The 68,729-nt window shown below is 34.3% G+C and overlaps 1 protein-coding gene, 3 long non-coding RNA genes and 1 other non-coding gene across 9 annotated transcripts; 3 read left to right on the top strand and 2 right to left on the bottom strand.

Moving 5' to 3' along the window:
- Positions 1–8,053: 8,053 nt before the first annotated feature.
- Positions 8,054–8,160, bottom strand: LOC135150961 (small nucleolar RNA R71). Its single transcript, XR_010289421.1, has one exon. It is a non-coding gene; the product is annotated as a small nucleolar RNA R71 (small nucleolar RNA).
- A 16,609-nt stretch (positions 8,161–24,769) lies between these two features.
- On the bottom strand, positions 24,770–27,612 carry LOC108203415 (uncharacterized). 3 transcript variants are annotated; one of them, XR_001803371.2, is made up of 5 exons: positions 27,330–27,612; positions 26,254–26,624; positions 26,118–26,180; positions 25,421–25,645; positions 24,770–25,294 (listed from the first exon to the last, which is right to left on the bottom strand). It is a non-coding gene; the product is annotated as an uncharacterized LOC108203415 (long non-coding RNA). The 3 variants fall into 3 exon arrangements; XR_001803370.2 differs by having other exon boundaries at positions 26,118–26,163; positions 27,330–27,611; XR_001803372.2 differs by lacking the exon at positions 26,118–26,180 and having other exon boundaries at positions 27,330–27,611.
- A 13,521-nt stretch (positions 27,613–41,133) lies between these two features.
- On the top strand, positions 41,134–44,116 carry LOC108203428 (uncharacterized). The gene is made up of 7 exons (XM_017372348.2): positions 41,134–41,485; positions 41,583–41,627; positions 41,734–41,850; positions 41,949–42,050; positions 42,157–42,261; positions 42,962–43,192; positions 43,290–44,116. Exons 1-7 carry the CDS (start codon positions 41,338–41,340, stop codon positions 44,114–44,116), a joined length of 1,575 nt encoding a protein of 524 aa, XP_017227837.2. The 5' UTR covers positions 41,134–41,337.
- A 5,196-nt stretch (positions 44,117–49,312) lies between these two features.
- On the top strand, positions 49,313–52,013 carry LOC135150088 (uncharacterized). Its single transcript, XR_010288396.1, has 3 exons — positions 49,313–49,443; positions 49,608–49,721; positions 49,890–52,013. It is a non-coding gene; the product is annotated as an uncharacterized LOC135150088 (long non-coding RNA).
- A 9,519-nt stretch (positions 52,014–61,532) lies between these two features.
- Positions 61,533–63,839, top strand: LOC108192642 (uncharacterized). Of its 3 annotated transcripts, none has more exons than XR_010288529.1 (3): positions 61,533–62,080; positions 62,526–62,613; positions 62,699–63,839. It is a non-coding gene; the product is annotated as an uncharacterized LOC108192642 (long non-coding RNA). The 3 variants fall into 3 exon arrangements; XR_001803378.2 differs by having other exon boundaries at positions 61,533–62,613; positions 62,699–62,762; positions 63,545–63,839; XR_010288528.1 differs by having other exon boundaries at positions 61,533–62,613.
- The last annotated feature ends 4,890 nt before the right edge of the window (positions 63,840–68,729 follow it).

Genomic DNA, 68,729 nt, shown 5'->3' with positions numbered 1-68,729 from the left:
TGTCTCCAAATCTTCAATGCAAATACCACTGCTGCTAACTCCAAGTCATGGGTCGGATAATTCACCTCATAGGCCTTAAGCTGTCTAGAGGCGTAAGAAATCACCTTCCCATGCTGCATAAGAACACACCCCAAACCTCTCTTAGAAGCATCACTGTAAACCTGATATCCCCCACTGCCTGATGGTAAAACAAGTATAGGAGCTGACACCAACCTCTTCTTTAGCTCTTGGAAACTCTTCTCACGATCATCATTCCACTCGAACTTAGCACCCTTCCTCATTAGTTGAGTCATTGGCAAGGCTATGGACGAAAACCCCTCAACAAACCGCCTGTAGTAGCCTGCCAAACCCAAGAAACTCCTCACCTCTGTAACGTTGCTAGGTCTTGGCCAATTAGTGATAGCCTCGACTTTCGCAGGATCCAACTCAATTCCCTTACCAGACACAATATGACCTAAAAATGCAACCTGCTCCAACCAAAACTCACACTTTGAAAATTTGGCAAACAATTTCTTCTCCCTCAAAATACCCAACACAACGCGCAAATGCTCCTCATGCTCCTCCTTACTCCTAGAGTATATCAAAATATCATCAATGAAGACCACAACAAATTTATCAAGGTAATCATGGAAGATCCGGTTCATCAAGTCCATAAACACGGCTGGTGCATTCGTCAACCCAAAAGACATCACAAGAAACTCATAGTGACCATATCGAGTGCGAAAAGCTGTCTTAGGAATATCCTCATCTCTTACTCGTAACTGGTGGTAACCCGATCTCAAATCAATCTTTGAAAAATACTTCGCCTCTTGCAACTGATCGAACAAATCATCAATACGTGGCAACGGATACCTGTTCCTGATAGTCACCTTATTCAACTCCCTATAGTCAATACACAATCTCATAGACCCATCCTTCTTCTTCACAAACAACACCGGAGCACCCCACGGAGACACACTAGGCCTGATAAATCCCCTATCCAACAACTCTTGCAACTGCTCTTTCAACTCATGCAACTCTAGTGGTGCCATCCTGTACGGCGTCTTAGAAATAGGTTCTGCACCTGGAACAAGTTCAATACTAAACTCCACTTCTCGATGCGGTGGCAAACCTGGCAACTCATCGGGAAACACATCTGCATATTCGCTCACAACTGCATAATCCTCTATACGAGACTCAACCTTAGATGTATCCTTTACAAAAGCAAGATAACCATCACAACCCTTAGACAAGAGCTTCTTCGCCTTTAGAGCTGAAATCAACTTAACCTCCCCTTTTGGTTGAGACCCCTGGTATACATACTCTGGTTTATTCACATCCCCAAAGATAACCCGTTTCTCCTCATAATTAATCGTCGCTCTATACTCACTCAACCAATCCATACCCAAAATAATGTCAAAGTCATGCATCATCAACGGAAGCAAGTCGACCTTATAATTTCTATCCCCCACAACTATCAAACACTCTCGGTACACATAAGATATAATAACAGAAGTCCCCATAGGGGTAGCAATAGACATATGCGGAGATAATAATGAAGGTAAAACACCAAGATAACGAACATATGATAGGGATACCACAGAATGAGTCGAACCAGTATCAAATAACACATAAGCATCACGTGTACCCACAAAAACCGTTCCGGAAACAGTACCTGGATTAGTTGCTGCCTGAGAAGAAGTCAATGCGAAGACTCTGCCTGTAGGATTCTGCTGATTCGGCTGACCTCCACTGCCACTACCTCCATCACCATTATTACGTGAACAGTCCTTTAACCTATGATCCATCGAACCACACGAGAAACATGCCCCAGTCTGTTTATAACAAGCTCTGCCCGGATGGTGTCTACCACATGTAGCACAAGGAGCCACCAGAATCATATTGGGGTTACCCCCATACACTGGATAACGTCCTTGTCCCTGTCCCCTTTGACGATTCTGCCACTATCTAGGCTGCTGCTGAAACTGCTGAGTCTGCCCCTGCTGAGCCTGCCCTTGACCACTATACTGATTCTGTCTCTGACCATGAGCTGTATGACCTCCCCTATTCTGGTTCTGTCCACGCCACTGTCCATACCGACTGTTCTGACCGCCATACCCCTGTCTACCCTGTGCTGTGACTAGCTGATCATCTCTACCCCTCTTACGACCACTGTCAGATCTGTTAGTCCGGAAGTCTATACGCTCCTTCTCAACATCCTTGGCTGCATCAGCCACCTCTGCTACATTCTGAAATCTGGAAGAAATGATAGACATCCTAAGAGACGACTTCAACCCCCATTTAAATTTTTCTGCCTGTTGTGCTGCAGTCCCTGCAAAAGTCCCAGCAAATCCCGCCAACCTGATAAATCTCGCAAGATACTCAGTGATACTCTCATCATGCTTCTGCTCAATAGAATTAAACTCCCTCATATAACCATCCTTCTCTGCCTTTGAGAAGTACTGCTCATAAAACAAATCTGTAAACCCCTGCCAAGTCAATGTCTCAACAAATGCATCACCCCTGATAGTCTTCACTCCTCTCCACCACCTCTGAGCATCCCCCTCTAACTTATACACAGCCAACCTGACCTTTGTAGCGTCATCACATCCCAATGCATCAAAAATCTTCTCAAGATGAACAATCCAATTTTCAGCATCAATAGGCTGTGGTGCTGAATGAAAAGAATCCGGTTTCTGCTTAACAAACCTATCGAACCAAGCTAGTGCATCAGGCTGATTTTGTTGCTCCTCATTATTTTCAGGGTTTCCCTGATTTTGCCCACCTTGTTGAAGAGCCTGAGTCACTGCTTGAGCTATCAACTGAGCTAACTCAGCTGCACCAATGTTAACGTTATCGCGCCTAGGATTCTCACGTCTAGGAGGCATCTACAATATAAGAAACGAAACGAATAAGGAAACGAGATTGGATAAGAAAATAGTACAAGCAGATATCAAATGAATTGCGCAGATGAAGTGAGCAGTTGAAATGAATTTAAACAGAATACCCATCCTAACGTCTATCCGTTCTCACAGGTCAACCTAAATAGGTTTTCTACAGGAAAGAACCTGAGCTCTGATGCCAACTTTGTAACACCCCCATCTTAAATTAAGACGAGGAGTTACCTACAAACCCAAAACCTGCAAACAGAGCGCTAATATATTCGAAACAATAATAAACAGGTCCAATAATTCCTAAAATGATTTAAATCCTCCAAAACAATTAAATCCGAATAATGCGAATAAATAGAATCTCTAACAATAAAATCCGAATAAATGCTAGAAGTACATAAATCCTAAACAACGAAAAGAATGGGCTGCTCTCCATCACACAGTCCCGAATCCCCCTAAGTACCTGCCAGAAGAAGAATACGGCATGAGCCAAATGCCCAGTACGGATTGGAAGCATTTACAAAACAAGAAACATTTAAAATATTTTGACAGTAATATAAATTAGTTATTTTAAGATAACAGGCTGAAGCAACAAGGGGTTAGGATATTTCATACCGAGATCATATCAGAACATATACAGATACACACATCATAGGGTACCTAATGTGTGCAACAAATCGGATAACGTGTACGGCATATACAACGTCACCGTCAAACCACAAATCATATCAAAACTGAACTGGGTGCACCCACGTATCCTGAACATATAATCAAAATGGCCAAAGCTCCTCCCAAGAGCTAACAGAAGGATACGCCGTGACCAATCACACTGTCACGGAAGTGTCATGTCAATGGTGCCGCAAAGACATGGCTGTAGTACCCCCACAGCTGGGAAACTCGGTATACCCTATATCTCTCTAAGGGTTCAAACAAAACAATTTTCACAACTTTAAAATCACATGGTACATATATTTTAAATAAACTGAACAAATCATATTTTGTAAATTCTTTGAAAACCGCATCACAAATATTTCAATCTTTCAAAATAGATTTTTAAAATAATTTTCGGAAATCAAACAGTCAAATGAATAGCACAAAACAACTTAGCAAATCGGACGGATTAAAATAGGACAGATCAAATTCATTTAATATCGAAAGGAGTAGCGCTGAATAAAATGAATAGAATCCGTACCTCGAAAATAGCTAACCAAACACTCACGAGAAGCCGTAAATAATTCGCTAAACTCCCGACTCCGAACCTAAATAATTTATAATTTATAATTTAGTATACACACATATTTATATGCAGATTCTTAAATTAATCAAGCATAATTTATCCCGCATATTAAACGATATGAACGATACATCAATGCATGATTTGAAATCAAATAGCAAAACTTAAAATTAGTAAATTAAGCTCCTGCCTGACCACTGGCCAGTACCCCTATACGACCTGCTCCTATTACTACTTTACCCGTAACTCCATATTTTAATACACTAAATAGATTAACGCAGGTTACTACATACTAACATAGACCTCAATTCAGAAATTCCAAATATTTCAATCGTTGTTAAATAATAAATAATAAATACTAATATACATGAATGTCCTTAATTATTAACCTCACCAAAACTATCAACTTAATAATGAACTCGACAATTCAATGCTATTACACTCGACACCTAATAATAATTAGTAAGCTTTATATTATGATAAAATAATTTAGGTGAAAGTCACATACATATAACAGATTTATTTTCTAAACTAAATTGAGAAAACAAAGATGCGGATCATAAAACTTGTACTTAAACTCAATAATAAGCATGCGATGACTTAATCATGATTAAAATAAACAAATACATATTATTGATTAACCCTTGCTAACGAGGTATTTATCTGAAACAATAATAATTAATACAGTCGCCAGTAAGAGAGATGAAACACCCTACTGACTATAACATCTAATGGTGAAACTTATGTATGACATATATGTGTAACATGCGGATTACCTCCTGTTTTGGTGAAAGGCTCCAAAACTAAAACTCTAAACTAAATAGCTCTAATACGTATTGCCTCTGCTTTTACCACGCAGCCACACACCCTTCTGATCCTCTCGGCTGTAGCCTCCTGTATGTCGTAGCCTCCTTTGTTTAGGGTTAATGTTTAACGTAGAATGTTTTGTGACCCTTATCCGTATATATAGGTAAAACTATTAACAAACTCATAATTAAATTATTATTCAAATGATAATCTGTTTTCTAATCTACTTGCAAATTCTATCTTAATCAGATTTTTAATATATATCTACTCCTATTATAACTCCGATTTTGTATTATTATTATTATTATTATTATTATTATTATTATTAATTAAATACGGATATCACATATGGATGTGAAAAGTGCATTCTTGAATGGTGATCTCGAAGAGGAAGTCTATGTTAAACAACCCCCTGGGTTTGAAGACAAAGAATTCGAAGACTTCGTTTACTTTCTCATCAAAGCACTCTATGGCCTGAAGCAAGACCCTCGAACATGGTATGAAACTCTTTCCAAGTTATTACTTGAAAATGGTTTCACCAGAGGTATCATCGATAAAACTCTTTTCCATAAAAAGCATAAGGATGATATAATTCTGGTATAAGTATATGTCGATGACATTATATTTGGCTCTACTAATGATCTTCTGTGCGAGAGATTTGCTAAGCTTATGCAGAGCAAGTACGAGATGAGCATGATGGGAGAATTGTCCTTCTTCCTAGGACTTCAAGTTATTCAGAAGCCTAACGGTATTTTTATCTGCCAATCAAAGTACATCAAGGATCTTCTGAAGAAATATGGAATGGAAGAAGCATCTCCTGCCAAAACCCCTATGCCAACTGCTGTCAAACTTGATCAGGACAAATCTGGTAAGTCAGTTGACATCACGAAGTATCGAGGTATGATTAGCTCTCTCTTGTACTTGACTGCTAGTAGGCCAGATATTATGTTCGCAACTTATTTATGTGCTAGATTCCAGGCTGATCCTAAAGAGTCTCGTCTTATAACTGTTAAGCGTATTTTCAGGTATCTTAAGGGAACCCCCAATCTAAGGATATGGTATCCTAAAGATACATGTTTTAATCTGATTGGCTATACAGATTCTGACTTTGCAGGATGTAAGATTGATAGGAAAAGTACTTCAGGAAGCTGTCAGTTTCTTGGACGAAGGTTGGTGTCATGGTACAGTGATAAGTGGATTTTATATCCACTTGGAAGCCTTCGTCTTGACTTAAATGGATGATCTGACCTCAAGCTTTTGATGTTTTTGATATGTTTTAGTGTGATGTTGTGTAGGTTTTTTTGTAGGAGAACGAAGAGGAGATTCATAGCTTTCATTAAAAAAAACAGCGAAGCAATCGGATGCGCGAGTCAAAAGTTATGGACAAATAAGTGGGCTGCTGAATTGGGGCACCCGCCCCAAATCTGGCGCACCTGCCCCGCTGGCGCACCTGCCCCAAATCTGGCGCACCCGCCCCAAACTTGCAGCGAATTTGAGCCCGTTTGCCCGTTTCTGATCCGTTTCAAGGCCCGATCGCTGGGGAAGTTTAAGAAAGGCTTGGGGGGACTAAAGCAATAACCTAGAAACATTCTAAGGAGCACGTGACGGCTACAGAGAAGATCAAGATCAAATTTCATAGCTTTTACTTTTGTAATTCTTCGAAGTAGGCGTAACTTTGGATGCTCGTTGCGGATTTGTTTCTTAACTCTTATTCTAGTACTTTGACTTTGTTTTTCCTATTCAGTACCATGTTTACATTCGAACCCATGATGATGAGAAGTTCGATTATGAACTAATCATTATCGTGGGATTCTAGCGGATTTATATATGGATTTCAGTAGTTGATTTGCCTTAATTATTTATGTGATGAATGTTTGATTTCTTCGTATTGGTTGTGCTTATTCTTCTTAGATGCGTAGCTAACATCTAAGTTGTGGGTTAATCTTTATTGAAGCGACAGTGGATATATTGATTTAGAACTTGCCATGCAAACATAGGATTATGTATTCGATATACATGATTAGTGGTGTGATTTTAACCATCTTGCATCGCCCTATGTAATCTTGATAGATAACTTGTTCTTCAACCATTATGTTTTCAAATTCTATAGACATATAGGGTCTAAGCATAATTGAGTCTGTTTACCTTCTATCTTAATTGTGGATGTGTAGTAGTATGGTGCACGTATAACGACAGTTAGCGTGTATCAGTTTCGTGTTATCTGATTAGTTATCAACCATCACATATCGATAAGGCATAATTCTGAATGAAGTATATGATGAAGTTAGAATCCCATGTTTATTTCTCTGTAGTAAATCGTTATTTTCTTAGTTAATAATTCTTAGTTTCATAATTCGAATAGGATTAGTTAAGTAGAAAACCAAACCCCAATTTGATACTTGTCTAAGCATTGAATAATAATCATACATTGGTGCATAAGTGCATATTTCTGAATACAATAGTCTCTGTGGGAACGAACTTGAATTATATTCTATATTACTTGTGACCACGTACACTTGCGTGATTTTATGCGAACAAGTTTTGGCGCCGCTGCCGGGGACTCGGTGTTTTATTTTAGTTTATGTGCTTGTCATTAGTGGTCGTTAAAGTTCAGTGACTTGGATTCTTTTCTCACTTTATTTCATTTGTGTGTGTTTCAGGTACTTGAGAGACGTGTATGCAAACACGTTCTCAGGCTCGTAAAGAAGCATTGGTTAAGGAAGAAACAGTAGTGAGTATTACAATGGACGATCAACCACCAGTAGTTAATGATACTAAGGCTCTTAAGGCTTTCTCTGAGCCGAAAATCAATGACATTCAGTCGAGCATTCTCAGGCCAGCGATTCAGGCCAACACTTTCGAAATCAAACCTAGCACTATTCAGATGGTACAGAACTCAGTACAGTTTGGGGGTTCTCCGACAGAGGATCCTAATATGCATATTCGAGACTTCATTGAGATCTGTGACACTTTCAAGTTCAATGGTGTTACGGAAGATGCCATTAAATTGAGGCTGTTCCCGTTTTCTCTGAGGGATAAAGCTAAGGGATGGTTGCATTCTCTTCCTGCAGGATCTATTACGACATGGGAGGATCTGGCTCAGAAATTTCTTTCTAAGTTCTTCCCTATGGCCAAAACAGCTGCAATGAGGAATGCTATCACTCAATTCTCTCAGCTATCTGGTGAAACTTTATGTGAGGCATGGGAACGCTACAAGGAGATGCTGCGGAAGTGCCCACATCGTGGGATGCCTGATTGGATGGTGATTAATTGCTTCTATAATGGCTTGGGACCTCAATCGAGACCAATGCTCGATGCAGCATCAGGTGGAGCTCTATTGACTAAGAGTTATGAGGAGGCTTATGAGTTGATCGAGATGATGGCTGCAAACGAATATCAGAATCCTACTCAGCGTCTTCATCAGGGCAAAGTAGCAGGTATCCTGGATGTTGATGCTACTACAGCCTTGACTGCGCAAATCAAGGCTCTTACTATGAAGATGGACTCTTTGGTTAACTTGGGGATTCAGCAGCCACCTTCAGTTTGTGAGCTTTGTGCGGGTACACATTCCACTGATCAGTGTGCCGTATCTAGCGAGTCAGCTCAGTTTGTGAGCAATTTTCAACGATCTCAGCAGCCAGCTCCGGCTACTTATCACCCGAATAATCGAAATCATCCAAATTTCAGCTGGAGCAATAATCAGAACTTCATGCCACAACAGCAACAACAATTTCAGCAGCAAGGAGCTAGACCTTTCAACCCTTCTGGTTTTCAACAACAGTTTGCACCGAAGCAGCAATTCCATCCACCTGGATTCCAGCAATAAAATCATGGGGTGGCTGGACAGTCTTCCAACGAAAGATCTGAATGGGAAGAGATGAAATTAATGATTAAAAGCCAAGCAGTGTCAATCAAAACTTTGGAGAATCAGATTGGGCAGATTGCTAACGCGTTGATAAACAGACCACAAGGAACGCTTCCTAGTGATACCGAGGCCAATCCGGGTAAGAAAGAGATGAAGGAACAGGTACAGGCTGTCACCTTAAGGTCCAAAAAGGTTACGAAGGAAAAAGAATCAGCAACAGAGCAAAACAAGGAAGAGAGTGATCAACAGGTTGAAACACCCGTGCTCTCATCTAAGTCAGATAGTGAAAAAACTGTTGTTGAAGCTGACAAGAATAAAATCAACGAGGAAGCAAGCAAGGATTCAGCCGAGAAATCTAGCCCGAAAGCTGATATTGGGGTCAAGCAAGTATATCCACCTCCCCCGTTTCCGAAGAGACTTCAAAAGCATAAGCTCGACAAACAATTCACAAAATTTCTAGAGGTCTTCAAGAAATTACAAATCAACATACCTTTTGCGGAGGCTCTAGAGCAAATGCCGAGTTATGCTAAATTCATGAAAGGTATTCTATCTCGAAAACTCAAACTTGAGGAATTGGAAACTGTGGCTTTGACCGAGGAGTGTAGTGCTGTGTTGCAACAGAAATTGCCCCCGAAGCTGAAAGATCCAGGAAGCTTCACAATCCCGTGTACTATTGGGCAACTGTCATTCGACAAGTGTTTATGTGATTTGGGAGCTAGCATCAATCTGATGCCCTTGTCTATTTTCTTGAAACTTGGTCTTATGGAGCTGAAACCTACTAATATGTCTTTGCAACTAGCTGATCGTTCGATTACATACCCAAGGGGGATAGTTGAAGATGTGTTGGTAAAGGTAGATAAGCTAATCTTCCCTGCTGATTTTGTCATTCTCGACTTTGAAGAAGATAAGAAGATTCCAATCATCTTGGGGAGACCATTCCTTGCGACAGGGCGGACTTTGATTGATGTTCAGAAGGGTGAACTCACAATGAGAGTTCAAGATCAGATGGTCACTTTCAATGTATTCAATGCCATAAAACTTCCATCAGATAAGGAGGAATGCTTTAAAGTGGATTGGCTCGAAGCTGCAGCTCATTCGGAAATTGATAACAGGCTGAAAACTGACATTTTGGAAAGGGTTCTATCGGGTGACTCAGAATTCGGTGGGGAGGAGGAAGAAGAACACCTTCAATACTTGAATGCTTCTCCTTAGAGAAGAAGGATGGTACCTCGAATTGAATCTCTTGGGTTATCGGAATTGAAAGATTCTCATGAACGCCTGAAACCCTCGATTGTTGAAGCTCCTAAACTTGAACTTAAGCAACTTCCCGAACACCTAAGGTATGCCTTTCTTGGTGAATCTTCTACATTACCTGTAATTATTGCATCTAACCTTTCAGGTATTGAGGAAGAAAAGCTTTTGAGAATTCTTAGGGAGTTCAAATCAGCCATTGGATGGACTATTGCAGATATCAAGGGAATCAGCCCTTCTTATTGTCAACATAAAATTCTGATCGAGGAGGGTAGTAGACCCACTGTTGAGCATCAGAGAAGACTCAATCCAATTATGAAGAAGTGGTGAAGAAGGAGATTCTTAAGTGGCTTGATGCAGGCATTATTTATCCAATCTCGGATAGTTCTTGGGTGAGCCATGTTCAATGTGTGCCTAAGAAAGGAGGCATGACCGTGGTAGCTAATGAGAAGAATGAGCTCATTCCAACGCGAACAGTCACAGGATGGAGAATATGCATGGATTATCGGAAACTCAATAAAGCCACCAGAAAAGATCACTTCCCATTGCCTTTCATTGATCAGATGCTTGATAGGTTGGCCGGTCATGAGTACTATTGTCTTCTTGATGGATATTCAGGGTACAATCAGATTTGTATCGCACCAGAGGATCAGGAGAAGACCACTTTCACTTGCCCTTTTGGCACATTTGCTTTCCGTCGTCTTTCTTTTGGACTTTGTGGTGCACCAGCAGCTTTTTAGAGATGCATGATGGCTATTTTCTCTGAGATGATTGGTACCAATGTTGAGGTGTTTATGGATGACTTTTCTGTGTTTGGTACTTCTTATGATGAATGCTTGAGCAACTTGACGATGGTGCTAAAAAGATGTGTGGAAACTAATCTCGTTCTTAATTGGGAAAAATGCCACTTCATGGTTCAAGAAGGCATAATTCTGGGGCATAAAGTTTCGAACAAGTGGCTTGAAGTAGACAAAGCTAAGGTGGAGACAATTGAAAATCTTCCTCCACCAATCTCAGTAAAGGGGATTCGGAGTTTTCTTGGTCACGCGGGTTTCTATCGACGGTTCATCAAGGACTTCTCTAAAATCACCAAACCCTTGTGCAACTTGTTTGAAAAGGATGTGCCCTTCAAATTTGATGAAGAGTGCTTGGCTGCGTTCGAAACTCTTAAGAAGAAATTAACCACAGCACCTGTTATTACTGCACCTGATTGGAATGAGCCTTTCGAGATGATGTGTGATGCTAGTGACTATGCGGTGGGAGCTGTGCTTGGTCAGAGAAAGAATAACATCTTCCATGTTATTTACTATGCTAGTAAGACTCTCAATGGTGCTCAGCTGAATTACACTACTACAGAGAAGGAGCTGCTGGCTATTGTTTATGGATTCGAGAAATTCAGGTCTTATTTGCTTGGGACAAAGGTGTTGGTTTACACCGATCATGCTGCCATTCGGTATCTAGTATCAAAGAAAGACTCGAAGCCTCGATTGATTCGATGGGTTCTCTTACTTCAGGAGTTCGAGTTAGAGATCAAGGATAAAAAGGGTACTGAAAATCAGGTGGCTGATCATCTCTCTCGATTGGAAGATCAAGCGCGAGCATCCAAGGACACCACTCTAATCAATGAGTCTTTCCCTGATGAACAGCTATTTGGGTTACAAGAAGAAGAGCCATGGTTTGCAGACATAGTGAATTATCTTGTGAGTAATGTCATTCCTCCTGATTTGTCTTATGCTCAAAAGAAAAAGTTTCTTCATGAAGCGAAGTGATATCGTTGGGATGAGCCATTTTTGTTTCGCCAAGGTTCCGATCAAATTATCAGAAGGTGCATTCCATACAGTGAGATTGAAGGAATCTTGCAAGCTTACCACGACTCCACTTATGGAGGACGCTATGGAGGGCAGAAGACAGCTGCTCGTATTTTGCAGGCGGGTTTCTTTTGGCCTACACTCTTCAAGGACGCTCATCAGTTTGTGTTGAAATGCGATCGTTGTCAAAGGGTTGGTAATATTTCTCGAAGGGATGAAATGCCCCTCAATGTACTTCTTGAGGTTGAAATCTTCGATGTGTGGGGTATAGACTTCATGGGACCCTTTATCTCGTCTTGCAATAATCTCTACATTCTTCTCGCTGTGGATTACGTGTCTAAATGGGTCGAAGTCAAAGCTTTACCAACCAACACAGATGCGGTAGTCATAAATTTTCTTCAGAAGAATATATTCACTCGTTTTAGTACTCCTCGAGTTATAATCAGTGATGAAGGATCACACTTTTGCAATCGCAAGTTCACAGCGCTGATGGAACGGTTTGGTATCAATCATAGAGTTGCCACATCCTATCATCCTCAAACGAATGGCCAAGCTGAGGTATCTGATCGTGAAATCAAGCGAATCTTAGAGAAAGTTGTGAGTCCTTCGAGGAAAGATTGGGCGTTGAAGCTTGATGAGGCTGTTTGGGCCTATAGAACGGCTTATAAGACTCCATTGGAGATGTCACCATTTCAGTTGGTCTATGGAAAAGCATGTCATTTGCCCGCGGAGTTAGAGCACAAAGCATATTGGGCCTTGAAGAAATTGAACTTGGATATGACAGCTGCTGGTGAGAAAAGAATGCTTCAAATTAATGAACTCTACGAGTTTAGGCTTCAGGCGTATGAGAACAATAAACTCTACAAGGAAAAAGTGAAGAGATGGCATGATAGGAAGTTGGTGCAAAAGGATTTCTTCATTGGCCAACAAGTGTTACTTTTTAATTCTCGCCTAAGGCTATTTCTGGGAAAGTTGAAGTCTAGATGGTCGGGTCCTTTCACAATAAAGACGGTGTTTCCACATGGAGCAATTGAAATATATGAAACAACACCAGAGAAATCATTTAAAGTGAATGGACAAAGATTGAAGCCATATTTCGGAGGACCAGTGAATCGCGAGTCGGTAAGCACCATCCTCACTATTATTTAATTCTTTGGACTTCACGTCAAGCTAATGACGTTAAACAACCGCTTCGTGGGAGGCAACCCACGTGTTCTAATGTTTTACTTTTTGAAAAAAAATAAAAAAAATTTGAGTTAGAAAAATTTTGGGGTGTTAAACCACTGGCGGAACGGGGCAGGTGCGCCAAAACGCGCGGCACCCGCGCCGAACTGCCAGTGGCGCTCGCTGTGACCCTCGCGCGCGCTGGAACTCTTGCGCACCCGCGCCACGCGCAGCGCACCCGCGCGAGCGGCGCGCCTGCGCCGTGGCCGGGGCGCCTGCGCTGTTTCGGCAGTGCGGCTGCTGGGTTATATAAAAAAAAAATTCTTGCGTTTTTTGCTTGTATTCCAGCCTAATTTCCATACTTCCCAGCACCCATACACTTCCAATTCATAAATTTCAGCCCCAATCTCTACCAAAATCAAACACAAAACACAACCCCAACTCCATCTTCTTCAACCCACATCTATACATACATACATATACTTACAATCCATACATACCCACAAGCATAATCTCATCTCTTTCTTCCAACACACTTATTCCTAATCCAATTCAAACACTACATCCATATACATTCACCTATATACACAATCCTACACCACTTCCTCTCTTTTCTCTAAATCTTCCAAAAATCTCTACAACCACTACACACATTCAAACCCATGGCACCCAAAAGAGCGAGGAGAGCCGAAAGTAGTAGTGTACGTGCCACATCCACGGATTCATCGAGTTTGGGGGTTGAGGTTGTTAAGTTCACGACTCCGGAGGCTCGAGAGGAGTTTACTCGGCTTTTGGGTAAGCCTATTGCTAAAGAGAGGGGGTTCTTGCCTTCACCGGGTGATGGTGAGTTGGTGCAGATGATTCGGAATAGGGGGTGGGAGTCGTTTTGTGAGGCACCGGCACCGGTGCCGATGAGTATTGTGCGGGAGTTTTATGCTAATGCCCGAGCGGATCGAAACGGGTATTCAGTTGTTAGGGGGTTGACTGTGGATTATACCTTGGAGACAATCCAAGCTCTTATTGGGGGCACTGAGATGGAGTCCACTCAGGATGATTGGGTGCGAAAGGACAAGAGGAACATTGATTTAGATCAAATTGTCTATGAGTTATGCATTCCGGGTACTACGTGGAAGCGTAATCCGTCTACGAATGTGAGAGTCTCTTTCCCTGCCTCTACTATGAACAGGTATGCTCGAGCGTGGAACCTGTTTATTTGCCATAGTATTATGCCATCGGGACACCACCACGATGTCACTGTCGATAGGGCTATATTGTTGTTTGGGATTCTGAGTGGGAAGTATGTGGATATTGCATACGTCATCCACCAAAACATTATGAGATTTTTGAGGAGTCGCACTGGAGTGGCTATACCTCACGCGACGATAGTGACCAAGTTATATACTGCAGTGGGTGTTCGTTGGTCAACAGATGAGCAGTTGCAGATGCCGGGTGCCGCTATTGATCATGCTATTATAGAGCGGCTACCTGAGTGGCAGGGTGGTTACGCCAGCCTTCGAAGATTGGGTTATAGAGATGCCGATGGTAGACGGATGAGAGCACCACCTCCAGTTTCACCAGTTCGAGAGATCGCGGGGCCTTCTGAGCCCGTGGAGAGCTCTGGTACGGGGCGCCGTGGTTTCAGTGATTCACAGTTTAGGCGGCTCCCGAGGCGTATGGATACTATGCATGATATGCATAGCCGTTTTGCGAGGGACTTGACACAGGCGTTGAGGACTGCTTTTCGTGCTACGGGCGTAGATGTGGAGTGGCCTGTGTTCGGTGCAGATATGATTTATCCTCCAGCTGACTCTTCACCCGATGAGGGTGAGGAGAGTGATCGTTCTGACTCCTTATAGGTACATTCGATCCTTTTTATCACCTTCAATGAGGACATTGAATATTTTAAGTTTGGGGGTGGTAATCTAAGGACTAGTAGTGATGTGTGTGTTCATATAGGTTGCATGTTGCATATAGTTTAGCAAGTTATTTCATATTGTTACATATTAGTTAGTTTTGTTTTATATATGCTTGTTAGTATGTGTAGTAGTTTCATACAGTTGCATTTGCATGATTCTTGAAGTTGTTGTCCAAGTTGATTTCCTATGATGAGTTTATGTGCATAATTTCTTGGCTAGTAATTTCGATCATATGTGATGCCTTGTTACTTGAAAACTGCTTGTGTGGAAATTGTAATTACACTTATGCTCTAGAGATAAGACTTAGACTAACTTATTTCTTGAGTCCTCGTGTTGAGTCGGGTGTAGAGTTAGGATTATTCTCTTTTTGAACTTAGAGTTTGTAAATCTTAAGTTTGGGGGAGTTAAGGGATGAATATGCCTTTCTAAAAAAAAGAAAAAAAAAGAATAAAAATTATCAAGTACTCCTTTGAGATCAATGGGTAAAATGCAATGTCATGTGAAAGGGACGATCCATGTACTTGTGCTGGTATTAAGTGCAAATGTATTAGAATAAGCAAATTCTTGGTGACCTTTCACAACCTTTGATTACTGGAGAATTACTTGATTAAAAAAAAAAGAGAGAAAAAAAGAGAGGAGAAAAGCGAAGTCGACTAGCGGTCGTGACTCACTTACTCTGAGAAGCGTCCCAACCTTAGACTTAGCAAGTAAAAGAAAAAAAAAAGAAAAAAAATAGGAAAGGCATAGGAATTCTTTAGTGACCCTAAATGGTAGTTGACTCTTTAGTAAAGAAGTGTTTAAACCTTATTCTGATTAACGGCTCATAGTGAGGACTTTGTTGAAGTTTGATAGTCTTTGTTTTGTTTCACTAGAGAGCATGCTAGCACACACGATGCACTTCACACTTGTAGTGGAGAGGACATGGCTAATGTGTGAAAAAGATGAATGCCGAGAATGTTGCATAGTTTGAGGATGCTAAGTTAACAAGGATTACACTTCATGATTCGATAGATGTAGGCATTTAGTTGCATTCATGCATTACATTATTAGTATTTGTGTGTGTGTCTATGATTGAGGACAAGCATCGATTTAAGTTTGGGGGTGTGATAAGTGGATTTTATATCCACTTGGAAGCCTTCGTCTTGACTTAAATGGATAATCTGACCTCAAGCTTTTGATGTTTTTGATATGTTTTAGTGTGATGTTGTGTAGGTTTCTTTGGAGGAGAACGAAGAGGAGATTCATAGCTTTCATTGAAAAAAAACGGGGAAGCAATCGGATGCGCGAGTCAAAAGTTATGGACAAAAAAGTGGGCTGCTGAATTGGGGCACCCGCCCCAAATCTGGCGCACCTGCCCCAAATCTGGCGCACCCGCACCAAACTGGCAGCGAATTTAAGCCCGTTTGCCCGTTTCTGATCCGTTTCAAGGCCCGATCGCTGGGGAAGTTTAAGAAAGGCTTGGGGGGACCAAAGTAGGCGTAACTTTGGATGCTCGTTGCGGATTTGTTTCTTAACTCTTATTCTAGTACTTTGACTTTGTTTTTCCTATTCAGTACCATGTTTACATTTGAACCCATGATGATGAGAAGTTCGATTATGAACTAATCATTATCGTGGGATTCTAGCGGATTTATATATGGATTTCAGTAGTTGATTTGCCTTAATTATTTATGTGATGAATGTTTGATTTCTTCGTATTGGTTGTGCTTATTCTTCTTACATGCGTAGCTAACATCTAAGTTGTGGGTTAATCTTTATTGAAGCGACAGTGGATATATTGATTTAGAACTTGCCATGCGAACATAGGATTATGTATTCGATATACATGATTAGTGGTGTGATTTTAACCATCTTGCATCGCCCTATGTAATCTTGATAGATAACTTGTTCTTCAACCATTATGTTTTCAAATTCTATAGGCATATAGGGTCTAAGCATAATTGGAGTCTGTTTACCTTCTATCTTAATTGTGGATGTGTAGCAGTATGGTGCACGTATAACGACAGTTAGCGTGTATCAGTTTCGTGTTATCTGATTAGTTATCAACCATCACATATCGATAAGGCATAATTCTGAATGAAGTATATGATGAAGTTAGAATCCCATGTTTATTTCTCATTAGTAAATCGTTATTTTCTTAGTTAATAATTCTTAGTTTCATAATTCGAATAGGATTAGTTAAGTAGAAAACCAAACCCCAATTTGATACTTGTCTAAGCATTGAATAATAATCATACATTGGTGCATAAGTGCATATTTCTGAATACACCAGTCTCTGTGGGAACAAACTTGAATTATATTCTATATTACTTGTGACCACGTACACTTGCATGATTTTGTGCGAACATACAGCAAGAAGCAACACTCCGTGTCTACGTCTATAGCGGAAGCTGAATACATAGCTGCTGGAAGTTGCTGTGCTCAAATCTTGTGGATGAGGAATCAACTACAAGATTATGGACTCATGTTGGATAAAATTCCGATTCTGTGTGATAACACGAGTGCCATTGCCATTGCTCACAATCCTGTTCAACACACCAGGACAAAGCACATTGATATCAGGTATCATTTCCTTCGCGAGCATGTCATGAATGGAACAGTAGAGTTACACTTCGTACCTACTGATCAACAAATTGCAGACATCTTCACTAAACCACTAGACGAATCCACTTTCTCTAGACTGGTTGGTGAAATTGGGATGTTAAATATGTCTAATTAATTAGACAAGAAATAACTGCAATCTGTTCGTAAGTTCACAAGTTTTAATATGACAATATTTTCAGGACTTGTGAATTTACAAAGAGCATCCAGTATTTTACATATTTATCTGATAATTAGTTTTAATTATTTGCCATGATTTATATGATTTGCATGATTTTATATGATTATGTGATTATTTGTTATGTGGTAGATATTTAGAATTAATTTTCTTGAATTATTTGAGTACTTATATTCAATTAATGAATATTAGTGTTTATTTGTTTCATATTTTAATTTAATTTGATTAATGGATTTGAAGCAATTCAAATTATTTTAAGTTATCCATTAATTAGATTATAATTAAAATAATTGCAGCATAATTATTTAATTATTGTTTGACTAAACTTAATTTAGTTTAACATTATTTGAATTAATTATGAGTAATTCATTACGTTATTGAATTATTTTGGTTTGATCAAGATTATTCGATAAAATATTGAATTTTCGCTTAATTGAATTGATTTCTCGAAAATTCTAAGTTCAAACTGAACTTGCGCCATGGTTATATATGTGTACTATAGAGGGCAATCTTGTCTTTTTACAAGTTGCGCCTCGTAGTACACATGATGGCTGTAGTCTTGTGTTAACTTAGAAATTTCTAAGTTGTTCTGAAGTTGCGCCTCTATACTTCATTGTATAGAGGGCAAAACGGTCAATTCCATTGTTGCGCCACCTTTGTTTGTACTGTGTACACTATGAGGGGCAAGTTGGTCATTAACCAACTTGCGCCTCAATGCTACTGTATGTATATAGCTCACACTTAGACTGATTTTCTCATATTCTCTCTAATATACATACTCATATACACACGCAGCCAAACCCTCTCCACTGTTTCAAAAAAAAAACTCGAACTCGAGAGTTTTTGAATCTTCAAAACACCACGAAATCCGTGTCCATTTTTCGATTGGAAACCTATTTTAAAACCCACTTGACGAGACCTTTCTATTCATACCAAAATCTTCACGATCCATCGTCGTTTTTCGACAAGGGTTTTCGAAACTTTTGAACTTCTAGGCTAGATTTCTACATGATTTTGTTGTCGAAAATTTGCATAATCGATCCCATTATTCTTAGAATTTCGAGAGGAACAACATATTGTAATTTCATCGAAATCTAAAATTCTTGGATTTAGGGCTTTTCGGAGCGTATTTAACTAATTATTTTCGTAACAAAAGTGAATATTTGTCTGTTATTTTTCGTGAAACGAAATTTCTAATCATTTTTAATTTTAATTAAAAATGGCTGCAAATTTTGATATTCCGAAGACAAATTACACAATTGTTGAAAATAATAATTTAATTACGCAAGCAAATTATCGACGTTGGGTTCGATATATGTCTGAGTTTTCTTTTGCTAGATTTGCTATGACTGAATCTGTTATGCTTAACAAATCTCTACTTCGAGATTTTCTGTCTTCTATTTCTGTTGTGAATGAAGGACATGTACTTTGCATTAAATGTGTCATTCAGGGACGAACACTGATCATTACTGAAAACACCCTGAACACTGCACTTCAATTGCCAAAAGAGGATTTCGAGGCAGTACCTGACAAAGCTGAGGGGATAAGCTTCTTCTATGCCATTCACTGTTAAAGGGGAACTGATGGGGAACTTCCATCAAAACTATATGTCAGACATCTGCCTAGGGAATGGAATTTCTTCTTTAATTCCATTTCCTATGTATTTGCACCCAAGACTGGTGGATTTCATGGAATAACTTCATTCAATCAGGAGATTGGCATAGCTATAGCACAGAACACAAGGATTAATCTAGGTCATTTGATAAGGGGAGCATTTCAGGATTCTCTGAGGAAAGCTAGACATGTGCTCTTATATCCTCAATTCTTCCAAATAGTGTTGAATCAATTGCTGACCCCAGCTGAGCGTGCTGTCTACCCAAATGCAGACAATATAATATCGTGTTTCATGACTACGAGAGTCATTTTTATGATGGAAAATCATCAGAACTATACCAACAATGAACAAGTGGTGATTCCTGAGGCAATGCAAGCATTTCTCAACAATCAGAATGTGCCTCCACCACCTGTTCAACCTGCTGTTGCTGAAGTTGTTGCTGAGGAGGCTCCTGAACAGCAAGTTGAGCCAGAACCTGAGCCAGTAATTCAAGTAGACATTCCTGAGGCTCAGAATGCTGAAGTAGAGGAAGAGGAGGTAATAGTGGAGGATGCTGCAGAAGACTCTTCTGAACATGAAGTTCAATCTGAAGAAGGAGAGGATTCTTTGCAGGACAACACCACTGATTCGGAAGATGAAGTGGAAGTCCCTGTCCAAACCACTGAAGCTGAAACCAATCAAAATGAGATGCTGGATATTGATGAACTCTTTTCCAACACATACAATCCAGTACTCCAATCAGGTATGCCTACTACTGATCCTGATAATCTTTCATTTAGTGCACCTGAAGATTGGGTCCAGAATTTACTGGATCTCAATCCACTCACTCCACTTCCTCCACGTGCCAGTGAATTTGACAACACACAAATTCATAACCCCGGCACCTTTACACAAACAATTGTTGCAGAATCATCTCAACCCCTTAGCCAACCACAAGAAATATCTGAGCGTGAGGGAGAAAGTGCCTTTAGTGCACCACATAAGGAAGATGTTTCTGATTCTGAAGCTCTGTCTACTAGTCAAATTGGGAGAATAGAACCTGAGACAACTGCAGTACTATCTACTTCTTCACCACCTCAACCAAATATTTTGTCAATGCATAGTGAGGTTGCACACACAATTGAAGAATTGACGGTTGCTAACACCTTGTCGTCCATGTCAGGGATAGACACTGCTGTTTTAGATCCTATTCAGGGTCAAGTGCCTTCACCAGCTTCTGGAGGAAACTTAGATGATTTGCCACAATCTCCACCTTCGTCTACCCCCCTGGGAGGAACATTCACAGATCCCTTACGGGACTCTTCACCTCTCGAAGATGAACGGCAATCTGTTTCTGAGGCCTTCATATCAGGAAGTGTGCCAGTTACAGAGGACTTTTCACAAAGTCTTTCGCCGTCAGTGGCAGTTGTGGGAAACCAGGGTGCTTCGCCTGTTCAAGGATCACATCCTTCGAGCCCTGTGTCTACCCACCCTGAGATTCCAACTCAGGATCCACTTAAGGACTCACTACCTTCGCGTAATTGGCAACTTTTTTCCTATGAATCAGATTCATCTGATGAGGAAACTGAGGACGAAGGCTCACGAACCCTCATTGCACCTTCTGTGACCTCTCTAGAAGAGGCTAAGAAGATTTCTCCTACAGGTACATCCACTATAGATGCTGGAAGAACTTTGAGTGAGAGGGAAACACCAACAGAACTTGCTATACAGAATCCCTCTACCCAACTAAGTGTATAATCTATGAGTGAAACGAGAGAAACACCTACACAACGAACAAGTGAGAACCCCACAGCTCAACCTACATTTGACACAACTATTCCAACTGTATCAGTGATAGAATTTGAAGCTCTAAAATTCAAAGTTCAACACTTAGAAGCTGAGAATCTTGTTCTACGGGAGGAGTTAGTTGAAATAAAGTCTACAATGGAAAAAAGGTTGGCTGCTCTAGAGGCTAAGCTACTGGCTTCTCAACTTTCACGAGAGGATTACTCAACTGAGGGGGAGAGAGCAATAGAAAAAGCACGTGGAAAAAGGATGATCACTGGAGTATCTGAAGAGCTTATTGACTCTGCTCTTCAAGGACAATCAAGCTATGATCATGATGAATATATTCCTGAGTTTGTAGACAATGATCGGGTGATTAGGATGCTTGGAGCTGATGATGATCTGGAGGAAGGTGAAATCCCTCAAAATGAAGTCTTTGCTGATGAACTTGCATATCATAATGACATTTTCCCTGCTGAAGAGTTTGAAATTGCAAACCCTTAGGATATTGCTGAAGTCTCCAGAGAACATGCTGAGCAGAGGAGAGCAAGGGAAAAGTTAGAAAATCAGAGACGGATTCGAAGGGAAAGGAGGCTTGCCAACTTACATAAGGAAGGAGAGGAATGGGATGCTGCCAGGGCTGTGTTTGACTTTCCAGAGGTCAATTAGGAGAATGATGATGGGGAGGTGAAAGATATCTTTGATTCCTTCAGAAACAACTACAAAGATCTACATGACTATCATGAGGTATTAAATGATATCATATCTACTGTATCTATTGTTGTTCTTCCCAGGAGAGGATGGATGGTAAACATGTCATTTGAACTTCAAAGAGAAGTCCATGGACTCATGCATGCGTCAAGTCAGTTTCTCAGGGATCTCTCTCTAACTGAATTGTTTGTGGTAAGAAACAAGATCATCTCAACCGGCAGGAAGCACAATGAAGTATTCAGGGACATGGTGGAAGAATGGATCACTGATATTGGAGTTGAAATTCATGACAAGCCTTGAGTAATCAAGTATTTCAAGGATTGTATGATTCAGAGTATTGGACTCACTGATGAAGCATTGTCAACTTACTCTCCTCGAATACTGAAATACCTGGAAGCCCAAGTGAGAGAGAAGTGCTCTAGAACCAGTAAAGGAAGACTAACTGCTGAATTGCTATATGCTTATCGTCTGAATTTTGCTGCTATTAGAGACTTGGACTTATTAGCAATCAACTGTCAACCACCAAATCCATTGCCTCCACTCAACCCTGAAATTCCTGAAAATCCAAATGAGCCTGTTGTTACTTACAATCCAATCTCCATTATATTCAAAAAGAAGAAAGATTCTGAGGCTACAGCTATACCACTTGAAGATATTGGAAAATTCTCATCAAAGAGAATTACTCGGGAAGTTGGTGTTGTTAAGTGGTCTGTGGTTAAAGAAGATAAGTGTGTACTCAAGAAACTGATAGATCTTATGGAGATAAGGAAAGTTGTAGAGACTGTTCACAACACTTCGAGAGTTCGTGCTCATCCATCAAGGGTCATCATGAAAATTGAAGGCATGGAACTTAATATCACTTTCAAGAAATTGAAGATGGTCCACTTGCAGACTTTAGAGAAGATGAAGAAGAATCTTGAGCAACCACTACCTGAGAATACATTGGAGCAAGTGGCACTGAGTACTATAACTGCCAGGATTGAAGAAATTGAAAATAAGCTCACTCAGAAGAAAGAAGAAGATGCTGAAAAAAGAAGAGTTGAGCGGTACCTGATCAATTCAAGAGCCAAGAAACCAAAGAACAATTAGTTCAGTCTAGAGGAACGATGGCTACTTGTATTTATTTTTGAATTCTGGAAATTGTAAGATATAATCCAGACTGTAATTAGTATTATTTTCTGTTTAATTAGTGTGCTTTTTCATTGTGTCAGTTGAGTTAACCTCTTAAGGGATTTGCTTGTCGAACTCTAACAAACAAATAGGGGGAGATTGTAAAGCATAATGTAACCTAAATGTACTTACTATAACTCAACACAACAAAAGGACAAGAAACAATACATAAGTATAATACAGGAATCTACAGGTTGGAGATTCGATATGAATAGACAAAGACAATCAAGATATCTGAGACGAACATCCGTCCACTGGAAGTAGTTCATTTATATGGTCAAGCCTCACTGATGAATAAAGCTCAATCAGTTTTTGCTATCAAAGATTGCCTGACGATCAAGTATCAACGACCAGAAGATTCCAGTATATCCATTTTGATTATTTATAATCAAATTTATCGAAGCAACATCTAACCCGGAATGATTGATCAAGTATATTATCAAGCAAAGAATTCAAGGAATTGTTTCAGTTCGAGTCGTTCGTGAACCAGACTAGTGCACAGGACGTCAAGACGTACAATAGTATTCAGTGGATTCGATCAACGAATTAATTGATCAAGTCAATCAAGCTGTTCCAGAAAGAGGCTTCAAAGAATTGGAGTTAAATGTTAATGTATATATATATTTGCATATGTGATATTAATTGATTATTACTTGAATAAGAAATTAATTCAAGTAATTATTAAATCAATTAATAACATATAGAAATATACATATATACATATATATATATATGTTTTTATTTCTAAGTGTTCCTCACTGTGAACACAGGGAAACATTTTGAGAAGTGGCGCAAGGTTTGACTCTGGTCAAAGCCCAACTTCACTTGTGAAACTTAAAAATGTTTTTCTAAGTGATAAAGCCACATCCATCCACTATACAGGCGCAGGGTTTGACCAACCTCAAGCGCAACATTTGACTTTGACAGTCAAAGCGCAAGTTTGATCAACACTCAGAAAAATTCTAAGTAAACTACTCCTCACACTCTACACTGATGAAGCGCAACATTTAAGGGTTTGACCACTCCTTGGTCCAAGGAGTGATAACAGTGAAAATCTTTCACTGTACTGGTGTAGATTTAAGGGTTGGGAATTCTTTCTAAGTACAATCTCTATTGTACACTCATGAGGCGCAACTTTGCAATACATATATTTATGTATATGTATTTGACGCAGGTTTGAATTTGTCTTGGACAATTTAATTTAACTAACCATAGTTAAATATGAATTCGTCCAGGACGAACTCAATTCATCCAGGACGAACTCGTTAACACTACTAGAATTTAGTTAATAGACATCGGTTTTTGGCCGATGTCTTTGTGCATCAGCCTCCGATGTCTAGGTCGGCGATGTTAAAGGTCATATACAAAGACATCGGCCAAAAACTAATGTCTCTGTGGCTTTTATCATCGTTTTTAGCTTAAATACCGATGTATATTAGTCATTATTGTGGTTAAACTACATGATTTAATTGTGCATAATGTAATATTATCTCTATAACACTAATTTAAACATGCAACTCGTAAGGAATTAGATGACATAAACATCAGTTCCTTATAGTTTCTGTTGTCTTAGATTCTTTTATACATCAGTTTTTTGTAATGACCGATGTATATAGTAAGAATAACATCGTTTTCTTAAAGATTCTGTTGTCTGAGTATGTTTTATATATCAGTTATTTGTAATAACCGATGTATATGCTAAGAATAACATCAATTTTTACATCAAAAGTAATGTAAGAGTTGGCTTTTACATCACTTATATGAAAGGTCTAATGTAAGTACTGGATTTTTTTTGCAAAAAAAAATGACGAAAAATTAGTGCTGCCAAATATCTAATTCATTCATAAAAATCGCAATCCCACTAGATCCAACATTCAACCATATAATATACAACCAATATACCAAAGGCCAAACTACCAAAATCAAAAGTTACGCAAAAACTCCAAACTACAATAATCAACCATGTCAAACTTGACAACAACAGATTTATGGTGAGTCCCTATTATTCCTTCCTGCCACAGCCATTGAAATAGCTGAATGAACGAGCCTGAGTCCTATCCGTTGGAGGTAAGTGACTCCAGTACACAATATCGAGGGTCCTGGATTGTTAACGGTAGATGAATATCTACTCTTGATGACGCAGATGATCCAAGACCCAATCTCCATAGCATGCTCACCTTCATTTTTACCTAAATGCAAAACCAGCACCTTAACTCAGATTAAGGGAAAATATGCTGTCAAAATAGAAAATAATTCCTAAGAAACAATTCCTGGCATGAGCCTCATAAATCTTTGGTGCTGCAGATTTTGGAGGACGTGAATATATATCCGAACTTATACCTGAAAGTTCAAAAGAGACAACACTTCAGTAAAGAGAACTATGTACAATTGCAGATAGTAAATAGTGTGAAGCATTCCTGAAGACAACAAGTTGTGGTAATTGTATTCAGTAAACGTAAATCATACATTCCTGAGCATGGCGAGTCCCAGTACAACACACTGTTAGAAGGTGCACCAAACCTGGCTGCATCCACAGTGGAATATTTAATCCAAGCTGGGATTCTGTCACCCCAAACTCCATCACCATGCTTGAATCTGAACTTGACCTTTGAGTTATGCGGAATGGCTGCCTTCCCACCTAAATCAAAAATAATCTACGTCCACTGGCTTCCACCACACTTTCAGGAATACCTGAAATAATCTCTGTTATATCATACCTCAATTCAACCATTTGTTTCTATGATCTTAAACAATTTCAAATTCACTTTAACTACCACAAAGAATCTGCATAGCTAGCATGCTTAAATACATGCCTTAACATAGAAAAGGACCATCACAATTCAATGCATTAAATTCCGCTTGGATTAATACTACTGAGTACCGAGTACTTAAATCCTAGAGTAAAACCAAGTCAGCCACAAGTATTAGTCGAATTGCTTTACTATAAACTACAAACAGCACCAAGAAAATACTGTAATTATAACAGCACATAACACCAAATAATATATATAAAGAAAATAGTACCAGCAGCAGCAAATTGAGAACATGACCGAGACCCCAACAATTCAACAACATAGAACAAATTTGAGTGAAAAGTTGGCTATTTTACTGAGCCCAGCAATGAGAGAGAGAGAGAGAGAGAGAGAGAGAGAGAGAGAAGAACCTAGACATTTCCATGGAAAGTAGACAATGAACCCAACATGTCCATTCTGCATTACACCCACCACTAAGAAACATTTCAGAATTCATTTTCTTGTAGCAGACACACAAAAAACATAAGATGTTAATAGCCACCTTACCTCTCTGTTGTAAACCTGAGCAGGGAACCAAAACTTGCCAGTTTCAAGGGTCGTGTACGGTGTACCAGGCCATGACTGAATCAGCTGGTGCAGAGTAGCAACTTCTTGATGCTCTTCTTATTGGCTCTCAGAGAAGTACAAACAATTGACATTCTGGATAGCCCATCTCGTGGAAGCTTTTCGAAAATGCATTCCAATGCTAAGTCTGGAAAATCTAGCAGAGAAATCTTGTCGTGTTGGATTTCGATACAAGGTTATATGTTACTTGAAATGACATTTGAAATAAGTAGGAGAACAGAGGATTTTCCCTGCATACTTAATTCCTTGTTTCCGATCATTTTTCCTAAAAGCAGCACCATCTTCTTTTAAATCTGCATAAACAATGTATCAAATAGGTGACATTAACTGAAATGGAATAAGAGACAAACTTCTATCTGGGCCAAAAGAAAGCAAGAAACATCGACCTTTATCCAAATTAGCAAACAAAAAATTAACACACCAGCCTTTATTATCGCTCAAGATGTTAAAGTGTCAAAACTTATTCATAAGAAACAAGTAAAAGACTGCCATTGTTTTTTAATAAATGGGTCTGCAACCATATGACTATTTCTGAAGAATGCAACCAATGTCATAGTAAACATACCACAATCTGTGATTTTGGACTTATTATTCTTAGGCTACAATGTGTACCAAGCTGTTGTAAGTGACTTGCTATCAGCATCCAAAAACCGAGAAACATGACTTTTAACTAGACCGACAAAATCATCCCTGCAGTACTTATCTTCATCCAGAAGAGAAATAACAAAATCACAACACACTCACAATATATCTAATTCAAAATGCATATAAACAAAATCATTTTAAACCCAAACAAATCAGGTATATATATAAACAAATGAAACCAAAATAGAACTAATTAACAAAAATAAGAAACTAATTAACAAAAACACAAAATAATTAACCAAAATTAACAAAATCAGATGTGTCAAGAGAGCAACAAAAGTCAAGAGTGCAAGAGAGCAACAAAAGTCAAGAACAAGAACAAGAACAAAAGAAGAAGGGAGCTAATTAATTACCTGAAGCGCAAGAACCGCAACTGCAAGAAAAACTCGAATTAGGGCTTCGACTTTGAGAACCGAAGAGAGCAGTGTTGGGGTCTCGACTTTGAGATTAGGCTTTGAGAGCTTCAGCAGCTTCGATTAGGGTTTCAACACCTTCGATGAGGGTTGGAGGAGCTTCGACTTTTGAGAGATGAGAGAAAAGCCGGGAGAGAGAAATGAGAGAGAGTTTTAGTTTGAAAAGCAAGAGTGTGTTTATTTTGTCTGATTTTGGGAGTTAAAAGAATTGGGAGGAATGAAAATTTGACTAAGGGGGGAATATACGGGAAATATTTGGGGAGAGGGACAAAAGAGGGGTTGCCGCGCGGTTTTTGTTTTTAATTCAAAAAAGATAGACATCGGTTTTTATATTAACTGATGTCAAAAATGTAATAGACATCGGTTAATTTTTAGCCGATGTTGATAAACGCTTTTACATCGTGGCCAAAGTCGACCGATGTCTATACCCTGATGTCTATTCTACTTTTTCTAGTAGTGTAACCATGGTTAGATGTTGAAGTCTATAAATAGGGCTTTGTGTTTTCATTTGAAAACAACTACACACTTTGTAACTGCACACACTATACACATTCTCGAGAGCAAAGTTAGAATATCGATTTAATCGAGAGTTTGTATTAGAGTGGTTGTAGTCTCTGTAGCCGACATACATGTTGGAATTTGTAGCACCCGAGGATTATTTCTAATATAAGAATATTCCTCGACTTGCTGGAGTTGTTTGATTACGATTGATTTAACTGGACTTAAACAGAATTATTCCGCAACTAAATTAATCGAAGAAATTGGTATAGACGTATTCAAACCCCCCCCCTCTTATACGTCTGATTGGACCTAACAAGTGCTTAGCATGTGTTCATGGTAGACCTGACAATTCGTCCGGATCTTGTACTTTCGTGTCGTGTACTTAAAGATCAAATACAAAACCGAGCTGTTTAGCGTTCATGTATTTTCGTGTCGTGTACCTCCGTTTTCGTGTCGTTCTCACGTCGTGTTTCGTGTAAAATCTAATTTAAATATAAATATAAAAAATATATAAATTAATGAAAATATTAGATTTCTCGGCAAAAAATTTACAAAATTATATGAAATTATATATATTTAAATCATTTATGCTTACAATTTTATAAACTATGTATTATTTTAAAAGAAAATATACATATATTTATTATAAATATACATATTTATAATTAAATATTAATATCTAATTATAAAATTATATTTATTTCGTGTACATCGTGTCGTGTACCCAAAGGATAAACACAAAACGGACACGACATATCAGTTGTGTACTTCGTGTTCATGTACTTTCCATATCGTGAACTCAAAATGAAAACACAAACTTTAAATTTTTGTGTCATTTTCGTGTTGAATGAAAAATTGTCTGGTCTACCCATGGGCACACATTAGAAAAACTGTTGTAATAAAAATGTTATTAGAAGATAGGGTTTGTAAGTGTAAGTAGTAGTAAAACCGTTGTAATAAAAATGTTTTTAGAAGCTAGTGTTTGTAAGCGCAAGTAGTAGACATTATAGCCAACCCATAGGTTTGGATTTATAGCACCCTTAGATGTTTTATCAAAAAGATATATCTTGAAAAATATTTTGTGCTGGTTTATTATTTAATATATTCTCAAGAACCGTGCCGATAAATATCCGGAACACAAAATTAATTACAAGCAGGACTGTAATTTATTTATCCGTAAGATTCGAAAGAATTTTAAATTGTAGTGAGTGTCGTATTCAAGCCTCTTGTACGATACTTCGGGACCTAACAATGCATGATAAATTGGCTGCACAAAACGTCACTGTCTAATTTCGAAGTTATCTAATTGACACTCTTGATTAAGGCAATAAAACATATATTTATTATATCATTTATTTATTTATTTTCATATTGTTTAATAATATACATATATGAAATATTTATCTTATTCAATCAAATCTATCTCATTATCTCCATCATCCTCTGGCTAATGGTCTGTTAATTTTGACTACAATTTTTTTTTTATGGTTTAATAAATTCGTCCGCCTCGGAAAACGGTATGTTTATTTCGACCAAATTTCAAATTCAAAGGTTTAATAACTTTGACCGTTATGGGTCGAACTATTATATATGGCGGAAAACTCATTTTTCAGTTTTTTTAAAACTTGAGCAAAAAGTTCAAATTTTAAAGGATCTTTTTTATGGTTGAGTCAATTTTTTTATTTTTGACTTTCTACCATCTGTCCGATTATACTGAATTTTGGACAACATATTTCTTTCTCCTCTGGTATCTAAATGTTTAAAGGTGGAGATAGAATTTGAAGTCTAGATTGTCTAATTATAGAGGTTATGGCATAGATATTTGTATCACAGTGATGGTTAAACTTCACGTGATGAAATGACTCAGACTGTGTCTTTTTTTGCCCAAAATACATTTTTGGTTGATTCTTGAATTAAAATCAAGGTTACTAAGATAAGTCAGCCGTAATTCTAGATATCATGGCTGTCATCCCACCTAAAAATGATTGAATGATGACGAAGGTGGCTATAAAGCAATCGACATCATTATATATATATATATATATATATATATATATATATATATAGAGTTAAGTTCAATGGAGACCACATTTTTTCTGGAGACTTGGAGACCACATATGTTCTGCAAGTAAAATATTTCATAAAAACATTGCAAAACGTATAATTTTACAAATCATGTTCTCCGAAATCATTATTACATTTAAAATCTTGAATATCATATAAGTTTTACATGTAGAACATTACAAAATGTTTTGTTCTATGAAATATGTTTAATTTGCAGAACATTTGTTCAACTTGCAAAACATGCATTATCTACTTATTAAACATTGATGATCTTCAACAATTTTAATGAATACATGATATTTGTAGAACATATTTTACAAAATAATGTATTTTACAGTGTTTTGATTGCAGAATATACGTGGTCTCCGAGGTCTCCGATAAAAATGCGGTCTCCAAAGAACTTTCCTCTATATATATATATATATATATATATATATATATATATATATATATATATATATATATATTGTATCTAAATACTATTTCTATCATTATCATTAGTGACTCTCTCTTTAAAAAGTGTTGTAACACACAAACTTTTGTTTGTATATATATTGAAGGTATTTTTGGATATAGTTGTGGATAATTAACATGGTTTGTAGCCGATGAACTATTACATAAAATAAGTTAGTTCATTACCATAAGTTTGTGCATTGTGTATGAACTAGTGCGGTTTTTTGTAATTATGAAACATAATTTACTTATGTATATCACCATAGATGTTTTATTTTATATATGTATTGTGCACTAATCTAATTGACACTCTTGATTAAGACAATAAAACATGTTATTATTATTTTATTTCGTTTCATTTATTTATATTCTTATTATTGAATAATATTCATAAATTGGATTTTTATGTTATTAAATCAGATTTATCTCCTTATCTCCTTCATCCCCTATGAATAACTTTGTAATACTTCTTTGGTTTGCTTGCTTACTATGAGTTTAAAGGTTGGCTAAAATTGATACTGGAGTGAAAATTTGAAAAAAATTGATCGAGTCTAATCTTATTTAATATATAATATTAAATAGACAAATATTTGTATATAACCGTAACATCACATAACGAAAGGTTTAGAGTGTTATTTTTTATTTAGATCGACTTTTGTAAAATATATAGTATCATCATAAAGCTAATATCGTGATGCTAATATCGCGATGATTATATTTTAAATACTTTCTATTTAAACCCGATAATATAAACATTCATAAAAACCAAAATGTTATATCTAATATAAATCACTTAATAAATGTGAAAAGCTGTGAGTATCATACATGAAATGGTATAGAGTAAGCCCATGCACAATTTTAAGAGATTGGGCAACCCATTAAGGCGTTTTTGTTTTGGACCACAACACTAATATATTATATATAATTTTGGGCTACCCACTAAGCCTCCATAACCCTAGTTTCTCATATAAATCCCTAATTGTTTGAGAGTTAGCCGCACACCCACCCCTGTATTTTATAAGTCTAGTTCTCTCATCCTATATTCATCAGATTGTATAATATCATCAGTATATTTTTTCATCACCTCTTTGATTACAAATTATAATTGTACTCACAAATTTTGTAATAAGATTTTCTCCAGTGATATGATATCTAGTCAGTTGTGAGTATTTCACTTGTTCATTAGATGATCTTTCATGTACATGGTTACAGATCTCATATATATATTTGTTAATATAATCTCTACAGACATAATTCAATTTCATCTAAATTAATATATTTGCAATTTATTTTCCTAAATTTTTTTGTGGAATTGAATACCCTTTTAACAATTCTTATTATGATGCTAATAAGTAAGATTTTGCTTTCAGGTTTTGGTTACACAAGTATTGTTCTTGGTGCCCATGAGTTGTTTATGGATCTAAATCTCAAGCAACGAAGTAGAAGATGCTCCAAGTTTACATCTTCTCTAAGTGAATATTTCACATCTTTAAGAATATTTAATGCTTGTTTTCGGTGCATGATATTAAATTATTTTAATATGATTTATTTATTTAAAAGTAATACAAATAGTAATTTGAAATCAAAAATATATTTTTTTTAATTAAGATTCTCCAAAATATAGTTGGTACAAGTTAGAATATTTTTAAGAAAACTAAGTTTTAGTTATAGATTTGTTGGTTACAATAAATGAATAAATTTTTTTTGAAGTTTGTAATTGTGTTTTAAATGAAATAACTTTGTAAAATTCATTGAAGTTTGCAATATTTCTATAAAATTAAGTTTTTTTTATATATATAATTTTCTCTATTAGTATGTATCATTGATTTGCTTTAAAGAAATCAAACAAATTGCCTCCCATTTTACATCTCCCGTCTGTTTGTTTGGTGCATGGTATTAAATAAAAGGTGTGGTTGATTGCTATAAAAGCTATTATGTTTGGTTGATTATGCCATCAATATTTATTACTAACTATATTGATAAATGCATTCTCCAAATAGACTCCTATTCTAGCAAAATGATCATATAGGCATGTTCTAAAAATTAATTATATTCAACTTTTCTACTTTATTTAAAGAAAATTCAATGACATAAAATCAATACCCACATATTATCTAAAATTTTCCTCATAATTTATAGACTTATTGATGACTTAGCATCCATTATTACAAACAATTTAACCTCAATGAAAAAATAATTTTATAATATGATAGATGGCATAATCCGTCCCCATTTTTTTATAGCAACTAAACACATCTATATGATCTAAATGTTATATTTAATATCATGACCTTATTAATGCATATATTGACCACCAAACACAATGATGAGAAGATTTAAAATGCTATGACTTTGCATAATATGTTTGATTTGTTAAAAAATCTAATGATATATATTGTTGTGACAATGATAATATTGCATGTATTGCGGAGTGAAACGAAAAGAAGAAAAAAAAGGCTGTAGATTATTGTTATTGCATGTAGGAAACAAATGATTGTATCTTCATTCTAGTGAAATAGAAGGCTTGTTGTTTTTATTTATAAATCTTTATACAATCAAGTAATTTTAAGCTTCTATATTTGAGTAAAAGCCGACCACCTTTTCAACAAAAAGAACTTATAATGCTCGGTGGTCAAATCATCAATTGCTTTTATAACGTAGTGTAAATCAGACTCCATTAGTTCGAAAACTACAAATATGTATTTAAATTCTCTTTTAGAAGGCGGCAATAATGTGTTTGATTTCCACTATGTCTGGATGACGTAGGATTTGACTTATTACTACTATATATGTAACATCTGGGATTATCCGTGTAATTATTTTAATGATTGATGAATATTATGTGAATATTATATGAATTTTGTGCATTAATTGTTTCTTGTCCTATTAACATGGCTGCTTGTATACGATCAAATTTGGGAATATTAATTTTTATGTGCTCAGTACAAAATATAGTTTATTTAGATATTTTCATATTGATTTATGTATTGTCGTCTGATTTTAATTTTGGTTTATGAATTTAATTACGTATATTATATTTAATTATTAATTATTTTAAATTTTTCGAAAACGTCAACCCGTAACGGTACCGTGATTTTACTTCCCGAAAATTTCGACAAAACTCACCTTTAGCCTAATTCGAATATTTCGGACACTTTTCATGTTTTGACTTTTTCGATCCGGAGTACGGTTTTCCTCGGAGTCGGTCCGGCGGAGCTTTTCGGGTATTTTAATTATCGATAATTATCTGGTTGTCTCGATATACGTGAAAACCAGATATTTTGATTATTATATTATTTCTTTTATCGTAATACGTGCAAATGGGACCCGCGTACTAATGATTGATTTAAAAAGCCCCGTTTTGATAATTATCTCGAAAACCGGTACCGATTCGACCCGCTTTATTAATATAAACCTATTAAATATCGTATTTTCATGTCATATATGATCCAGAGGGGTATTAATTATTCGTAAATATAAATAGCCTTAACCGTATTTTATTTCATTCCGAAAATCATAATATCAGTTAAATACGGGTTTATCGAGAGAGTGTTCTTCGTGTTCTTGGAATTCAAACGAAGATTCGGAAGCGTTATCGGACTCGGATTTTGTCGTTCAAGTACTCAAATCGAAGGTTTTTACGTGTAGAATCATAATCCAGCATCAGTTTCAGTGCAGAAACATCATGTAGGGAGTAAATTCAAGATTAAAATTCGAACTAAATAAACTTAATTTAGGGCTTTTTGATTTTGAAATTGTTTGTGTGATTTTATGCTTCTATGTTGTAGATAATATTCTCCTGATCATTTTCATATATCATATGCTTGATTTGGAGTTAGATAACATGTGCAAATTAAGGTTTAATTCTCGAATTAGGGTTTATATGTGTTCTTGAATGTTTTTAATTGAAAATTGGGATTTTAAGTTCTAATGATTCTGGGTATAATCTGAGGATATCATTGCGTTCCTAGTGGATAGAGGAGTCATTTGCAGTAAGGATTGCTTGTGGAGGAGCCGGGAATCGGCCAGAACGACGGCAAGAAAACTCGCCGCCGCCGGCGAGTTTCTTCGCCGAAGTCCGGCTGATTCCGGCAATTATTGGCGACCACAGTTGTTGGTACATGTTCCTGGTAGTCTGGTTCTTCGATCTGGATCAGGATCACATGGTGGCCGGAGGTGGCCTGAAACGCCGTCTCCGGCGTGTAAAACTCGGCCGCCGGCAGAAATTGCAGTTAGGTACCTCAGCTTTTGAAGATGATGAAGCTGAGGTACTGTGGTTTCAACTTTTACGTTTCAGCCCCTGAAACTTCGATATTTTACGGTTTACACCCCGTGTGTAAAAGTTTCAAAACTTTACAAATAAAACCTTCTCGTTTATATTTCAAAAATATATTTTGATTAATTATTCTAATTTCAAAAATAGTTTTAAATTATTTATTAATTCAAAAATAAATCTGATTTAATTTATTAATCAATTTTAATTAGTAATTAATTATTATAATTGGTCAATTAATTTAAATATTAATTGATTAGTTGTTTTAATTAATTATTAATTGATTTTAATTGATTTATTAATTAGATTTAATTATTTTAAATGATTTTAAAATTCCGAAATATAGTTTCGAGTTTTGTGATATTTTTCTAAAATATGTTTGAAGTCCGTTAATTGATTTCAAATGATTTCGGACTCTATTTCAAGTATTCAAAATTGATTATTTATTTATAAAATGATTCTCTTATCTGTTTTAATTCCGTAAAATGTTTAAAAATCCATATTAAATGCCAGAAAACTCCTTTTGACTTCAAACCTTCTTTGAAAGATAAATTTTACTGAATACCTTATATGATATGTGTTATGTGTTATCTGATTGATGTGTTACGTGTCTATGTGAACATAATATGATTGTTTTTGGCATATCTTTCAATCTGTAAATCAGATTTGGGTAAAACGAAGGGTAGATTGAAGCTCGTTTCGAATGTGTGATAATGAGAATAGTATGAGATCACATATTGATAGATAATTGTTTTGATTAGTAGAGAAGGCAAGACGTAGAAAGGGAAAGCAAGTGGCAATAGAAAAGTATATCAAGCAAGTGTAGTTGAAACTTGAGATCATCAATATAAGGCAAGTTCCCTGAGACTTTCCTTCATATATATATTGTGTCTGTTGTGATTACTTAGTGATCATTCTGATTAAGCCTTGTGACCCCTTTGAATTATAGCATGGATTGCTTACCCTGTTGATTTCTGAACCTTTAACCAGATTCTTTGAATTATAGCATGGACTGTTTACTCTATCGATTCTTGAACCTTCAACCAGATTCTTTGAACTATAGCATGGACTGTTTACTCTATTGATTCTTGAGCCTTCGACCAGATTCTTTGATACTTACTATGAAACCTATTTCAATTGTAAACCTTCAATTCTTGAAACTTCTAAATGATTACCATATGAACCTTATCTCATTTCAATGACATACCCTCGATACCTCAACCAGTTTATCAATTACATATCCTTCAGACCTTAACCAGTTGATCAACACCAAATAACGTCTGTTACGACATATACCTTACAGTTGTTCGTTTCCTTCCATAAACCCCAGTTTCTTTGATCTTAAAGGCATTAATTTATACTTGGATCCTTTTGTGAACCTAGAACCTTTCTTCACATAAACAATAACCTTTGATATGCTTTGCCATCCAATTATGCGATACCTGATTCTTTGATAAACCCTGAAGTTATTCATCATTCCTTCCTTGAAATACATTTGAGATACTTTGACTAGCATTCCGTTTCTACTTCAAAGTTTATTTATGATGTTGATGATTCTGTTTTATTGACTTGCATTATAGATCATCTTGAATTGTGATAGAATTGGATAGTTTTCTAAACTTGGACCAAATGAGTGGTCAGACCAGATGAGTGGTCGCATTAGGCCAATGTGTGCCTTGGATCCAGTGATAGAGCATGGCGGGGCCTGCTCGGGGTTAGTGTCTGACTGATCAGCAGCCTAACCTTTTGCTTTTCAAAATAAAATTAGATATCCAATTCTAACTGATATCCTAGAATGAAGTTGATATATACTCTTGCGATACTTTATGTTCTTTCCAGTGAAGGCAGAGAAGGTTGGTAAGGATGACCCTCAGACTAGTGGTAAGGCCAGGATTCCAAGCTGAGTGACGGAGGGAGCTATCAGCAGCACTTGGCTATATATATATAAACTAGTTTGAGTAATGGGACACTCGTGACGTGTAAGCTTTGTAAGAACGATACTTTGTAAGATTTAAGATTATATTTGGGATTTGGGTTTGTAATAATTAAGTTATGTTGTGGCTTGTTTTATACTTTAACCTGTTGCGATCCGTGGATGTTTAAGGGTCATTGCTTATATTATATTAATTACAGGTTTATATTATGTTGTGGACCCCAAACTTCTGACCCGGGTTTGGAGGGCGCCACAATATATGTTTGATCCAACATATTGGAAATCCAATACAACAAAAGTTGGATCAAACATATACAGTAGTAATAAGTCGACTCCTACGTCATCCAGACAGACATAGTGGAAATCAAACACATCTTATTGCCGCTTTCTAAAACAGAATTTAAAGACATATATAGGGTTAAATAGCTAATTCATAACTGAGCTCGTTAACAACTTGCAGTTTGGTCATGTTGTTGAAAAACCTTTCATACACATAACTTAGTTACACACAATTTTCAATCGAACTATTGTGTTAGCAGAAACTTACACGCCCGTTAAAAGTCATTGACTTTTAACGTTTTCCGTTAGCCAACCCGTTAACCCGACCCGACCCAATTCTATTTACATCCTATTTACTCATTTCTCTGTTTTTATTATTGCAGATGCGACCAGACCAGTAAAAGTAGCAGGAATCGGGAGCAATGAGTAACAATCACCACTATAAAGATTTTCATGAGTAGATAGTACTCTATCTTGATCATAGCTGAGAAATCTCGAGCTACGATATAGAAATCCCCATGCAACATATTTGGTATAAGTTCTGGGTTTGAGCAAGTTGTTTGCTCCTGCTACAAGAATCTTGTCATTCACTGTCACAATCTGAGATATTGAAGATGAGCTCTTGCGAACCTCGTGCGGAACAAGTAGTGTAGAATTTCGAAGTAAATTACTTTAAAAAGGGGAAAGGAAACAGATTTACAACTAATACAACCAAATTTAGTTGCGGACATTTTGATTTTAGAAAAAGAAAAAAAATACCAGACATGCATACACCCATCTAATTTGTTTACATGATATGTATGTCTGAATAAGTCTAATATGGGTAAAAACGATCTCTCAATCTAGGTCCAACATAAGCAATGTTAATGCCCACCTTCCCTCTCTGTTTATATCCAAAAATGAGGTCTATCCAATGATGAAGATTATCAGAAACATAATCACACTTCAATGCACAGTCCATAGATGGGAGGACTCCTTATGAGAGAGGCTGCCAATTAAGCAGCAGGATTGATGCTAATTATGTTTGGATGATGTTTTTGAATTATTTTTTTTGTTCAAGTGATCTTTTTGAAAGCTTACTTATTTCCATTAATGTATTTAACAGACCTCACGGGAATTACTAATATGAAAGTTTTTAAATACTTCATTAGTTGACTGTGAGCTTTTTCAGCAACATGACCAAACTGTAAGTTTTTAACCAACTCTGTAATGAATTAGCTATTTAACCCGACATATATATATATGTTGTTTTCGAACTAATGGAGTCTGATTTACAACAAGTTATAAAAGCAAATGATGATTTGATCCAGAAGCATTATAAGTTCTTCCTATTGGTGATCGGAAAAAATTGATTTTCTACTATATATAGAGCTCTTCACATCTTGTATTTTTTATTGATACATTATCTTGACAGATTACAATGCTTTATATATAGTTTTACAGAATTTTCTAGAAATTATTTGATAGAAGATTCAACAAACCTTTAGATAATTCTAAATGCTCAGATTACAAGATTCATGAACTTATATTTATTATAATCTTACTACATATACAAGAATGTAAAACTGCAGTAATTTCCAAAGTTGGAAATTAAGCTCAAAAACACTTGATGAATGGTCTTGATACACTGAATAAAGATTTATAAATATAAACAAGCTTTCTATTTCATTAAAATAAAGATAGAGTCATTTGTTTGCACTACACCAAATTCGCATTCACACAACGGTCATGAGACAACGGTTGAAAATATACCCGTTGTCCCAAAAAATCATACAACGGGCTTTTCTTTGCTATGAAAAAACTGTTGTCTTGCTTTCCATCTAACAACGGTTATAGAGGATTTTGCACACTATTGTCTAAGCTGTTCGATTTGACTTATTTAGACAACTGTGTTTTCATGGACTGTTGTTTATAACTATTTTACACAAGGGTGCACGAATGTTGTATGTACAAAAATTCATTAGATCTTAAGACAACTGTTATTTTACGAGCTGTTGTTTGTAAACCTTTTACACAATGGTGCATGCATGTGGTATGTACAAAAATTTATTCTATTTTAAGACAATAATTTTTGACAATTCCATTGTCTAATTTAGACAATGGTTTACTAAAACTGATATCCTAAACTCTATCAAACAATGGATTACAAATACCATTGTAGAAAGCAAAGTTCATAGACAATGGTTATGGATTCCATTGGGTAAATGAGTCAACATAGAAGCATCAAACAACGGTTTTACAATTTTGAAAAAAAAAATTGTTGTCTGTTTACAAAAAATAATGGCACCGCCTGATTGGTGGAAATTATTTCACTTGGATCGCTGAGTTACCCAAATAAGAGGCGTTGATTGATTTCACTTGGATCGATGTGTTGGCAAAAGGAAAGCCATCCATTTTGAAAATGTATTCCCAACAGTTTGATGCAGAAACCGTTGTCTAACATCTAATACTCAAAATTACATCCCGATTAGTCATTTTTTTCAAAATGAAATTATTTTTTTCAAATCATTTTCAGGGTGTTCCAACAGTACGGATGTTAACATATATTCATTTTAGCAATGTAAAAAAATAATAAAAAATTTCCAAATTTATCTTGCGTGACTTTATAAGGAAAATGATTTCAAAAAATATTTCAGTCAATCTAGGGACTAGTACTTTCACCGTATTTTCATAAAAAAATCGTACAAGATAAAATTATTATTTTTTGATTATTTATTTACATGACTAAAATAAGTGGGCGTTAACATCCGTACGGTTGGATCGTTGAAAAATTGATTTCAAAAAATATTTTCAGTCAATTTGGCACGATTCTTGTTCTAGGGACTAGTACTTTCACCGGATTTTCATTAAAAAGTCGTGCAAGATAAATTTATTATTTTTTAATTATTTTTTTACATGACTAAAATAAGTGGGTGTTAACATCTGTACGGTTGGATCGTTAAAAAATTGATTTCAAAAAATATGTCAGTCAATCTGGCACGATTCCCGTTCAAGGGAGTAGTACTTTCACCGAATTTTCTTTAAAAAGTCGTACAAGATAAATTTATTATTTTTTGATTATTTTTTTACATGACTAAAATAAGTGGGTGTTAACATCCGTACAGTTAGATCGTTGAAAAATTGATTTCAAAAAATATGTCAGTCAATCTGGCACGATTCCCGTTCTAAGGAATAGTACTTTCACCGAATGATAATTTAAAAGTGGTACAAGATAAATTTATTATATTTTGATTTTTTTTTACATGACTAAAATAAGTGGGCGTTAACATTTGTACGGTTGAATGATTGAAAAATTGATTTCAAAAAAATATTTCAGTCAATCTGGCATGATTCCCGTTCTAGGGACTAGTACTTTCACCGGATTTTCATTAAAAAGTCGTACAAGATAAATTTATTATGTTTTGATTTTTTTTACATGACTAAAATAAGTGGGTGTTAACATCCGTACGGTTGGATCGTTGAAAAATTGATTTCAAAAAATATGTCTGTCAATCTGGCACGTACAATTCCCGTTCTAAGGACTAGTACTTTCACCGAATTTTCATTAAAGAGTCGTAAAAGATAAATTTATTACTTTTTGATTAATTTTTTACATGACTAAAATAAGTGGGTATTAACATCCGTACGGTTGGATCGTTAAAAAACTTGATTTGAAAAAATATTTCAGTCAATCTAGCATGATTCTCGTTCCAGGGACTAGTACTTTCACCGGATTTTCATTAAAAAGTCGTACAAAATAAATTTATTATTTTTTGATTAATTTTTTACATGACTAAAATAAGTGGATATTAACATCCATACGGTTGGATCGTTGAAAAATTGATTTGGAAAAAGTATTCCAGTCAATCTGTCATGATTCCCGTTCTAGGGACTAGTACTTTCACCGGATTTTCATTAAAAAGTCGTACAAGATAAATTTAATATTTTTTGATTATTTTTTTACATGACTAAAATAAGTGGGTATTAACATCCGTACGGTTGGATCGTTGGAAAATTGATTTGAAAAAAATATTCCAGTCAATCTGGCATTATTCTCATTCTAGGGACTAGTACTATCACCGGATTTTTATTAAAAAGTCGTACAAAATAAATTTATTTATTTTATTTATTTTAAATATTTTTTTTGATGATCCAATTTAAGATATATCTATATCTATATCTATATCTTCTTAATGTGTGCAATGCCCATTTTGTCTTTTTATCCACGGGTTACCCAGGTTTTACCCAATTCCTATATTCCTATATACTAAAATACCTAGATTACCTATCCCGCGCGACCCGTTTACAAACCACATAACCGGCTAGATAACCAACTTGGATACAGTACCTTGCCAGCTTGCCTTCTTCGCGGATATTAATTCCTGATTGATTGTGTTGATTGCTAATTTCAGAATTCTTCTCTTCCATTATGGAAAGTGCACGTAATCAGGGATGCATTTTAGACTATGATTTTAATTTTTCAAAATTCAAACATAATTTCTTTGCTTGCTGTCAAAGAGTTCTTGTATGGGTTTGTAGAGTGGTTTTTGACAGTAGTCTTGCTGGCTATGGATTCACGTTCGCAGCAGCCGATGATTAATTTGTCAAGCTCAGGTTTGTACAAAAGAGGCATGATTTTGCAATAGGATGAGTTAAATTGTGCTTTGCACCTCTGTGTGTGCGAGACTCATGTATTGTCTTTCATGTGTAGGTCGGAAGAGGAACAAAGAAAATCAATCAGATGCTTCACTTGCTGGTATTCGCGAAACAATTGCCTCACATTCATCATTTGAGCCGTGTTTCTTTTGCTTAGGAACACCACGTGTTTGTGTTTTTAATTCATAACCGGCACATTGTGGCAGGTATTCGTCAACAAGGTTCTGGAAATGCTCTGGATTTGTTCCTACAAAGACGCGCTGAAAGCATTAAGAGATCCAGGACCACCGGGACTTCGTCAGAGTTCGACAAAAACAGCAGAGGTAAAAATACTATCCGCGCTTTGTCATTGTGTAGAGTTGTTGATTTGTGATCGATGTCTTACACTGTCATGGTCATTCTGCGCTTTTTATTATTGCAGCCACGAGTCAGGTCCCTCTATCAACTATTGATCAGAGTGCATCATATCAATATAAGTTGGACATACATATTGAGCAATTAAGGACTAGCATGTCTGCCATAGGCTTTTTACAGATTACGTTTCTTTCTAGAGTCACTTCACTGTGTCCAATGTTGTCTTTTAAATGTTATTCAAGTACGTGATTGCTGATCTTTCATTTGTCTTGCAGCAATCAGGCGTGCCCGGTTGTCCAATTTTGATCAAAATCCAAGCCCTGGCTCTGTGTTGGATTCTACCGTCACAAACGTGATGCCATCTGCCAATGCAGCCACAGGTTGGATTCAAGTAATTTTATTTTTTAAATAAAATTACATCACTTTTTCCAAAACCTTGCTAAATATTTGGTGTTAGGTAACTGAAGAAGCATGACATATTAAGAAATTGAAACATTCTATTCACCAGGCTTGGAAATATTTCTCTTTGTCTGATGACTTTTTGAGCAATTAATTGTTGTATATGAAATTCTTAATCAGTGTACATGTATTCAAGTGGAGAGAATGCTAATCAATTGTATGAGCATTTTTTCATTTTGTGTCCAAGAACAAACTCATGTTTCCTTCTATTTATTCAGGATGTCATTATGAAGATCATATCTTTTTGTCAAATTGGACCTCAAGTAACATGTAATCTATTTTTGAATGACATTATATCAAATTATAATTTGACAGCCTGTTTCTTCTGGAGTTAAATGACTTATGAGGTGCAATAATTCACTATATCATTAAAATGAACAGCTTTCTACATTACACAATGTACTAATTGAAGTGTGCAATATACGTATATGTTTTAACTGCTTTTATGCTTATTCTTGGATCATGTAATTATAAAAAGTCCAAATAAGAAAGTTTTTCTAAATCTTACACAAGACGAGGTAATATTTATTTGGATATTAGAAATGTCATTTTATTTGGATCAACACTCGACATGTGGTATTACGCATGGCAGTGATCTTGCTGAATTGCTACAACTAACAGACCTCATTGTATGGGACGAGGCTCCTATGCAGCACCGATATGCATTTGAAGCCGTGGACAGGACTTTGAGAGATATAATGTCTGCCGTTGATGCTTCAAGAGCATCCAAGCCTTTTGGAGGAATAACTGTTGTGTTCGGAGGTGATTATCGCCAAATTCTGCCTGTAATACCCAAGGCCGGTAGACCGGTGATTGTGGCAGCTTCCATGAACCGTTCAAGATTTCGCTACAGTGCATCTGTTAAAAACCAATATGCGCCTTCATTCCGGAAGAAGTTCTGAGGAGGTTAAGTCCATAAAGGAATTCATTGAATGGCAACTTAAAATAGGAGACGGCAAGGCAGTGCATGAAGGCTCTCATGAATCGCACGGAGATGTCCAGATTACTATTCCTGAACGGTTTGTGGTTCAAGCAAACGAGAATCTTCTTCGGTCACTGGTTGATAGGATATATCCCGATTTTGAGCAAAACTTTGAGTCACGTGATTACATTCGAAGCCGGGCTATTCTTACCCCAACTAATGTCGTGGTTGATGATATAAACAATATTATAGTTGATCGGATTCCTGGTGCAACGCACACTTATTTGAGTCAAGACAGCATGGAAGATGCAGGACCCGAGACAAATGATTTTGACGAATCGTTTCCTATCGAATACCTGAACTCCCTCAATATGCCGTGCATACCAAAGCACGAGTTGAATCTTAAGATTGGGACACCGGTTATGTTGATGCGAAATTTGAACCAAATCATTGGATTATGCAATGGTACCCGGATGATCGTCACTGGTTGCAAGAAGAACAGCATAGAGTGTGAGATTATCACTGGTACGCACGCTGGGACAAAGCATCTGATTCCAAGAATTGACATGATACCAACTGATACTATTTGGCCTTTTGATTTTAAGAGGACTCAATTTCCCTTGCAAGTTTGCTTTGCGATGACCATCAATAAGAGCCAGGGTCAGTCCCTTGATATGGTTGGTTTGTATCTACCTAGGCCTGTATTCTGTCACGGACAACTTTATGTCGCAATATCACGCGTTACTTCACCTGATGGTCTACACATAATGATCGTTGGAGAAGATGGTTATACCAAAAACATGACGAGAAATGTTGTTTTTGAAGAAGTCTTCTACAACATTCCAATGATATAGTAGACATTACGAGCAAACCAAGTCAATATCTGATTGCCTGCCATGTAAATTTTATATAATATTCCTTCAAAACTTACGTTCACAGCTGTATTATCTCTACCTTCATATTAATTTGATGATTGCAAGTTATTATTTTTGCCCAGGCCGGGGTTAACCATATTAGTTGTTGCATACAGGTTGCTTTTTATTATAATATGATATGATGATAGTTTAAGATTAAATAGCCATATATGGTTGAGCCTGGTAATTAGTTAGGATCAGATTTTTCCAAATATGTAAGATCCTATCATGATTGCAGATATGTATCGCTACCAGACACACATATTTCACTCGAATCAGCACAATAGGATCAACTTGAGGCTGATTCTGATTTTAAGACCTTGGTGTAGGCAGATATTTCAAGACATTCTATATCCCATAACCATGACCCTCTGATACTTTTGATAATTAATAAGAATGTTAAAGTCATTTTGTTTTTGTGTTAGTTGGTCTGCTATGTTAAATAAGTTGCAGGTTGTTTTACCACTAAAATCTCAGCAGGTGATGCACAAATTGAAGCTCGGGTGCCTGTTGTCGATGAGTAAAGCAGGTGCTAGAATATGTGCCTCTACCAAGTCAATTTTGCTACTAATCTTTTCAACTTGGGCTGCGTATTAGGTTCTTTATATATGTAGGTTTGACGAAGTAAAGATGAAAAAAGTTGGTATGATATAGTTTATGGGTTAGAGATTGAGGAGAGGAAATGATATACTTGCAGAATGAAATTCTAGCCTTTGTGGAATGAAAACAAAGTTAACACTTTTCATAGTAAAAATTGCTGAGAATTTTCATCAAATAAAAAATGTAGTTGAAAATTTTATTCTTTAGTTGTGTCTTATCACATAATTCAAATGATTTTTATGTAAGAATGAATATATTTTATTTTATATTTACATATGTTGCAACTATGTTTTTGTTTGCATAAAAACAATATAATATATATTAATTGTTAATATATTTATAAGATGGAGTTATGCAAAATGACTCAAATAAACACATAAATTAAATAAATTATTGGTTTTTAGTTCTTAGGAGTAAAAATGGGTTTGTTCCTAAAATAGATTAAAGCAATTTTTCAATTTTTAAATATGAATAAAAAAATTGTATATATTAAATCATTGCACAAAGTCAAAATAAATTGAATTCTAAATTATATCAAAAAGGTCAAAATAGTTGAGTTTGTTGAATTCTAAATTATATAAAAAATGGTTTAAAAATTATTTGAATTGTAAATTATGTTAATATATTTTTCCATCAGAATGTTAAGAATAGGTACAAGGTCATGTTTTGTTTTCTGAAAATCGAATAATATATATTATTTCTTGACAAAATCAATTTTGAACATCATATTCTACTTCAGGTGATGCAAATAGTCTTGATATAGTTGCAGAAGATGAGTCAGCAGGTAAAAAGGTTTTTCAAAGACCTTACATCAATTTCTACTTTACCTTTTTTCCGTAATTCTTAAAAGATATTACTTATCTTATCTTATATTACTTTTGTAAAATAGTAGTTCTTGATAATGTTTTTCCGATAATTCTCAAAAGATATTATTTTTCTTATTTTAATCATTCTACATGTTATTATTTAAGGACGTATAGTATTCTTTTAAACTGTATATGATTTGGTGATATTGATTAAATTATTATAATATCAATTAAATTAGTCTTAAGTTATTTTTTGATAGAGTTTTAAGTGAAAGTTTTTTAATGATTTCTTTATGTTAATATTTTAAAATGCCAGATAGATGTGATAATTAACATGCAAGCGTGGAAATTAATCTTTAATATATGTTTTCTTCGTATTTAGTTTGCCGTACAAGTAGTTAGAATGGTATACGTTCCCCTCATGAATAAGGATCAAATAATATTGATGACATGTCAAAAAAAATCATTAAAAAATCTTTCTAATTTAAATTTAAAGCAGAGTAAGTATTTTAATATTAATTAATTTAATTTACTAATATGTTTCGACAAAATATATTATGAAAAAGTATTAGTAAGCATATTAATCACTAATACCCGATAAATGTTTATTTTTTCTGAACAGTAAACTATTGAGGAGTAACGAAGCTCTTAGTACGCGCTCATATATTTTGAATTTAACAAGTATACACACATGTCTAATTCTCTACCATTTTTTGAATTTAATGAAGTTAATAAAATTAATAAATTTTTAAGAGGGTCTAAGCACGCGTAGCGCCCGCAAATTCCCAGGATTATCCGTGTTCATCGCTGCAATATACACACATGTTTTTTTCTCTATCAATTTTTTGAATTTAAAGAAATTAATAAAATTAATATATTTTTACGAGGATCCCCGCACGCGTAGCGCGGGCAAAATTCCCTAGTTATCTTAATGGGGGTGTTAGTGAAGAGTTTGGTTTTCCCATATAAAATAAGGGTACTTCAGTCATTTTCTTTTTGATTTGCCTGCTCCGACCCGTTAACCCTTTTGTAATTATATATATTAATTATTAATTGTAGGAAACTAATTTGAAAGTATTAAAAGTGTGTTCTGCTGATGATTTATTGAATTTTTATATTGTACTACTTTTTTAATTCGTATTAATGCTTGGGATACTAAACACATAAGCTTTACATATAAAAGCGTGTTACATATGGAAATGTTTAAATAGTAGACTTTATTATGTATTACACTTGCTAAATCAATCCCATAATCGGTGCTAGCATTTGAAAATGTAATAAATCCGAATATACACATGCCTTCATTGCATAATGAGTAATTGAATTCAAAATTCAAAATAATTATTAACTTCCTATCTATTTCGGATTAATAATGGAAAGACTTCCTAAGCAAGTGTACGATATAGCTTTCTAAATTCAAAAACTGTAAAGCTACCTATTAAGCTACTAAATCGTCTTTTTTTAAAATATTTAAAATTAAAATACAGCTTAAATATTTTTACAAGATTACATTAAAAAAAGGTAATGTTATACCCCATTAAATTTGTTAATTAGTTATTTTGATTTTTTACTTTTTTATTTTGATTAATTTAATTGATATCATATATACGTGTAAATCTGTATATTTGCCTACCTTTAATTGTAATTATTCACTTTCTATTTCCTCCGATTAAATATGGAAAGACTTCCAAAGCACTCTGAAAATTTTATCGTATGATATTATACTCAAAATACAAAATTCAAAATTCAATATATTAATTATTAACTTCCTAACGCTTTTGAATTAAACATGGAAAGACTTCCGAAACACTCTAAAAGATTTTTTTTTTTTACGATATTACATTCAAAATTCAAAAATTGAAAAATTAATTTACTTCTTAAATTACTAATAGCCTTTTCTTAAAAAATGTTTAAAATTAAAATATAGCTACAAAAATTTCAACAAGATTACATTTAAAAAATAATATATTATGACACCATTAAATTTGTTAATTAGCTATTTTGATTTATTACCTTTTTATTTCGATTAATTTAATTGATTTCACTGAATAGTGAATACACACGTATATACGTTACTTTATTATACACTTACGGTAATGAATATATACTTACGAAGCTTACGAGACACATCTAGAATACAGAACACAGACAATGGTAACATTTTCAAACCAAGCGGTATAGATATTTTACTTGACGATGGCTTCCTCAGCAATTCTCTATCTCTGTTGGCCGTGTCCTTTGTAACAACAAACCAATTTCAAATTTCATTGTTATAAACAAAGCAATCTCCATCTCTACAATTCTGGCTACAGTTTTGTCTAATATCGGGTTAGTATAAATTTTCATCTCCATTTTCTTTGTTTTATTACCATTGCTTTGAAATGCCGTTAATTTCCTCATCCTTTCTTTGTTCGATCCAAAACTTATAATTGCAGTTTGCAGATATGGATGAAGACAATGATAAACTAATAAGGAACAAGTTTGCAGTGTGCAGGTCAAATGTTTGATGAAATGCTCGAACAAGTTTTCAGCAACATGATGGTAATAATTTTCAAACATTTGTGTTCCTAAATTCTTTTTGACCGATAGAAAGTTTTTTTTGATATAGTGACAGATGATTACACTTTCGAAGGTAATTTAATAATCATCGAGGGAGAGTTGGGCTCATACATGTGTAAACTGTAAGTGTTTAGTTTGTTTCATTCTATTTCGTTGAGTAATGTAGGTCGTTACCAGCCTCTGCTTAGTCTTATGTTTGTTCTCTCTTTTAGCATGCTCTATTTAATGGTATAAGGTTCTTGCTTTCTACATTAAAAAGTATAAATGTTTTGTAGTATAAATTTAAGGATCATATCGAAACTAAAATAACTTGATTTTATAGATGTTTGTTGGTTGATTATGACAAGGTGAATGCTTCAGCATACTAATGACTTGGAAAAGAGTAGTGATTAGGATACCTTACGGTGGTGCTAAAAGAGGGATATGATGTAATCAAGAGGAGGTGAGTATTTTTGAGCTAGAATGAATTAGCATAATACATGATCTAATTGGTGACAGATGTTCCTGAACCTGATATGAGAACAATTTCATATCCCTACAATATAGTTTTAGCTGATTGTGCATATAATCTTTTATATAATGTAGTGAAAAATAATTTGTAAAGAGTTAATATTGTTTAAGGTTAATTATTATTGAAATTTATGTTCTTTAATTTCTTTGTGGCCAAACAGACAATGGTGAGGATACTACATGGATACTTGAAGTTTCATTGCTACTAACCAGCAGTAGTAACTGAAAAAACCAGCAGGCATACAAGGATTCCGGTTTGTCATGATTCATATTTTAGCAATTTTGTTATTATTGAAATTTGTGTTATTTATTTTCTTTGTGGCCAAACAGACAATGTGAGGATACTACAGGAATACTTGAAGTTTCATGGCTACTAACCAGCAATAATAACCGGAAAAAACCAGCAGGTATACAAGGATTCCGATTTGTCATGATTCATATTTTAGCAATTTTTCTCCAATTGAAATCCAATTTAATTTCCTTTGTCACAATAATCTTTAAGTGATTCAGTTTCTCATAATTTAGGAATTTGTTGCTATCATTAGATTTTAGATTTGTTGCTATCAATAGTCTCCAATCAAATGCTTCTGATTTTGAAACTAGACATGAAAACACAATAAACTCAGGTATCATCTCATATTTCATTCTACTATCCAATTTACAGGAAAAATTTAATGTGAGTTTTTCGTCTTAAACCTACACTTATCAGTTCAAAAGTGAAGAGGCAGAGGTCTAGGCATAATTAACTTTTGGAAGCTCAAAACAAGGTTCAACTATTTCACATCCCGCAATGTAAGCAATTTACATTCACGTCCTAATTTGTATTGATATGAAAGACTTTAATGTAGCACTTGGAAATTCAGATGGCCAGTCCTTTGTTTAATCTGTAGAACATTTTAATGTAGTTTTTGAACGCAAATATATATCAGCTTTGGTAATTCCGACATGTATTACAGCAAGCACAACGGCTAGACGTAGAAGAAGAGGTCCGGGAATTGAGCAGCTGTATGCGCAGAGGTTTGCCGAGGATTCTCTACCTATATCTAAACATCAAACTTTGATAAAATGAGGTAATAAATATACTTCCTCAAGCATAATGTGCAAAGTCTGTGCTTCTTGACAAAGTATCCTTCCCCGTTAACACATGTATTTTTTACATAATGTGCATATTCTGTGGTTCTTGACAAATATATGTGCATAGTATGTTGTTCTTGACAAATATATGTGCGATTGTTCAGCTTCCAAGCAACGAGGTCGTGGACCTGGTGTCAACAATATGATAAATTCCCAAGAACCTTTCCTTGCTCCTCGCAAAGCGCCATTAGTTGGTAATTTTTTAAAGGTTGGTATGAAGGATCATGTACATTGCTAGATTTCACAATGTTTATATCATCTGCAGCTCTAGACGCACAGGTAGAGGTCAAGTGTTGAAAAACTGTTGGCACTGAGATTTGGCGACGAAACTGGCAACACAACCAAAAATATTAGAGGAACAGAAGAAGGCGCCATTTACCTCTACGCAGTATTATACTCAAATTATACCATATAACTAATAATTTCTTTTTCTCTTCTCCTTCATTTGCAGCTTATGTGACTTATCCGTATACTAATGGTGGAACCCACGTGTCTCCGAACACTTCCGGTTAGTAGTCCATCATTCTTCTATCTTATATGATCCGATACTAATTTCAATCTTCATGTTCACTTAAGAGTGTAGGACTCCAAGTAGTACTCTAACGTTCCGGGGATCAATGATGAGGAGAAGCAATTCTCTTCGCAAAGCATGAAGATTTATGCACCTCACAACATGTTTGAATCTCCAGGTTCTCCTTTCACCTCAACCTGGTGTTTTGACACGACTACACGAATTAAGTACTAAAAGCATCAACATTCCATGTGTACGCAGTAGACAGAAGCACATCCCGTTGTCAACATCCATTTTCTTCTTCAAGTGTTATGGTTCATAATCATCACTCTGGTATGCAGGTCATTCTTATTTTGAAATTGGTCACCTAAAACCCAGTTTGTAATAGATATGATACTTTAGTAATTAAATATCCACCATGGTATATTCTCGATAGAAGTTAGCTTAAATACAAGATAAATTCACTGATACCAGAAGTTAGCTCTGTTCTCAGCAGGAAAATTGAACATGGCTTCTGCATTGTTCCGGGGTATTGCAGCATTGGCTGGGAGTTTAATTTGCTAGGGGTATTACCTTCTTTATTTTAAAAGGATATTTCAGTGAGCACTGCTTTTTAGTAATTTTCCGGTTCTTCTTACTTTTTTTGTAAGACTTTCTTTTATTATTTTATGACAATTAACTTTGGTATTATCTAGTAAATAGATGTTCTATTGTTTTCTTCTTCGACTTTGGAGAAGACATCAGTACTACTTGGAAGACATCAGCACAATCAAATTGTTATTGGTTTTCTGTTGATCATCATTTACGGATGTTGTATTTCATTAAACAGAGAATTGTGTTTTTATTTTTTGGGTGTGGTCAGTACTCCATACTGTCGGGCATCCGACTTCAGGCCTGGATAGACTACTGACCTGTATGTTTTGTTTTTTGTTTTTTCTTAATTCTGTTTCAGAGAAAAATACGATATTAATCACTACAAATAAGTTTTTATTCGGTATTTCAAATCATTTGTCGTGTTTAACAAGATCTAGATTTCAATTTAATTTGAAACTGATAATAATCTTCTCTTCTCCAGATTTCTAATTCTTGAATCTTATTGTCGTCCACATGTTGGTATTCTCCTCTCCTCATGATCGGATACTATTGTTTCGATTGATTATTACATAATATCTCTTTAAATAAAATTATAGTTTTGTTCATTCTGATTAAGCACAGGTAGCTATATTTTAAGTAATTCGGTCAACAGGATTTCATTCTGCAGGCAGATGCACAAGTAGGTATCGTCTTATACTCCCAACTCATCAATTTCATTTTTTTATGGTGCAAATAACCATTCCAATATAGAATTTTAACTTGAACATTATCCTACAAGCTTTAGACTATTTTTGTTCTGGACAAAGTCACATGTATTCTGTAGTACTTTACTTTGACCACATCAGGTTTCGGTCACACAAGGTCCTCATCCTGATCAAGGGTTTAAAGGAAAGAGGTGCAGATGAACGGCAAAAATACTTTTGCAGCTCCAAGGAATGTCAGGCCACTTGGTTATACTAACAACATTAACACAAAATCTGATGTGGTCGGGGAAGTTGCAGACGAGCAGCCGAAATCTAATGACAAGTTTAGAAAAATGTTGTTCAGAAAATGAAAGAAGAGAGAAGTAATACCATAATGATGGTCATGTAATTCCTCTGGGGTTGATCTATACAAGATTGCTTGGAGTAGATATTAGTCTAGCTTTGCACGAAGACATTCTGTTACGTGTGTTAATGTTATGTGATTATATGGTGCATCTTACTAATGTTACATGAAGGTGATTGCCTAATGGAACCAACAAAGACAAAAAATCTTCTAATTACAGAAATTCATATCGATGAATGGGTTCTGCTTGGTACAGACCTACACCATTGATATGAATGTCAGTGATTTTTTTCTAGGCAAGCTATCAGAATTTTATTATTATCTCGGAGAATCTTAAGTGGCTGCATCAGCAATAGCTTGATCTGATGACAGTAAAAGTAGCTAAAAGAGAAGAAAGATAGCTATATTATTTCATTTAAAATAAAATTGAGTTTGTAATTTACTTTTTTTTGGTCAGGGAGTTTGTAATTTATTTGATATCATCATTTGAGAGAGAGAATATTTGTATTAATTTTATTAATTGTATATTGTAATTTTATTCAGTCCAAAAAAGTGATTTTTCAAGTGTGGTAGAATGTTTGAGCTTTTCTTTGAATAGACATGTAGATAAATAAAATAACGCATAATAGAATTTTATAAAAATTAATTTCTTTTTTTAATGTTGCACATGAAAATAATTATTATTTTTAATAAAATAATATTTTGATGACGTATATTATATTTATTCTTATTAATAATGAAATAGTAACTTAGTAATTTAATTTGACCCATGTCATTTATAAATAAAATAAATTTAAGTAATAAAAAGTTTATAATTGATTAAATAAAATATTTATAAATTTTATCAAAATATTCTCTTAACATATATATAGGGTTTTGGTGTAACTAATTTTCTATTTTTCGTATGTTAAATCTTATAAGTTCACCCACTTTCAATCATTAAATTATAAAATACCTTAACATTAAAATAATTAATTAATTAAAATAACCTAAAATCAAAATAAAATAACAAAAAATTTACATACTTTATAAAAAAATTAAAAACAACGTTGTCAACAACATATCGAATGACATTTATTAAAAATAATATGTTTTGCCAAAACACTAAAAAAATTCTATTACTATAATCTATGGTGCTCATGTATTCTATAATTCATCAATGTATTATATAATTCATCACAATATCTAACATTAATGACACATATTCCGTCACATAACGGGAAAAATACTTTATGTAATTTTCCTAATATTTTCTAACTTGACCTGAATCCATGTTCTAAAATTTATTATTTCAAAATTTGTGCAGATGTGAATATTAATTAATGAACATAAATTCAAATATTTTATAAAAAAATTGAAATAATCTTTTCAACAACATATCTAATTTCTCCTCCCTCTTTTAATTTAGGGAATTTATCAAATATACTAGTTTTTAGGATCTTATTTGCAAAAATACCATCTTCCTAAATTAATTGCATATTTACTAAACTAAGTTTCTAAATTGCAAAAATACTACCCCTCCCCCTGCAACTAAATGCAACCTCATATGCAACTGAATGCCTCATTTCAAGTTCCAATTTTCAAATGTCATTTTCGACCTCATCCTTAGAATCCATATATATATATATAGATTCTGAAAATCTGGTCGAAAATGACATTTGGAGACTGGAACTTGAAATCAGGCATTTAGTTGCATTTAGTTGCATTTGGTTGCATTCAGTTGATTCTATTTTGATCTAATGGCCCCGCCAGGGGCACCCATACATCAGTTGTAATTTACAGTTTTCAGTTGCATTTAGTTGCTTATGAGATTGCATATTCAGTTGAATATTGCCCCTGCGGGGCCTGCAACCCAAATCCACCACAATATCACCCCACCCTAAAAAAATTCAGTTGCTTATGAGGTTGCATTCAGTTGATTCTATTTTGATCTAATGGCCCCGCCAGGGGCACCCATACATCAATTGTAACTTATAGTTTTCAGTTGCATATGAGATTGCATTCGACCATATGCAACTGAATGCAACCTCATATGCAACTGAATGCCTGATTTCAAGTTCCAGTTCTCAAATGTCATTTTCGACCTCATCCTTGGAATCCATATATATATATATATATATATATATATATATATGGATTCCATATATATATATATATGGTAACCAAGGATGAGGTCGAAAATGACATTTGAGAACTAGAGCATGAAATCAGGAGTTGCAGTTGCATGTGGTTGCATTCAGTTGCAGAAGGGAGGGATAGTATTTTTGCAATTTAGAAACTTAGTGTAGTAAAACTGCAAATAGCTATTCTTGAGAAAAGTAAATTTGCAAAAATTTACTTTTTCTTATATATTTATGAAAAAACCCCTTTAATTTATAAGCCTAAATAGAAAAAAAATATAAACATATAATAATATCTAAATTTTTATATATATGAAACATAGACTGTCAAATTCTGTAATAAATTTTATAAGAGCCTATCCTTTATAGATTAGTCAATTTTTATGCAGTAATTATTATTATTATTATTATTATTATTATTATTATTATTATTGAATAATAACCAATTTATAGTATAAATTTACAAAATAATAAACAGATAATAATATATGATTTTTTATATCTAAGTATTGGGCAAAACATGTATAAATATATAAATGAGAATTTTAATATAGATATATGAATTTAAACCAAAGATCTATGATAAAATTTTAGATTAGATGCAGTTTTATCTAAGATGGTAGCAATATTTAAATTACATGCGGATATATATATAGTATTTGCAACAACATAAAATCAAAAAACAGATATACATTATAAAATAGTATATATATATATATATATATATATATATATCTATACTATACTATTAAAGCTGAAACATTAAAAGTTTGGTCGGTCGGTCGGTACTTGGGCCAAAATACGGGCCTATCTATATAACCAATTATTCTGGTCCTGTTTATATAAATAATTATTCTTTTTAATTTGGGTCAAAGTACGGGCCTATCTATATAACCAATTAATAATAATCCTTTTAAAACTGAAACATTAAAAGTTCGGTAGGTCAGTACTTGGGTCAAAATACGAGCCTATCTATATAACCAATTATTCTTTTTAATTTGGGCCATAATACGGGCCTATCTATATAACCAGATAATCCTTTTAATTGAAATATATTACTTTTTTATATTTTTGATTAAAAAACTCAATCTTCTAAAATAACATTGATAAACATGGTAATTACTTTTTTAACTAAAATATATTATCTTTTTATAAATTTTCCAACTAAAAAATTAATCTTTTACAATTAATACGGACATGGGCGACATATTTATACGTAAAAATGTGTGCCAAAAGTCTAAAAGTCAAATAATTAAAAATAGAAAGAGTATTATTATATTGGTCGGACGGTCGGTACTTGGGCCGAAGTACGGGCCTATCTATATATATAACCAATTATTCTTTTAACTAAAATATATTATCTTTTATATATTTTTTAGATAAAAAAAACTCAATCTTCTAAAATAATATCGAGCAACATAGTAATTGTGTTTTTAATCAAAACGCTTTATCTTTTTTAGATTTTCTAACTAAAAAAACCGAGTTTTTACAATTAACACGGGCGCCATATATATAAAAATATAATATCATTAAATATAATTATTAATAAATAACATGTGATATAATTCAACCAAAATACATTAATAACATTATTTTTAAATACTCTAATGATCTCATATTAAAAGAAATATTACAAATTTGTCATATACTATATATTATTACATTATTAAAGCCAAAAATAAAAATTCACTTGGTTGGTCAGTTAGTTGAGTTTGGTGAATCGTTTGGTATTCGACCCACGGAGCTCTTGAATTTATAACATGTTATAGTATATTTTTTATTATCAATTAAACCAAAACATTAAATTTAGGTTAGTATGATGGGGAGGTATTTGGTTTCATGCGTATGTTTTATACCATATTACCAAAACATTAAATTTAGGTTAGTATGATGGGGAGGTATTTGGTTTCATGCGTATGTTTTATACCATATTATTAATTATTAATAACGAAATATCAAAGGTTGATTGGTTAGTTTATATCTGAGTTTATAGGCCACCTTAAATTATAACATGTAAAAAAAAATATTTTAACATTCTCATTAAAATATATATGTTCGACCTAATTTTCAATTAGCCATTTGACGGACTTAACTATGAAGAATTTATCCAACTGTTAAGTAAAAAATATATTAAACCATGTTATTCTATCATAATTTTATTTTTACAATAAAATTAGGTAACTTTAAAATATATATAATAAAATAACAAATATGTTAACCGCCCGTGCATTGCACGGGTTATAAGCTAGTATATATATATATATATATATATATATATATATATATATATATATATATATATATATATATATATATATATTAAACAAGTAAAAATACAATAATAACAACAAAACAACAAAACAATATAAAAATATATGATTAAAAAGAAAAAAAAAAGCAAATTCTTAATGGATGCACTTAGAGCACGCGAAGCGCGGGCAAAAATACCTATTATATATTTAAAGGTAAAACAATCATATAAAATTACACATAAATCAAAAAAATAATAATTTATTTGCCCTTTCTTTCTTTAAACCCATTTCCTCAATTCCCCCTTAACCAAATTTTCAAAATTTCATTTCCCTTTTTAGTCTCAACTAGCATAAAAGCCCGGGCAAGGCACGGGCTTCTAGTTTTTATTGTGTTTTAAATAATATACATTTTTCATCATATTATTTCGAGTGTAACTATTACGTTTTATTCTTTGACAAAATATGTAAATTTGAAAATGTAATATTTGCAATCTAATAGCATTAATAGTTATAATCAGTACTATATTTTTAAAAAAAATTATAGATCAAAAACTACATTTGAATTGATTTTTTTATATTCAAATTCGTTAGGATATAAAGCCACTACCATATCATCAACATGTTCAAAATTATAATCAAAATTAATACTTAAACTTTTAGATTCTAAATATATTATACCTCATCAACATGTTCAAAATTATAATCAAAATTAATACTTAAACTTTTAGATTCAAAAAATATTATACCTCATTAAAAGTCACTATAATTTATTGTTAAAAATTATTAAATTATTTCATCTAATATAACATGATTTTGATGAAAACTTGTTCTTGATATGTGAAATACGATATCCTAAATCATGATTAGATAAATATGTGTGGTCCGCGTTGTTTTACGTTTATTTTTTCTTTTTTGAGCGTACGTTAGTTAAGTGATAGATGAGGGGCAGATCCTAAACACGTTCTTTTTTAGCATATGTTGCACACACTTTGTATAAATAGAAATTGAAACATATGTTGTATGTAAAAAGACCATTACCTTATTTTATTATAAAAGCATCAATTGAATGACACGATTGATGTGGCTTACCCTTTTAATTTTCATATCAATTATATAGTATTTCAATGTCTTAGATTTTTATTGTTAATTTAAAATATTTGATGATATTACTTTGATACAGTATGTTATAATATTGTCTTGTTATAAAATTTTAATTTTTTATCATTAGTTTTCTGAGCTTGTTGATTAAGACTTTTAATGATTTTTCATGTAATTGTAATAAACCAGATCTCAAAAAATTTTTCTGGAATTTCAAAGAGCAAAAAAGGAGTTGATATGAGTTAGGCCCCATGAAGTTTATAAAAACATGAAATGTTTAGTTTAATTAGTTGTGTAGCTACTTTTTTAACTTTGTGCAAGCTCACGTTTTAAAATATTTTGACACTCGTATTTCCTAGGGTTGAGCAATGCAGCATATTATGTTTAATTGTTAAAGACCAAATCAGATATTCGATATTCTGGATTATGGAAAAAGTATTATTGTTCTAGTCCTGTTTAATCAGATATTAGTTTTCACCATATCGCGTCGAATTATCCAGTTCAGAGTTTTAAGACTTTAATATATATATATATATATATATATATATATATATATATATATATATATATATATATATATAAAACTTATTTATCTATGTTATTTTATTTTAACTAAGTAAAATTTTTAACTCAATTCTTTTTAATAGGTCTCGTAAACGCGTTTTATTTTTATTTGGTTAACTTTTGATCAACAATATAGAATTTCCCTAAATTCACCTTTATATCACAAGTTATAATATTTTGAAATTATATATCATCAAAATTACATCATTTAGATATACTTTCCAAGCACCAAAATTGATATTTTTGTCACTATTCTTATATCTATAATTTTTATAAAAAAATGATTTAGTTACACGTTGAATTCTGAATTCATAAGTTTAAAATAAAATATTATGATTAAGAATATTTTTTCAGTTACCTTATTTCGTGTTCTCAAAAATATTGTAATCTCTTATAAATCACCTTTTATAATTTAAAAAAATAATATGACATAGTCCATGTAAAAAGTCCATCAATTTTTTCTTCAAAAATGCTCACCGAAACCTCAGTTTTTGTGCTTATGTCTCACATTAACGACTTAAAATTTCTGTAATATTGTATTGGTAATCAAAAAAAGCTAGATTTGAATTCGTTCATTTTTATTCGAGTATGAATTCTATATATTTTTAGAAATCCGAATCATGGTTTGAGCCCGATTATTCAGATTCTTTTTCAATTTTAAATTTAGTTAAGTAAATAATTAATTTAGAGATATTAATCTATCATGCAAACAATATATGAGACTTAGCTGAAATAATAACTTATCTCAAATAAATAAGATATTGAAAAGAATATAAATACAACAGTTTTAATGTATGTGATTAATGCTTTTGAGTAACAAACTAAATGATTGTGTAGCTCAAGTGGTTTGAGTGGTGTATTTGTATTGGAGAGGTCGAGTTCGAATCTCATGAATAACATTTTTTTATATAGATGAGAAAGAGCTAGGTTCGGAGTTAGGCTCGGGTTCGGTTCTTGTAATTTATTTGCTCGGGAGATTTGACACGAACATGTTGGGCTATTATATATATAAGTAGAAAGTAGAAGTAGAAGTAGATTATTTTTCCTCACAAACCCGGTATACTTCCCCCTTCACTAAAACTAGCATAAAAGCCCGTGCGAGGCACGGGCCTCTAGTTTATTTTGTGTTTAAATATATACACGTGTAATCATATTGTTTCGAGTAAATATTATTTTTTATCTTTTGACAAAATATATAAATATGAAAATATAACATTGCAACCTAATAGCATTAATAATAATAACAAAAAGTACTATGTTCTTACAAAAATATGGACAAAAAATTACATTTGAACTGATTTTTCCATATTCAATTCGTTAAGATATAGAGTTCATTATTATATTGTCTACATGTTCAAAACTACATTCGAAACGAATATTGAAACTTTTAGATTTTAGATATATTATAGCTCATTAAAAGTATTTGTAATTTTTTTTGAAAATTATCAAATTATGTCATGTAATAATATAACTTGATTTTGATGACAACATGTTCTTAATATGTGAATTATGATCCTAAACCATGATTAAATGAAGATGTGGGGCCTGTGGTTTTTATATTTTTTTTCCTTTTTTTAGCATATATTTGGCGTCTTTGTTAAGCGATATATATTGGGGGTACAGATCATCAACACTGTCTTTTTTAGCATATGTTGCACACACTTTGTATAAATAAAAATTCGAACTAATGTTGTATGTAAAAAGACCCATATCTTATTTTGTTATAAAAGTATCAATTGAAATACTAACCTTATAATTGTGTCTAAAAAATTCTGACAGCTTTGATGTGGTTTACCCTTTTAATTTTCATATCAGTTATATAATATTTCATTGTCTTAGATTTTTATTGTTAATTTAAAATATTAAAAGATTATTACTTTGATACAGTATGTTATAATATCAATATCGACATGTTATAAAATTCTAATGTAACCATTAGTTTTCTGATGTCGAGTCATTTATTGATTAAGGCTTTAAATGATTTTTCATGTAATTGTTATGGACCACATCTCAAACAAAATGATTTTTTGGAATTTGCAATAGCAAAAAGAGAGTAGATGTGAGTTACGTCCCATAAAGTTCATAAAGACATGAAATATTTAGGCTCACTAAGTTGTAGTGCTACTTTTTTAACTTTGTGCAAACTCACATTTTTAAATATTTTGATGCTTGTACTTCCTATGGATGAGTAATGTAGCATGTCATGTTCAATTCTTAAAGATCAAATCAGAAATTCGATATTCTAGATCATAAAAAAACTATTCTTGTTCTACATCTGTTTAATCAGATATTAGTTTTAATCATATCATGTCGAATTATCCGGTTCATAATCAATTATGCTTTCTTAGTTTAATTTGTAAATGATTAATCAATTTAATTGTAGTTTGACTCATTTTACTTAACTCGTATATTATATATTGATTGATGACATATTAAAAATTATAGTATTAGGATTTTAATATAAATAATGGATCGAATTCGGATAAACGGGCGCATAAAAAGTTGTGATCATGATCAGATTTGGGTTTATTAATAAAATCCGGTTTGAATTTTAAGTTTGACAAGTTTTGTGTTAACCCCTAGTTTTTGTGCATATTCTTCACAATCATGATATAAAGTTTTTTTAGTGACCTTTATCTAGATTGTGGTAATATTATTAATAATATTTTTCTAAATCAGTAGTCTATTTGTTAGAAATTGCATATGAGAAACAATATATTGTATAAGCAAGTGATATGATAGCATGATGAAAGAAAAAAAAATGTTAAAATATTGTGAGCTCATAATCTAGATTTTTTTCCTAAAAAATTGACACAATATCGCGATGTGTATTTTATTTTTAAACTTTTAAATTAATCAATATGTAAATTTAGAGTCGTCTTTTACAGTAGTTGACATTGGATCCTGCCTTAGACCTCTTTTGAGTGAATAAGAGTACACCTTTAATATTATTTTTATTTTATTTTATTTTAGGATATACTTAAATATTAGAACTACTCCAAATACATTTGATCAAATATTAGTATTGTGAGATCAATCTTGATACTCGTTTAAACTCTTCAGTGATATTTAAAATCATTCATTTTTCTTCGAAAATGAATCATGTTTATTTTTTGAAATCTAAATCAAGGTTCGAGCTCGATTACTCAAATTCATTTTCATGATTAAATTCATTAATACAAATAATTAATTAGTAGATATTAATTTATCATGCAAATAATATATGAGTCATAATTGAACAATAATTGGATCCGAAATAAATAAGATATTTAAGAGAAAATAAACACAACAACTTTAATGTACGTGGTTAATGCGTTTCACAAAGAAACTTAATGTTTGTCTAGCTTAAATGGTTTGGATGGTATATATGTATTGGTGAGGTCAAGGGTTCAAATCTTGTGAAATATAATTTTTTATATATGAGTGAGAGTTAGGTTCGGAGTTAGGCTCAGGTTCGGAGGTAGGTAATTTATTTGCTCAGGAGGGAGGCTTGACAAGTACCTGTTCTGCTATAATATATATATAAGTAGATAAGTAGATTTCTTCCCCCTTTGCAGTGTTCCCTCTCCCGTCTCTCTTCATCTCAAATTTGCTTTATCTCTCACCTCTTCCTCTTTCTTTCAATCAGAATCCAAAATCTATTCACCTCAAGTTTGCTTTATCCTCTCACCTCTTCCTCTTTCAATCTAAATTCAAATCTTACAATATCCCTAACCCGATCTGTTTCTACAGTGTTGATTATCATTTGATGGGCTAATTAATTTGGTGGGGTTTTGGGTTCATCATTCATCCACCGGCGACTTAGCAATGGCGGGGGGTTCTCGAGCTCAACTTAACAAGCCACACAAGACTCGTTTCTCTTTCACAGAAATTCTCTCAAAGATCTTGGTTCCAGTTTAAAGATTTCGGATGAGCTTTTTCTGATTAGGGTTCTTCATTTTTGAGTTCAATTTATTGAATCTTTCCGGTTAAGTTTCAATTAACTTATCTCTCTCTTTGATTTCAGGGCTTACTCGATTTGGACTTTGGATTTGGAGCTTGTTCAGTGAATTAGGGCTTCGATTTGTTGCTATACTGCATCTCATGACTGCCTCTGCCTCTGGTTTCATGTTAAGTTTAAGATACTGTATCCTTAAATCTGTTTATATGAAACTGTAGCCCTGTGTTTATTTTTCTTTTTCAGAAGTTTCAATTATATATTCGGTTAATTTTCTTGAATGACCAAGTTTCAATTTATTGATATTGTCAAAACTACCTAATTGTTTTGCATTTGCAATCTTGAAATATTAGGAGAACTTGTTTCATTGTACAAGTTCAGCCTTAATTTAGCCTCTAGACAAACAAGGATATCACTGCACATCTCCCTTGTTCTTGACTTCATGTTACTTGATTATTAATTTATTTTTTATATGTATTATTATTGTATATATGACTGTTGGTTTGTGGAAGGTTACTGCTAGCATTTGTAGTGTGTGAATGTGATCTATACATCTGTAGTATGTGAATGTGATCTCTATAGTTTACTTCTAATATTTTCCTTGCTTGAAACTCTAGGCTGGCCTCTTTGTCTATGATATCTTTTGGGTTTTTTTTCACCCCAGTGATGGTTAGTGTTGCCAAATCTTTTGATGCTCCTATAAAGGTTAGTATTCTGACTCATCTATATACATTGTCTTTGTTAATGGTGTTTATTGATCCTGATTGGACGGTGCTTTTATTTTTTATAGCTTCTGTTCCCAACATCAGATGCTGCACATTCGATGTTTGGGCTTGGAGACATTGTGATACCAGGTACCATGTCTAAAATATAAACACTATCCCCTAAATGTTTACCGGTATTGTAACCATGTTTTTATTAGATATTTTGAGACTCTGTGATTTACGTTAGTGTTTGTATGATCGTTGGTTACCTATCTTTTATGTTGTCCTCGTAAAAGTTTTGTCCAAAATATTGTTCCCTCACCCTCCCTACTTTTACACCTATGGTAGGGGCCTGGCATAAGCAAAGAAGACTTGTGTATTGGATCTCCAAGGGTGTATATATATATATATATATATACACACACACAGTATAAATAAGTTTAACAATATAACACTTGGATGGGAAAATATTATAGAAATGCTATATGATTCATAGTCTATATTAGGAACACTTTTTGGCATCTGCGAAGTTACTTCAAAACTATGCTGAATGCAAAGCAGTAGATGTTAACTTAAATACACTTGTGAGAAGAAATTTATGCTTGGTTTATTTATATAACTAGCAAAGCTTATGTAAGATATAAAATTTTTTTATTTATTTTTTCTTTTTTGTATTTTTTGTAAGATATAATTAATTTTTTTTTTATGTAAGATGTCAACTAAAAACTCATATGGTGTTCTCTTCACAAGTTATTAATTAAAACTTTGACCCTGTAAAGACTTATGGATTATGTGTGGTAATAAGGTTTAACATTAACATTTGTATTGTGATGAGATATCTTTTTGTACATTTCAATTAATGACTCAAGATGAAATACTAACAGTATTCAATACCTATTAGTTTAGTGTAGTGTGCTTCACTTTAATCACAGGTGCTCGCTTATACCATCTAGACTTGAGGAAAAAGATCAAGTGAAAAACTCAAAGCCGCAAGATGCTTGTGGCGCCATGGAATAAAGAAGTTGTTCCCGACTGAGAAATCAATCCATGTAAACAATCGCAAGTGATATGGGGATATTACAAATTTCTGAAATTATTTGATGTTAGCTTGACATGATCAAACTAGTTTTGTATCTAGCTTTTAGAATTTGGAATTTTGTAAATACTTTGGTTTCGAGGACAAGTTATAAATAAACCATTGTATCAAATAGAAATAACTATGTTTTAGACCTAAACTATTGTGGTTATGATTTGAGACTACAGTTTTTATTTACTAAACGGGGTCACCTTTAAAGATGAAAGTGTTGTTTAAAAACCTAAACTACAATGTAAGTTCAAATTAAAATATGGTGTAAAGACCTTTCCGACAACAATTAACCACAATTGTTTTGACAAAGTGTTGTGGTTTAGTTACAGTACTTGTGGTCTAACTGCTTGTCTAACATAGTCTAAGATAACAATTTTTATTAGAATCTATTGTGGTTAGGCTTTCAAATAACATAGTACAAAAATAACCGTTGTTTGAAATATTTATTAAACGAACTTTGGCACACTTGCTTGACATCTATTAACAGTTGTCTATTTGGCCAAACCATTGCATGTAGTTGTTTCCAACAACACTACGGTATATTAAAACTATTATTTCTTTTACTTTTCAACAACCACTGTTGTCTGATATCAATCACACGGCTCCTCGATAGTCAACGGAAAATTCTGATACCAGACAATGGTGAAAAACAATTGTATGAGCCTTTTTTTTCTTGTAGTGTTGGTACATGCAATAACAAGAAGTTACAACCTTTTTTCTCCTTTTTTTTTAACTCTACAACACATGCAATATTATCATAGTCACAAGAATATATGTCATTAGATTTTTTAATAAATCAAGTATCATATGCATACTCATGGTATTAAACATAACATCTAGATCCTCAAAATGTGTTTAGTTGCTATAAAAAAATGATGATGGGCCGATGATTATGCCATTTATCATAGTAATATCATTTTCCCGTTGAGGCCAAATTGTTTATAATAATGGATGCTAAGTTATCAATGACTCTATAAATTATGGGAAGGTTTTTTAGACAATATATGGGTATTGCTTTTATGTCCTTGAATTTTCTTTAAATAAAGTATAAAAGTTGTATTTAATTTTTAGACATGCCTACATGGTCATTAAGATTTTATATTGAGAGTGCATTTACCAATATAGTGAGAAATAACTATTATATTATAGAAGTATGTTTCAGTATATAATGAAATCAACAATGCGTTGGTTGTTGTGGGCGGATTGTAGTGGGCGCTGTAGCTACCTGTGCCTTCAAATGAACTAATGGTCAGTATATTAAAATAGGAAAACCTATTATAATACAACCTATCCTCTTATTAAATTATTAATGTTATATTTATAAAAGTTGTATTCCATGTTATATGTTGTGTTTATCTTTGCATAACGTGGATTTTCTTTGGTCATCTATATTATTTTATTGACATTGAAAATTGATAGTTTACCTTCAAATAATTATTTGGCTTTTTAGGACATAAGCTAAACATCTTCATTTCCTTCCAAATTATCCTGACACAGTGTACGTAAGGGTGAACAATGGTCATGCTAATTGTAATGTGATCATACCATGTATGATTGCATAAACCTCGCCTTAATTAAAGGGAAGGCCCACTCTCCAGGATCGTCCTCGCCCACTGTGTGGTCCTCGCCATCAGTACTAGCCTTGGACCAAAGGCCCAGTAATAGATGGATCCGGGTCATCGGACGGGTCCTCGCCCAATAAGGGTCCTCACCCTATATGGACCTTAGTCTTGGGCATGTGTCAAACCCCGCGGCCCAATGGCTGGCGGCCCTGGTCTCCAAGGAGTTCTCTCCTTCTAGGAGAGCCCTCGCCCAATGGGCATCCTCGTCTATTGGCATGTGTCAGGGCCCATGGCCTAGTATCTTGCAGGCCGTCTTCAAGGGGTCCTCGCCCTTTATTGAATGTCCTCGCCCATAGGATATCTTCCTCGCCCAAAGAGGAAAAGCCCAATTATGCCTGGCTTCCCGACAACATTATTATTGTTATTATTATTTTATCTCGGGCTCAGGCCCATCTTCAGCCTCGCCCTCAGAGAGGACGGAGGGCAAGCCCATACAACTGAGTTTGGGGAGGTCTACGTGGGCTAGTGCTGGTCAGCCCACCTAGTTCTATGCTCCTCGAAGGAGACTGGGCTCCAGAAGCCCATATCCATCTAATCTAAGGAGGTACGGTGGCCCATCACTGGAACTAAGGAATGAGAAACCTATTCTGATTATCTTATTTGTTCCCCAAGAACTACGTCTGGATTGATCCCTATAAATAGGGTACGTAGGCACATCGTTTGGGGATAAGTCACAACCCTTGCAAGAACGAATACTCCTCCGATCTTGTGAGAAACCCTGATTCCCCGAACGATCTCAGCCAAATCCAAAATCACCACCCATACTCCGTCATCCGCCATCATCATCCATAACAAGTTCCAGCAACCCTCCCCTGTTAGGTCCGGAAATGATTGCAGAAGGGGGGGTTGAATACAATCGTCACAAACTAATCGCGGCAGAATAATCTGATTAGAGTTTAACTTGTTGATCATATTTTAATTAATTAATATAACAATGTGTAAGTCGTTATATAATTAATATGGTTCAGATTTAAAGTCCACTAGTTCGTAGAATAAATTCGACAGGAAGTATTCTAACTTAGCGGTTTAAAACAACCGAATGATCAAAGCACAGTAAACTGTGGATTTAACGAATAGCAAGTTTAGCACAACTTGAAAGCTTTACAATACTTTGAACACTTACAAATGAAAGGGGGAAAGCCATATTTATAGGCAAAACCCATGAACTAGAAAGACAATGGTGGCAAAGACAATACTAAGCTTGCTAAGATAATTTGGCTAATTGTCTTGCTGAGTTAAGCAAGGTAATCTGGAGGATTGTCTATTTCGATAAGACAATCTCCTGAATTGTCTTGCAAGGCATTCAGCAAGACAATCTCAGGGATTGTCTTGCAAGCTTCATTCGGCAAGACAATCTTAGAGATTGTCTTGCCTTGCCATGGCAAAGACAATTAGGGGACGACAAGACAATCAGAGAGATTGTCTTACCGTGTCCTGAAGAAGGATTATAAGCTCCGTAAGACAATCTCTTGAACTGTCTTGCCGAGTTTAGAATGGGTAAGACAATGATTTTATTTATAAATAATTAATTCATTAATATTCACTTATTTATATTAAATGCATAAATTTATAAATTAAATTAATTCTAGATAGAATCAATTTAATAAATAAATTACACATCCGATATAATTATTTTGAGAAGTGAAATAATTAATTAAATAATCATTTAAATCGTTTTTCTTCAGCAGCAGAGTCTTCAGTCTTCTTTAAACAATTCTGATCTTCGACTTGATTGAACGACCACCTTCTTTTGACACAGAATATTTAATCTGATAAGCTGATACACAAATGTACTGTCTAGTTCATCTGTAACTAGCTGAATCAAATATTCCTTGTCAATTAAACAATTAAGTTGTGGCTTGTTCGTCGATTCTTCGTCTTCTGAGTTCTTCTTCATTTGTTGACACAATATGGAATCTTCTGAATGAATAAAGTATTTAAACTTTATACCTTCTGATCTTCTGGACGTGCTACAAAACATTATTTGTACACTAAGGCTTGAACATATTAATGAACTTCTTCTAGTGGTTTGCAGCAGCATCCTGAAATTCTTCTGACATAAAATCTTCAATAAATCATTTTACGTCCTTCGTACGGATTCTGATTAACAATACCTGCTCTTTACTTGCTTTCTTATCAGAGTTGAGTTGATACCTCTTAATTACAAATAGTCTTAACATATGCCTTTCAATCTCCCCCTATTTGTTTGTTAACATAACATGCAAATCATCGAGAGGATAAGTCAACTAACTGATAAGACAAAGGATTAGACATGGAAAGGTAAATAGCAAAATGTTTCTGGTATTTAATTAAACATTCACCAAAATTCCAACATAAATGATAGATTACAAAAGGGGTGTTCTTTTAGAACATATATTACAATATCCTATATAATCTACAGATCAACTTCTCCTTCCTCAGTGTCTGAGCTATGAAGGATAGGAGTTGAAGGTTCTTCTCTGGTTGGCTGTTCTACAGTAGTGGCTTCACCATGTTTCTTTCTTTCACGAGCTAGAGCCAGCTAGTGCATCACTTGCAAATCTACTGGGTCCTCCATAAAGTCCAGAGGCTGAGTTTTCGTGACTTGCTTCATCTTCCTTGTATATTTAGAAATACCGTTCCGAAGACAATAATCAGCAATAACATTATCAGCATCAGCCTTGGCTTTAGAAGCGAATCCCTTGGTTCTTAAGAGAGTGGATGCAAGAATCAGTTGGTTAACAGGGTACTTGGGAAAAGCTTCATCATTCAAGTACACGGATTTTAAGATGCCCTCATTGATGAACTTCAAACAGTAAGGGTTCTTGACAACCGGAGGACTATTAAATTCAGCATGTTCCATCAGCTTGTTTCGAAAAAGTTCATTCAAATTAGAGCTTCTCTTGACTTTATTACGAAGCACCCAGAGCTCAGTTACAGTGAATGATTTGAGAAAATCAACTGAGAGTCTGAATGTTCCGTTCCTCCTGGTGTAAATGATAAGCTCCCATTCATCTAGCAAGTTCTTAACAGCAACAGTTATGTCCCACAGTTCCAGAGAAAGGGCATGCATAAAAACGTCCTCATCAGGGTTTACCTCCCTTAGATCATAGATTAAAGACTTGAATTTCCTGTCATCGAAGGGTTCCCTCTGAGGTCCATTGATGATTCTTCGAGCAATGTCCCAACTCTTTCCAACTTTCCTTTTGATATCAAGATTCTTCTACACACAGGCAACATCATAAATTTCCTGTTTTTCCTTCTTGATTTCTTCTTCAGGAATGAGTTTGTCTTCTAGAAGCTTCTGAAAGTCCCTGAGCTTTCACTTCCTAGCTTCATTTTCCATCTTGAACTTTCTCACCAACTCTTCATGTTCAAGATCTACAGCCTCCTCTTCAGTCTGGAAAGAGTAAGCTTCATCAAACACTC

The sequence above is a fragment of the Daucus carota genome, chromosome 2, assembly GCF_001625215.2.
Source record: "Daucus carota subsp. sativus chromosome 2, DH1 v3.0, whole genome shotgun sequence".
NCBI lineage: Eukaryota > Viridiplantae > Streptophyta > Magnoliopsida > Apiales > Apiaceae > Daucus > Daucus carota.
The sequence above is the reverse complement of the archived record's forward strand: the minus strand, read 5'-3'. Positions and strand labels throughout refer to the sequence as shown.

Excerpts from the sequence above, each read along its gene's own strand:
- LOC108203428 (XM_017372348.2), top strand. The coding sequence starts at position 41,338 with ATGATTTTAATTTTTCAAAATTCAAACATAATTTCTTTGCTTGCTGTC. Across the intron at positions 41,851-41,948 it reads GTTCGACAAAAACAGCAGAG|CCACGAGTCAGGTCCCTCTA; the intron begins GTAAAAATACTA and ends TTATTATTGCAG. Across the intron at positions 42,262-42,961 it reads ATCTGCCAATGCAGCCACAG|ACCTCATTGTATGGGACGAG; the intron begins GTTGGATTCAAG and ends TACAACTAACAG.